At 31.4% G+C, this 67,924-nt stretch overlaps 1 protein-coding gene across 1 annotated transcript; it reads right to left on the bottom strand.

Moving 5' to 3' along the window:
• Positions 1-12,876: 12,876 nt before the first annotated feature.
• On the bottom strand, positions 12,877-60,235 carry MS3_00004323 (uncharacterized protein). Its single transcript, XM_051212229.1, has 2 exons — positions 60,028-60,235; positions 12,877-14,934 (listed from the first exon to the last, which is right to left on the bottom strand). The coding sequence occupies exon 2, from the start codon at positions 14,901-14,903 to the stop codon at positions 13,425-13,427; it is 1,479 nt and encodes a 492-aa protein (XP_051072386.1). The 5' UTR covers positions 14,904-14,934; positions 60,028-60,235; the 3' UTR covers positions 12,877-13,424.
• Positions 60,236-67,924: the final 7,689 nt, after the last annotated feature.

Genomic DNA, 67,924 nt, shown 5'->3' with positions numbered 1-67,924 from the left:
AGAGGATCGAACAGTAAAGAATGGAAACAAAATGCAAGAACAATGAAGTCTGAGTCATTTTGGGACAATTAATGGAGATTTTGCAAATGAAGCATTTACTATATGATTGTTAGATTTTATTAACAAATCCTGTAAGTCTGTGTCAAATACATTCGATTGTCCCCACCCGTGTTATGTTCACTACAATATAGTTGAACTAATTAAAATATATTTCGGAAAAGTGATGTTTCAATTTTCTTTTCTTTCTTCTTCTTCAGCTAAATCAAAACTAGTTTTTTTAATTTATAGATGTAGGTCACTAGGTGCTTTGAGTTGACTCAAGAAATATTGATAAATTTATTATTTCTTATTTGTATCACGAAAGTAAATGCAATAAATGGTAAGAAATATTCGAATAAAGTAGAGAAACTGGAAGCTAAATAAAGTTCTAGAATTTACTAAATCGGTTAAATTTATTAATTATGAAGAGAAGAAAGTTCAAGATATTTAATAGGAAAAAAAGAAATAGATACCATATCAGCTATTCTTAATACATTAATCATTAGATCATGTTAGTAAATAAATTCGGATTATCATTCGCTAGCAGTGGGATTCAGGATACGCATTTCATTCTGATCTTGACTCATCAACTGCATTCAAGTGGTAGTGTTAACATCAAGGTTCAGAATAAGTAGTCATTATTTTAAATTCATTGGGCTGCGGAGTTGCGACAGCTAATAAGTTGTTCAATGGATATGAAATTTGTCATAAATTCTAAAGGCTTTTCAGTTTACTGTTGCCAATATGAAGGAACTAATTTAATTAGATAATTAAGCAAGAAGATTTATCCAAGTACATGTAATATTAAGGCGAAACCATAGTGTTAATAAACTTATAAGATGAAGGAAAAAGTATCTATTTTACATAATAAGCAAGTGTGAAACTAAGTAATAGTACTGAGAAGGAACTTCTTTGATAGTGAGAAATATATTGACACATTTACAATAAGATTTGGTTATAATATTAGATTCATTCTCACCATGAGAAACGTTTATGAAAAGTTATAAAACAAGAAGACTAATGTTTCCGGGACTATCTTTTGTGGAATGTTTCATAAATGGACGATGGTAGATCGTACAGCTCCGTACAATTACATATTTCTGCAATCAGTTTTGTCTAAGACGTTTTTATATGAACACTATTGGTGCTACCCAGCACCACAGGTTAATGCATGAAAAACAGAGATCTCAAACTACGATCTAATTGTTGAACACCAAACACATTCAATAAGAGCGAATAAATTGTATCAATATGCAGTTAATATATATTTAACTTTCATAAGCCTAAATGCTTGAATCATTCCTACTGAAATCGACTTATTCCGAATAATGGGGATTTATGAGGATTTTAGTATCTTCACAATTGAAACCACAAGTCAGTCTAAACTAAAGAATCATTAAAAACCTGGAAGCAGTAGACGATTGTTTCGTTCTAGTATGGGGCTCCTCAGCAGTTCACATCCACGACCCCCCCCACACGATTCAAACCCAGGTCCTTTGGTCTCTCTCACGAACCCTTAACCTTTGGACCACTGAGAAGGTGTTAATGTCTAATTTCAACCAATACCAAGTAGTCCCATACTAGGACAAAACGGCCATCCAGTGCTTCCAGATTTTCAATAGTGATTGATTCATGATCTCAATCAAAAACTCAACAATCTTCACAACTCCATACTAATATGTTAGTTTTTCCATGTACCTTTATTTGGGAACACTAAAACACCTATGAACAAAGATGTGAATGAAAACCAGGAAATTTCCGAACTTTTAATAGAGTATAACACAGCCATTTTTAGTCTGTTATTTCCAGTCAAGACTTGGAAAAAAATGGACTTACCTTGTGTTTATATTATCAATATACATTATTTATTGTTAAGTATATATATATATATGACCTGGGCTGTCGAATGCAATCGGACAAGAAGAAATAAAATCTAAGATGGATAATGTACAATAGAAATATATATTACATTGATTCATATTTTACTATCTAGGTTGATCATAAGTATTCAAAACAATTATTAATTAATTAACTAGATTCATTTTAAGTGTGTTACTAATGTCTAATACAGATTTTACTCATTGACATTTTTACATCAAATACAGACAAATATGACGTTAAAATTCATTGTAACTTTGTTTGTTAGATAATTATGATAAATAAAATCTCTAACTGCGTCGCAAGACAAGCCCTCACATGAAATCCTCAAGACCAAAGGAGAAGAGGAAGGCCAAAGAACATATTACGCCGGGAAATGGAAATAGACATGAGAGAAATGAACAAGAATTGGATGGAACTAGAAAAAAGGCCCAGGACAGAGTGGGTTGGAGAATGCTGGTCGGCGGCCTATGCTCCATTGGGAGTAACAGGCGTAAGTAAGTAAGTAAAATCTCTAATATAAAGCTTAACTGAAAAAATAATTAAATAAATAGGTTGGTCATTAATTCAATTGAATCGATAGTTACGATTATTAATATAAGTTGAAACAATCAAAGTAAACTAAGAATTGTATGTTTATGTCTATCTGTATGTTTAGCGTTTAAGATATTTTCTATGATTCAAACGATGAATGAAAATCAAAGTTATTATTTGGTTCAACCAATAATTACATTATAAAAATATTTGATTAGTAATGGAGTCTAAGATGTATGTTTTGTTCTATTTGGGACTCGTCAGCCGGATATAGTTGCACTTTCATGTTGATGTTCAGATGCTGAGGAAGCACCAACAACGGAAAGATTTAAACACTTAGTTATTGACTTGTGAAATCAAGTTACTTTTATGGGGTCAAGTCTCTAATGAGTGTTTTATATAAATTTTTAATTTTATATGTTGTTTGTAAGTGATTTCAGTCAACGACTTGTCCATTAAACGTTAATTTCTTTGATAGACAAAACACTGGATGGAAGATAATCCAAATAAAATGAGCAAGACGATTGAATAATTTTATTTTTAAACCAATTATCATATTATTTTCCATTTGTTTGATTGTTTTATTACAGTGATTATGAATTCTATTTATAAAAAATCTAGGATTTCATAATAATCTTAATAGTTGAGATCATGAATCAATTGAAGCTAGACCATCACAGAAAACCTGGAAGCACTGGAAGGCTGTTTCATCCTATTGTGGAACTCCTCAGCTGTGCGCACACACGATCTCGCCTCGCGAGATTCGAACCCAGTACCTATCGGTTTCGCGCATGAACGCTTAACCTCTAGACCACTGAACTGGCATCCAATGGTGATTCGACATTAACACCACTGGATGCCCATACGTAATCGTATAATATATTAAAGTTATATTCAGTGAAATAAATACACTTCAGAGTACAATATTCATTGTTCTATATTTTATCAAATTTGATTCTATTAATTAATTTGAAGAATTGTAATTTTGACTAATGTTCAATTTGATTTGATAAAATTCTTGTTAGTGTAAATTCACATGGTGTTGTTTGTTTGAAAGGAAATGCGCGTCCTTGATTCCACTGCAAAACACTATCCATCTTTGCATATAGTTTTTGTTAGTGATTTCAATATATGTACATTCCAGGTAATTCCTATCTAATTATCAGTCGATTAAATTATTTGAGAACAATTAAAACTATGGGAAGATTCAAGCAAAGCAGTACCAAGTGAATTTAAATTCAACCCATTTCACAAGTAAGTAGCTGTCAGGACTCAGTAGCTGAGTAGATAACGCAGTGGCGTTTGAAGCGAATGGTACCGGGTTTGAGTCCTGGAGTGAACATCAACTCTAAGGTTCAGGTGCATCCAGCTGATCTGTCCCAAATAGAACGAAACGCGCATCCTGGATTCCACTGCTAACCACTATCCATCTTTGCTTATAAAGTTAAAACCAAACTTTCTAGTAATATAGTGTAATACATTTTCAAATATCTTGTTTCTATGCTTTGTTTAATATGTAAACGTTTCTTTTTATAGCGTTATTCATATTGTAATAAAGCTTAATATTTATATACATATTTTCTTTTGTTGATATTTATTTGAAGTAATTTCTTTTTGTCTTCCAAACGTCATTATTCATTTTGTAAAGAGAAGGAATAGTTTGTAGAAATACTAATGAAGAGGTAACAAACATAAAACAGAACTTTTTATTCAAGATTATCTAATATTAATGAAGTTTTAAATCAAGATTAAAATCATAAATTCACGATTCACATTGTTTAAAAATGTCTTTTTCCATTTAAGATTTATTCTTAAAATGAAAATACCTTTTTATTTGTGGATTGTTGTCAAGTTAAAAAAGAAAGAAAAAGAAGAGTACCGACAGCCGTCGATGTGAAAATCAAATATAAATGACAACTTTCTTAGTACTCTTGAAGGTAATTAATTGTAACTGTAAATAAAGTGTACTATTAGTTGGTAATTATAAATCTAATTTGAAATACTGATATTAGGAAAGATTATATGATACAATTAATTAAAATAGGTGAAAAATGTGATGTACATTGATAACATGTAATTAATGAATATAAACTGATATTACTGGGAAAAAAATCAAAGGAATAATTTTATATCTACATTGGTTATTTCAACTAATCAGTTATCTACTTTATTCTGAAATATATAATAGATGTAGGAATTTCAATATCAGATTTATCTGTTTGTGTTACTCAAAAGTTCGAATGTACCTATTGAGATGAATAGTATTTGTGAGAATGACAAATTCTGGAAACTATTTTTCCATACATCAATATATTAGTAATAAATACTTGATATGACTTTTATGTTCTCCTAATTGTGAGCGATCATTTGACCTATTGATCGTTGTAGTACACTATTATAACGTGAACAGTGTCCTATGAATGTATAACGTGATGGTACCACCAATTAGAGAAAAATAATTTATCAATTGAATCAATGATGTATAAAACCCGTGCGACCAGCTTAAAGTCTTGACTAGCCCTGCCTGTTAAATCCAGAATACCAATCTCAGCCTCTGCAATATGAATCATTTATTTCAAACATACTGGGTTTATATACCAACCAGAGAGATCACATCGTACCATAAAATATGAAACAGCATTTGTACAAGATTTAAACAAAAGTGGCTGTGAACGTAGGAGGTAGTAATTGATAGACTGGGTAGAACTCAAGAATGGTAGATCGTATAATAACAGTTCGTAGGTCAAAACAAAGCACATGATAAGAGAGACATGAATATGAATAGTTTGGTTATTCAACAATTATACGATAAAAATGTACGTATAGTATTGGTTCATAAATGGGTCCCAAAAGTTACCATTCATTATTCTCATTGGGATATAACATACTCTTTTTCCGTTTTAAAATTTGTCTAATATGTTTCTGAATCTTCTCTTCTGATCTTCTATCGCAAATATACCAGCTGGGAATGTAATATTTTCTTATCATGATTAAATATGGTCCCTTAATTCACGTGCATAACCATGTGAACTTTTATTTAAAAATACAGAGGTTGTATCAGCCATCTTATTCTCCTATTCTGACTGAGGCTTGGGAATAGTGGAATTCTACATAAGACCATAATTGTCAATATTTCAGATCACTAAATCGGGACGTCAATATTATTGGTTCAAACATACCATTTCAAAGTCGAATCATATACATGTCAAAACGTCTACGTTTACACCTATCTTATATTTCAGACATTTAAACTATACACAATTTGAAACTAGGATTCTGTGTAGAAAAAATAGCTTATTAGAACAATTTCTTAAACGTTACCACAAATGTTATTAATTATAATTATTACATCTTCATTTCATGTCCTCTCTATTCTTAATACATGCAACTGATTGTTACTTTCTGAATAAATATAACTTACAAGAACTATGTTTACTTTAATGTATAATTTCTTGCCGTTCTAATAATATTTTAATCCCCTCAAATGAAAACTATATAGTCATTTCTCAGTTCATATTATTTTAGCATATATATACAAGTTATAGCTTTATGCAATAACACTCTGTAATATAGATAAACTGATGCATATCCTTCCCTTTTAATTATGTCGAAGTGATAAATCCATGTTGATATAATTAAGAAACTTGTTATGAGTAAATTTGATCTGTATATATACATACTTGTAAAGCTTATGTAAATTCAATCGTAGATAATGAGGGACACTTCCTTTTTTAAAACTTTACATTTCATATCACAATAATTATCATCACGTCAAAGTAATATGATATTAGATTCTTTTTATTTCAACATACAAACGTCTTGTAAATAACATAGAGTATCTTAGTTAAAAACTTGTCGAAAATAAGCAGTTCCTTTTTTTATCTTTGATCATCAACTATGTTTGATTATCGGTGTAATAAAACATAAAGTTCCGATGAAACTCAGGGAAGTGATTATTTTAAACTTCTTCAATAATATTTGTTTTATTTTTTTTAAAAAGCGGCTGTATAATCTTATTAACACGTTAATAATGTGCATAAACCATAAAGTTAAATTGGCTCACTTCTGTTTCCAAGAATTCAGAATCTTTTCATAATGGAATGCTTTCTGTGGTGAAAAAAATTAACTATTTGAAATTATATCAGCCTAAATTAGTTTTTATCAGAATAGGGTTTTGTGGAGATAGTTCAGTTCATAAGTCAATTAAAGCTAGACCACCACGGAAAACATGGAAGCATTAACAGTGTTGCCGTTTCAGTGGTCTAGAGGTTAAGCATTCGCGTGCGAGACTGACAGATCCTGGGTTTGAATCTAACGGGGCGGGATCGTGGATGCGTACTACTGGGGAGTCCCATACTAGGACGAAACGCCCGTCTAGTGCTTCCAGGTTTTCCATGGTGGTCTAGTTTAAACTGACTCATGAACTCAACTAAACTGGTTTCTTCGAAACAACAGATAAACTTAATTCAGTCTTTTCATTCCCATGAAATTATTTATAGATACAAGTTTATAGTATTATTATAAAAAAGCTGATCTCGAACAAGCAAACTATTCTTTTTCTGCTTAAATTTTCAATCCTGTTCCTCTATTTTATTACAAAGAGATTTTATAAAAAATTCTGTTGACCTAATCAACGAAATTATTTATAATGTGTCCTTAGATTGATGTATAGTTTATCAAAAAATCTTGAATTTAATATCGGGTTCTTAGGACACTGACAGTTAAAAGATTTTGAACATGTATTGTTACACATACACTATTCATAATCATAGTAGCGAAAGTTAACGGATCAAGTTACTTGTATCACATTAGGTAGATTAACAAGTTCAACCTTTCAATTGCTAAACATTTACAAACTTAAATACTGCGTTCATTACTATGATAATGAAAAATTCTATTTCTATTTAAAAGATAAATTGTCGTTAGTAATAGAACTAAAAATCTGAGTTTCGTTTTATTTGAGACCTTTCAAATGAATGATCTTGGACCCTGGTGTATTTCATACTATCAATTCAACTTAGTACCTTTATATGCAAGCATCCAATGTCACTCACTGAGCCACTGATTTATTACTTTCTTTAAAATCTAGTGTTAACTATTAAATATTTTTGAATCTGGTTATATTCACTTCGATGGTTTCTATGAATAGTATTATTATTATTATTATTTTGTCACTATGTCACTCATCCTTATATTATTGTTGTATCCTTTAAATAAATTAAGTTATCTCAGCGAAATGAGAACGCTGTACGGTTTTTTTTCTTTTTAGACAGTTCATGTTAAGTTTTTTTTCTTAGACTTCTTTTTTATTCATAACCAAACTTCCGTTTATTGCATTTTCTCAACTTCATTTATAAAGTGTCCAAATTGTGAAGTATATATATACATGTATTTCAATAAACAACTTATTAGTCACGTAAATCCTAGTCACTTTTGTCTGTTATTTTTAATATAGACGGGGGTGAAAAACTAAATGAAAATTACTTCTGTCTATCATTAAGGTTATTCCCGTGTTTAACTGATTATTTATTATGGCCCTCACCATATCCTTCAAGTAATTTATCAACGTTATATGATCATGTAACGATCTTCATGTGTTATTTGAAGGACAGTATCAGCTATATGATAAGAATATATATATACGATCACTACAACTGTATTCAACAAAACAACTTGACATGGAAAATTTTGCTTGTATATTATACATATTTGTTTTCAAACCATCTTATGAAGTAGAATTATATTGAATAACATTTAATTTAGCTAACATGGTCATTAAGGCTTACTCAAGCAGATAATTCGTTATATTATATTTTGAATGAATTATCAATTGATTGACCTTTTAGTGAAAAAGTTTTTGGGTGAAATTAAACGTGTTTTGAATGAGTGATTTTCCAAACCATATGGTCTATATTGCATCTCGTACATAATTTAGAATAATTTTTTCCGGTTTGTGTTTCTTTTTTTGTGAGTTAGTTTTCTACAGGATGGGGTCGCTAACCACATGTACAACCCTCCTTCTTTATCCGGGCTCTGAACAGGCAGTAGCCTCCAGAGGGACTCAAGGGGCTCCAGACAAATTATACAATGTTATTGAACATTCAGTCGTTTAGTTGGTTATTTTTATTACATAATCTCTTTAGATTTTTCACATAACGTTAGAGGTGAACTGAATATTTAGTATTCAAATTCACTATGAAGTTGTTGAGTAACTCTGACTCTTACTATTCTTGTCGTTCAAAAATGTTTGGTTACCTAATTCATTTTATTATGTGCTAAAGATATTCTTCCGACGAATACTGAATATCAAATTTACGTGATTTATGGTTTAAACTGACTTTTTATTATTCACGAACTAGTCGCAAATAAATCATCATATAACGAAATGAAGAGAACTGGTTTCGGAAATGTTACGTGTTATGAGTACTTGATTAGAATGACTTTACTACCAAAAAAAATGAAATTCAGCTTCTTTATTTTTTATAAATGTAAAAATAGCTAGAGGTTGTCCACAAATTGTTTTGTCCATTGACGTAGAGACAAGCAAAAGATAGTCTAATATTATCTAGAATGTTTGAATCAGATAAATTATTATGAATTAAACACATCGATTATGTTTATTATCTTCATAATAATATAAACACTTGATTATTTCAATGGTTAAGATCATGAATCAATTGAAGCTAGAATACCATGCAAAACCTAGAAGCCCTGGACGACCGTCTCATCCTATTTTGGGATTCCTCAACAGTGGGCATCCAAGACCTCGCCCTCTGCGAGATTCGAACCGAGGAACCATTGGTTTTGCGAGTGAGCACTTAACCACTATACCACTGAGCCGGCACCCAATGGTGTTAATATCTAACTTCAACTAATCCACGAAATTGAGAGACAAATCCACTGTCTTCAGTGAGTTACTATCTCACAACAGACCTGGTTGAACTCCACTGGTAACTACTTCTTACTAGAACTCCATGATATACCTCTTGAAGCCAGTCACTAGTGAGCATATGTTGATTAATATCAGAAAGGGTTTTGTGGATATTATAGTAATTTCAATGGTTATGATCATGAGTCTTTTTCGGAAACCGTTTGTTGTAGTATTTAATATAAAACTTCCTCATTTTAAAAAGTTTACTTAACAACGAAAAATATTTGTTTTTATTAGGGTATTCAAATTAAATTATGAAAGAAACTAAATTACAGAACATTCCTTGAATAATCAATAAATTATATATATATAATATAATATTTTATATATATATATATATATATATATATTGATGTGTACTTCTACTTTCACCTTGTTCATTGGGCTAAACTCTATCTAAAAACTTAATTTATTCTGTCTTTTTAATCGAATCACATTTCCATTTATTCATATTCATAGGATCAATCAGTCATAAATTGAAATAATTTGATATTTATTTTATTTTAGGACAAAAGTGTAGTTTTATTTTAGTAGAAATGATCAACGTTTCAATTAGTTCTTCAATTAATTTTATGAATAATATAATTTGGATATACAATTTGATATCACCTTAGAAATAGGTCTATCAAGTAAATTTTTTTTTTAAGATTATGATTTCCTGTAGTATATAAGATGAAAAAAAGGAAAAAAAGAGAGGGGGATTAAATTAAAACTCGAATAGTTACTATTCTTGTTTCAAGTTAAATGACATGAACTTACTTCCCTACACTGACATACGATTCATTTAGACTAATTGAAAGTTTTATAAACTAATTTCATAAGATCTCATGAACATAAAGTTATTAAGGACAAATTTTTAAAAAAAAGAAAAAAAAGTTGAAACCATTTATAAACAGCGATTGTATTGAATGTTGATAAAGTTAATTGTAAAATAGGAACTTTGAAATTCACTAATTTCTTCTATGGGAATGTAAACATTCAAGAAGATTACTATGTACAGAAAGTGTTTGTAAACAAAATATTGACAGTTGTGATTTTAAAAAAAGTAATAATAACTAGTTGCTTTTATATTGTATTGGCTAAAGTTAAGCATTAACACTGTTGGATGCTGGCTTAGTGGTGTAGAGGTACAGCGTTCATGAGCGAGATTGAAGGACCTGCGTGCAAGATTGTGAATGTGCACTACTGAGGCGTCACACAATAGGATGAAATGGCTGTTCAGTGCTTCTAGGTTTTGAAGGGTAGTCTAACATCAATCGGTTCAGGATTTCAATCAAAAACATCTATAGAACCTTTTTTTACAAATATTGAATTATCAAATGGGTTTAGCTTGTGGAGTTATTTTAAAACAAGTAAGATAATTGGCTGAGAAGTCATCAAGAATAATACTGTAATATAACAATCGTTTGATTATGAATTCAGACTTTCTGAAAATGTATATCAAACAACTGACATGAGAATAAACTCAAGATTACTAGCTTCACTCGGAACATGATGTATTTGAACTATCAATGTAGAATCAGTGGTATTTATTTCCAACTCTATTTGCAATGTAGTGTGTTCCAGTATTTTTAGTGAGGTATTAACTTATTAACTAATCGTTTGACTCTTGTGGCTCATGTTTCAAACATGAGTTTCTGATTATCCATATCAAAGGAAAGTTCTAATAATCAAACCCCCACTTGCGCTAAATGATCAAATAAATGAAGTCGGAAAGTATAACCTACTTTTTTACTACTTTTACATCTGTTCAGGAATAGACACCGCTAAGAAGTATGTACTAGAACCAAACCTTTGCCTAGTTTACCTCGGAGTCCAGTGGTTTTTTATAAGTCAATTCATGGTTAAAAGTTGAACAGAAACTCCAGTTACACGAAATTTCATAACACTGTGTTGACCGAGCTGCTATAGTGAGTAACAAAATAATCAACGTACAGAAGGTTACGACCCACGTGTATTATTGTCAAGTTATTCTAGGTACCCGTAAATTCGTATAATTGTGAATATGTAACATTGATCCAGCGAAAACAATTTTCTACATTTCTTGATCTCTCCTGTCTATCCTCGTTAATCATGTCTCATTGACGGAACTAGACTAGAAAACTGTTATGGATGCTGAGGAATAATGTGCCAATCATTATCATGTTAAGTCTAATGATGTCCTAGGACGTTAAATGAACATTTCCTATTGGCCGTTATTTATTTCACTCGTTAAATATTGTACAGATGTTGTTTTCTATTTTTATGGTGCGATGTGGTCTGTTTGGTTAGTATATAAATAGAGTATGTCTGAAATATAATGATTCATAACTCAGAGGCTGTGACTTCCGTTCTAGACTCAACTGACTGGTCTAGACAGGGAAGCGGGACCAATCGGGACTCTAGGTCGTCCTTACGTGTTTTACGTGTCACTGTAATCGATCAATAAATACGCTGTGCATCTAACCTGCAATCCACACGTTACAACAAAAACCATATTCTGTCTAAATAAATCCCATAAACCAAATATTTCATGACATATCGGTAAAGATGAAGTATCAATCAAACCTTGTATTTTAATGAAGCCGTACTATTATTCACCATAATTTATTTGACAGATCACTAATCAAAATTTGTCTTATTTAATTCACGACGTGTGATTACATCACCACTTTGGTAACAGATTGCCAAGAATTAACTAACACGTCACTGCTTTATGAAATATACCCAAACCTCAAGACCTAACATCAAACATCAGTCCGAAAATAAAAATTTAATCATTATGAGTTTACTTCAGTTTCTTTACTGACACATTTTCTAATATGAATCCTTTTTCTTTTACTGTGCTGAGGCTCAAACTGACGATATAGGATGAATTGTTTATTTTAACTGTATATATATATATTACAACGAATGAGTGTTGATGTTGTATTGTAGCAATTTTCTAAGAGTACAACTTAACTTTATATCAAGAAATACTAACCTATGATTTCACTAGTTTGTTTCCGCCTAACAATAACGAAGTAGATTACAAGGCAAACTATCTCAATGTTCACTGAAATCTTATATCCAACGTATTATCGAAGACCTTTATGAATAAAACAATGGATTTAATTATAATTTTTAAGCATTGGCATTTGACTTACTAGGTTCTCAGTGGTATATCATTAGAAATGTAGTGAGTTCAATCACCTTGTAAAAAGGTCATTTTATGTTTCGTAATAAAGTACCTCAATAGTAACATAACCCGAGGAAGTTTCAAAAGCTTCGCAATATACATTGATTATGGTAATCAGACGTTACATTAGCATCCAAAAAAGCTATTTCATTCGTTTTAGTTTGCAATGACTATAATCGTTTAAGCGATAAATTATACCCTCAATAACTATCATTGAAAATAGTGGCTGAATTAACATTCAACCTTCATCAATGATAATCACTCCAGTTAGGTTAGATACCCCACTTAACTAGCAACAGTATTTCCTAACTATGAATGTAAAAGAAAAAATCAACAATCCAATGATAATCCATTATGTTTTGCAACAACCAAATTAACAGCAAAACATTATTTCAATAGAATGCATAATTATGTACAACATTCACAATTTTTTTTAGGAAAAAATAAGAAGAGTGGTTGTATATATGACAGAAAAACTTTACTTCATCTCTTACTTAATCATTTCCATCGTAAATATATTCATTTATTTATCATAGATTTATCTTTTATTTTCCACACTGATTCATGATAACGTTGTTATTCTCTGGTCTTCTGTTGTTATTGTCGTTGTCGTTACCGTGGTTGTTGTTGTTATGTCTTTATTGTTTATCCCATTTTATTCGTAGATATATCTAGTTAAATTAAATGATCGATTGATTGATTGAATATTTAATAATAACCGATGGATCATTCAATAAATCTTATCACTCCGGGTAGTTAAATTTTAATTCAATGAAAGATTCAAATGATTTGAGATAATAATAATCATATTTCGAGTTATTTTAAACAAAACTATAGATGGTAAAGTAGATTGTTTGTTGCTGAGATATTTGTATGTATTTGTTGTTAAATACAACCAGATTGAACAGAATTATATCTAAATATTTGATGATTTTCATCATTAATTTGTACAAAAGAAGATTGATGACTTTGTTGTGGATAATGATGATATGATGGACGTTGAATTGTATCATCATAAGATTGTCTAGGTGATGGACAATAATTTATACTTAAATTTTGTGGTGAAATTGGTTTTTTTATAGTGGAATCATGAAATTCATGAATTTTTGTTGTATCCTGTAATTTTATTGTTGATTTATCATTAATTAAACAAGGTAAATTCATAAAATGACAACATGATTGAAGCCAATGTTTTGCTTGTGCTCTAAACTGTGGACCACTTAGACAATATAATAAAAAGTGTACAGCAAAATTAGTATACCATAAAACATAAACAAATCGTTCAATACCAAAAACTAATACACCTCTAATTAATTCATCTTTTTCAATCCAAGTATTTAAATTAAACGCAAAATAGATTACATCATAAACAAGAAGTGGACATACACTTATCATAAAAAACATATTAATTGCTAATAACATTGCTGTCAATGCTGAAGATCTATTCATATTTGAACGACCTTTAATAGAATTCTTAACACAATGTTTCAATGCATTTGATTTACATCGTTTTCTAGGATATTGTATACCACTGATATTTGTTGACAAATCATCATTTAAACGAGAGTCATTTGTTAATTTGCCTGCTGTCAAATTGTATGCACACTTTAATGATCCTTGTGTTGGTTGTTGTTGTTGTTGAATTGAAGCATGATTCAAAAATAAACGATTCTTTTGTCGTTTTTTATTAAAATCACTCATTCGTTTTAATTGTATTCCAATTAATCCATTAGCTATCAGCATAAATAAACATGGAATTACACATACTAATAATAAATCAATATATGGAAATATAGTTTGGGTAAAATAACTTGGTGTACATTTATAATAAGTAGTATTAATTGTAGGATTAATTGAATCAATATTATAATTCATTGTCCAAAAGAAATGTGAATCAAATATAAATAAAATAATTGTTATACTAAATATAGTTAACCATGCATTACGTGTTGTACATACACGTTTTGCACTAAATGGTTGTACAACCCAAATTGCACGATCAATAGTTACTGATACTAATAACCATACACTTAAATAAGCTAATGTATAACTTAAATATGGTGTTAAAATACATGAAATTAATGAATAATGTCTAATATCACTTGGAAATAAAAATGTATAATTAATGATAGTAAATAATAAACCAGTAAGTAAATAAAATATATCAACAATAGCTAATACAGTTAAATAAATTAATGTACTAGATTGTTGTAAACGTTTTGATTGTAATATAACAACTGTTAATCCATTACCAAATAAACCAAATATTAATATTAATAAATAAAATGGAATACAAATATTTTTAATTAAAATAACTAAAGTTGGAAGATTCAAAGTTGAATTTGTTGTTTGATTAGCTTCCATGGAAATGATTGATAATATTCCATTAATAATTCTGGAAAAGAAGAGAAAAAGATACATATATATATACATACATAATGACATATTATGTAATCAATTTGATTGGTTTATTAAAATATTTTAAACCAGTATTATATTTGAATTATTATTAGATTAAGAAAAAGACATTGCTAGTATAGGGGTGGTGGAGATTATTAAGTTTTTCATTGAGATCATGAACCGATTGATGTTAGACCACCAATTTTGGAAACCTGGAAGCACTGGACGGCCGTTTCGTCCTATTGTGGGACTCCTCAGCAGTGCGCATCCACGATCCCGCGAGCGGGATTCGAACCTAGGGACTTCGGTTTCGCGCGCTAACGCTTAACCTACTGGACCACTGAGCAGGTATTTAGTGGTGATAGTGTCTAACCTCAAACAATCCACGAAATTGCGCGACCAACTTCTATTGTACCGAGGTAGATACCTGTCTCTACCCGACAAGGATTAGTTCCATTTTTTGCTATTTAAAAAAAGACAAAATCAGTAACAAATTTTCACTTGTCTCAGTTGCTTTGTGAAAAGATGGAACTATGGAAAGATATTTTAAGTAGTAAATATGATTGTTAGAGAATTAATGAGGATGATTGAGAGTTCATGATTGAATGAATTATTGAAATAAAAATATTCCTCTTTAATATGACGATCAGAATTTACATATGATTTATTAGGAAACTGGCAAAGAAGTTATTCAATGAACAAAGTGAATGAAAATATTGATGAATCACGTACTAATTGCAAAGATTGCAAAGAAAAAGAAATGTAATATGAAATATTTTATAAGTGTCTTAATGACTAGGGTCAATCTTTCTGGTTTCTAGAAACCATTATTGAGACCTAACAAAAGCTGAATAAAACACCTGAATAGTATAAATTAATCATTAGTGAATGATTGTATTCAGCGAAGTTGATTACACTTAAATCAAGTAATAGAAATTCTAAATTAAAAAACAAATTTACTAGAATACATATTTAAGTTAAGCAGTGAGTAAGGTAAAAATGAGATGATTAAGAGTTTCATACAAAAGCTCAAGTATGACCGACATTCAGATCCCTCCTTCTCTCTCTCTCTCTGTATATATATATATATATAAGCACTTACGGTATGTCAATTTATTTCTATGTAAGACTACATTTCTTAGTAACATGGTCTTGAGCATGACCTGTTAGCACTACTATATGACTAATACAATAAAATATGAGATTATAAGGCTTATTAGAAACGGATTTTCAAGTATTTAACTCAAAGAAAAATTCGTTTGGAGTTTTTATTTACTCAATTATTTCATAAACAACAGCTAAATTCTGTTTACTCAATGTAGTATAGTTATGTATTCATTTTGGTGAAATTATAATTTTTAACTTACAGGTCAAACCTAAATAAAGTAAACTGTTCTTATGTTTTTAATTTGAGAGGATTTATTAGGATGACTAAATTTCATGATTTATATCAAAGATTGATTTAAGTTACAGATCCGTTGAAGGCCAGGAAACACAACAGAGATGTTTCATCCTGGTATGAGACTCTTCTTCACTGTGCATCCACCACAATACCGGGGTTCTAACCTGAACCCTCCTGGTTTTCAGTTTATGCTTAATTAACGCTAGCCCGTGATGTAAACTATGAAACACAACAATTTCTGTAATTATCTCATGCTAATTATTATTATGTGCTTATAAGCGACCGATTTTGTGAAGTAATTCCTCGATTATAAATGGGAAACTTTAACCACTGTAGTCTAACCATGTCCACTGTAAGATGACTTTCCACTAATGATATTAAATGACGTTGCTGAATTTCACATACTGATTGATGTTAGATATACGAACCGTTGAATGCCGAAACAACAGTTGAAGTGATAAACACTCACTCTAAATTTTGATCCTCAGTATGTTCATGAAAAAATATCTCTGAGAAGTCCCATACTACAATGAATCAGCTGTTCAGCGCTCCATAGTCTTCATTGTTGAACGATTGTTAAAATGTTCTATAAAGCTAAGTTTATTATGATGAATATTGATTTGGAAACCAGTGCTCGCTATCTTTAAATAACTCGTTTATTTATGTTCGTCTATGTATAAAACCATTCTCAAATAATCTTTTGCATATTTATGTATCCCTATAAAATATTATCAAATGGATCAATTTATAAATTTATACAACATAATTTCGGTGGTATTACATATATTCTGAGTTAAATGTTTCCATTACAATGCATTCATTATCATTAGAAATATCATCAACTATGTTTAATTTTCTATACGACATAATAATCGAAAATGAATAGATCCCATGTGAATTGTCAAATTGAGTAATAAACCTAACTAAAGTGATTAAGTGGCTTTAATTATCACATGTGTTATGTTCAAGTTTAATTGAAATTTAATTTATTAGTTGAATTCATGAATCAATTGCAGCTAGACCATCATGGAAAACCTGGAAGCACTGGATGGCCGTTTCGTTCTAGTATAGAACTTCTCAGCTGTGCGCATCCACGATCTCGCCTCGCAAGATCGGAATCCAGGACCTATCAGTCTCGTGGGCGAGCGCTTAACCACTAGACTACTGCTAAGGGGTTCCATACTAGGATGAAACGGCTGTCCATTGCTTCTAGGTTTTCCATGATGGTCTAGCTTCAAGTGACTCATGAATGAAACTATTAAATAACTATAATATCCACAAAACCCCTCTCTGAATATGTAATTTAATTTAACAGAAATTTAATTCGTAATATTTTTCTACTAATTAGTAGTATTTCACAAAAATTGGACAGAATGAGAAAAGAAGACCTAGGACAGAGTAAAATTGGAGAATGCAGGTTGGCGGGAGTAACAGGCATAATTAAGTAATTATTGGTATAAAAAAATCTTAATTTAATACAATGATAATTATGTAAGTTGCATTGGATTTATTTAACGAACTACCAATATTCAATATGAGGTCATTCATCTTTTGGGATATATTCTATCCCATTAATTTTCGATTAAACTCTTTTCTTACTTTGCATTTACTAAAAAGAAATTATTAGAATTATTATAATGATAAAGAGCCTTATCCAATAAGAAGAATATAAATATTTATACAACTAATAATTAAGATTATAAAGTGTATTATGAATTTTACTCTTTGAATATCAACTCATTTATTGTGTTGTATCCAGGGTGTTTATTTTTTCTTTCTTTCTTTCTTTCTTTCTTTCTTTCATAATGACAGAGTAAGAAAGCAAATGAATGTTCTATTTTGAAGACTTTTATTATACGTTTTATCATTATGATGATGATGATGATCTAGGATAACGTAAAAATGACTTCGATTTTTTTTGTTTTGAAGAATCATTCATTATGAATTCATGATCAAGTTGTTAACATATTTTCTGGACATGTATTAATAGGTAACTTGGCTCTGATTAAAAGTTGAACTAACTCAAATTAAGGAAATGATCTATCATAGATCAACAGTAGTAATTAAATCATGAAAAAAATAAATAAACACATGACATTGTAAGAATTAAAGTTTATTCTTTATCTTTTCAATAGGAGATAATTTAAGATCATAGTTTATTCAACAATATATCATTCTTAATCTGATTAACTTCTGAATTGTGGTTTAGTATACATGTTTATCTGACATACAATTTGAGCTTCTTTTTTAATTTTTATTTATCAATTAAGTAAGCTAATCTACTATCTGTTGTATATTCGATAAATTTTTTGAAGTGGAATGTTATATATATATATATATCTTTAGAAGTAATTAAATAAGAGTGAAATCAACTCTATGTTGTGGATGAATTCCATGTCATAGATGTCTAAAGTTATTTATTAAAAAGAGTTTATTGAATTTGACATTTTGTTGAGATCTTCATGTTTCACAAGTTAGCAGTAGATTAACATACAACTTTAAAGTTGGACAGAAAGTGAAATAAGATGAACGATTAGTTATAGTAATCATAAATATGCAGTTTCACTTGTTGAAATCATGACTCAATTGAAGCTAGACCACCATGGAAAACCTGGAAGCACTGGAAGGCCAACTCGTCCTAGAATGGGACTTCTCAGCAGTGCACATCCACGAGTGGAGTTCAACCAGGTCTGTTGTGAGATAGTAACTCACTGAAGACAATGGTGTACGGTGGCGCAACCTCATGGATTAGTTGAAGTTAGATATTAACACCGTTAGATACCGGTTCAGTGGTCTAGTGGTTAAGTGCCAGCGTGTGAAACCAGTAGGTCCTGAGTTCGAATCTCGCAGGGGGCGAGGTTGTAGATGCACACTCCTAAGGAGTTTCACAATAGGACGAGACGGCCGTCCAGTGCTTCCAGGTTTTCCATGTTGGTCTAGCTTCAACTGACTCATGATTTCAACAACTGAAGTTTCTAAAATCTCCACAAAACCCATTCTGATAAATATGCATTGACTAAACCACTTATCCTAAAAATCACTGACCAGTTTATTATATCAACGTCTGTCGAACCCACTTAGGTTACTCTAGTTTTTGGACAGGCCAATTTATCCATACTTCTTGAGTCACTTTTCGACCTGGTTAATTATTCGCTTTGCTTCGCCTCACTTAGCATTTTTCTTTGTCGTGCTTCACCTTGGCTCAATTTGACTATTGAGTAACGCCTAATTAAAGTGAGTTAACTTACAAGCCTTCTTTACCGCGCGTCATTTCGCTTCGTTTCTCTGATCGTTTGTCCGGATCAATGATTCTATGAAATACACGTATTCGGAAAGCATTCAGGTATATGACTTATTCCGTTATTCAATAATGTGAGTTAAGTTGATGATTGTACACAAGGATTAATGGCATGTATATTTCGATAAAAATAATCACATGATCGAATTGGAATCCGATGTTACAGGACCATTAAACGTTTACTGAACCAGGTCATCATAGGATGTAATCTATTTTCAAACTAAATAACTATCAAAAAATCCTTATTCTTCACATCAGATAAATGTAATAAATTTATGATTAGAGAGGGGATTTTTGTGGATATTATAGTAATTTAATAGTTGAATTCGAGTCAACTGAATCTAGACCACCATGGAAAACCTGGAAGCACTGGACGGCCATTTCGTCATAATATGGGACTCCTCAGCAGTACGCATCCACGATCCCGCCACGCGAGATTACTAAATTTAATATTAATTTTGATTTACCATACATTTGTTCTGTTAGAAAGCATCAATAGAAATGTTTCTTCAACTTTTTTATATCTTCAGATGAGTGTCAGTATCTAAAAACGAACTCAAGTATTTAGAAACATATTTCGCATTACTTCTAACGATAACGTCCTGTCTATTAAAATAATTAATAGTTATATAGTATATTCTTGTTATTCATGTTTGAAGACTACTGTTTATTGTGTCCTTACGTGTTATGTACGTTTACTCGTTGTATTATTCACCTATTATGTCGTAGGTTTGTGTACTATGGGTTCTCCCAAGCTTTACTTTATAAGTATTTGTTCTGTACAAGTATTATCACTAATTTTGTTCATTTTGTTATCAGCGATCACTTGATCATTTTAACTAGCAAATACAGTTCTGTCTCATTAATTCGAAGTTATTAATTAATTTTTGATTTCAAAACACTCTAAGAGCAGCAAGATATCTGTTGTATGTGTGAAAGATATTACTCCTCATCTAATTATTTTTCAGTCTGTTCATGTATATATCTACTACAGTAGAGGAAAGTCTATTGGTCGTAAAAGATTTCGATTTCCCAAATGTGTACATGAATACATTGCAGCCTAAATTTACAAAAGTAAGTAGGAGGCTGCGAAGAACATATTATTAGACTTTAATTGACTTTGTTCCCATGACTAACACACAATATGGTTCCAATGTTGTACTTAGATCCTAGACGACTCTACCAAGTAGACTTTGTTCCGAACTCCCGAAAAGAACGGTACTACTGAGATAAAGTCTCAGTATTTAACATATGAGAAATATCTTTTATCCGTTTTTACATTACCTTCAACGTGTTCTTTTCATTTTATATGATTTTGGTTAGGATACATCCATTTTATTTAAAAAATACTCACATACCTTTCTCTTTCTTTTACTCGTTATTTTTCGACATCATTTCACTTGGTCCTTTAATAATTTTATGTTGTATGAATGATATTAAATGGTTGGTTTAACTTGATTTATTCCATTTACAATACAATAGATTGTTAGTTTAACTATTTACATTCTTATTTCAATAACATATTTTTCATAGAAGTTACACGACCGCTTTCATTGAACCTTATAACCTAATAAAATAATTCTCATTATTGAGTTATCGAGCATATTTACTGACGAAACTTCCTTATTCAAATAAATGATAGTTTCTATAGTATAACAAAAAGTAAAATCTCTAAAGTTTAGCTACTCAGTAGTTAAAGTTCAAGAATGATATACTTGTTATAAAATCATTCATGAACTACAAGCGAAAGAAACATTGGGTCAAGCGAACATAAATAAAGATTACTTCTAGAAAATTTCCCCTATCATCCCTTCAACTATAATTGAACATGTTCATCATATTTAGATTGAAAATTAATATCTAGATGGATACACAATTAAATAATATTTAACAAAAAATTATTGATTTTTCACTAATTTGTAAATGAATGATATTACATAATCAAAACATATCAATCAAGTCGTTTTTAAACAAATAAAATTGAGAATCTTGATATACAGCTACTTTAGGTACATCATATAATACTTTACAAGATATCTAAATGTTCTGTATGCTGTTAACGGTTCACATGAATGAAAAATCGTTAGCTAAGATGAAATACCCATTCAGTAATCTTTATTTGATGGTAGTTATCTGTATGAAGTCAGTCAATAGTAAGAACTGTCATTAAAGTGAACATATCGTTGTGAAAAATATTTTTATTTTTATGTCCCGATAAGAATAATGAATGGTAACTTTTGGGACCCATTTATGAACCAATACTATACGTACATTTTTATCGTATAATTGTTAAATGATTAAACTATTCAGATTCGTGTTCCTCTTATCATGTGCTTTATTTCGACCTATGAACTATTGTTATACGATTTACCACTCTTGAATTATGCCCAGTCTATTAATTACAGTCTCTCACATTCACAGTCACTTTTGTTAGATCTTGTACAAATGTTATTTTCTATTTTGTGGTACGATGTGGTCTGTCTGGTTGGTACATAGACCCAGTATGTTTGAAATACATGATTCATATAGGAGAGGCTGAGATTGGTATTTTGGACTTAACTGGTGTGGCTAGGCGGTAAGCAGGACAGATAAGTACTCTCGACTGCTCATACAAGTTTTATGCATCATTGGTCCTATCGATAAATTACTGTCCTCTGATTTGCGGTATCATTACATTGGCATTACTTTACATTAACAGGGCACACAGGCCACAAGTTATAATATTTATCAAGACTTTTTACTTAATTGAAATCACGAACTGATCCAAGTGAAATAATCATTAAACACGAAACATCATTCATTCAAACATTCTATTTGTATATCAATTTAAATATCTACGGAATTTTCTCTGCTCAATAATATCAGTTGAGAAGTTATATTTTCGAATAATCGGTCAATAAAATCATGATTTCTTCGTTGATTATATAGTAATTAACAAAAAAAGTAATATAAAGTTATACTGAAATGGAAAATAGCCTGCCTATGAAGGATACAGCTTTTAATAGTTTTCGAGAGATATAAAAGTACTTTCTTACCATGATGCTTAGAAAATCATGTGTGTATCAACTGAAATATAGTAATATATGTATATTAGAAAAGTGAAAGATATGTAAAAAGATATTCCTACTCTCTAAATGTCATTAAACAATATGATCTTATATTATATTGATCGTGAAGTTTGTGCTGATGATGTCATTCAGAAGAATGATGAAAGCTCCACGACTAAACCATCCAGCTCAGAGAACAAAACTCCATCAAAATCATCCACCTGAGCTATAAATCTCCTCCACCATCTCAAAAGATGAAATGATACATTTTCAGAATAGTTCCAAATTCGAATAAAGTCGTGAATTGTACAATAGAATAATAAAAGTAAATAACCCCTAAACCTCTAAATTATCTACTTGATTACTACATTTTCTGAACATAATTGTTCAAGATAATCACTATTTTCTTTTCAATATTAATAAATGAAAATCGAAGTTCAATTATATCTATCATAGAATTGTGAAAAAGAGGTAGCTGATAGTATAGTCACTAGATCGTATTCAGCCAAAAAAAACACTGGTAAGTTGTTTATAATCTTGAAATTTTCTATATCATAATCAAATAGGCCGATTTATAAACAGTCCTCATGACAGTCTTAGAATTCTTGTGTCAAGGGAGAAGTGATAACACGTTGAAAAATAGTTATATCCCGATTTTAAAAAATGGTATAATCAAATTAACGAATTGAAAAAAAAGCAGTAACTAAAAGAGATGATAATAATTTGATAAATTTATCCACTATTTAATCAGTAAGCCTAATGATGCATAGAAAGCTTACTTGAATAAAACTTTTAGATACTAGCTAATTAAAACATAAGATGTTTATATTACTAAGAGCTATTTTGCATTGTTTCTGGATATTTTAAGTTAGTAAAAACGAACGGGACCATTAATTAAAGATGATTCTATCACAGTTAATGTAGAAACTGAATATTTTGTAAAGATAAGGGACACAGTGAGTCCAATAAGAAGTCACTAAATGGGAAGGCCATTTTGTCAATCAAAAACCCTCAAATGATAAGTGGATGTAACTGACCAAGAAACGATTTTGTTTTCGAAGGAATATATATATAAACTTAAGAATGTAATATTTCGTAGCCCGATAAACTACCTTCTTCAGTGTTAGTATTCCCACTCAGTAGCACGTTGTAGTCATGTATATAAGACGATTGTAAGTCACTATCAGTCTCAGTCATCACGTTTCATAACAACAGCTGAAATTTTAGTTTTTTCAAAGCTATTTATTATGATAATACCCAATTTATTTCTACATTTGGTGAATACATTTTGTTTGCAACGGCTTTTGAATAAGTAACTCGCACAAATAACCAGTAGTAAGAGTTTAGGTTTTGGGAATCGCGCTGTAGTAATGCCATAGAAACTTCGGTTGATTTGACTGATGAATCAGACAGATTAATAAAATTTATTACAGTTTTTATAAATTTGTTATATTTTACATTTTTTGAGTCACTACCAATCCATCCTGTCATTATTCTGTTGATTTCCAGTGATTTCAAATCAGGTGGACCCATTTCTACACCAAGCTGACCAAATGACGATGTGAACTCTATTAAGTTTTCATGCTATATTTCTTTCAGATAATCAATTCACAACAAACGTCTCAAAATGGTTTGACTTTAGTCAGTTTACATATGTTTTTCTTTGGCTGTACATTATCACTTTCACCACTAAAGATATAAGATTTTTGTGAATACTGATTGAATGATAGGATCACTGTGATACTTATGATGATGTCACAAGAAACCGTGTCATAAATCTGCTTCCAGTCAACTTGACTCTATTCATTCGATCTGACTAATACTGACTAACATTCAAACAAAAAGCGTATTTGAAAACATCGTAGTTATTAACAATTCTTGGCTTTCTGCACCTATAATTAAACTTTACCAAGAAGTGCCTCGTGTATATACATATATGTGCATACACAATGTAAGTAGTACATTTTCAGTGTAGGAAAACATCGGAATTTTAAAGATAATTTCAAAAGTTAATTCAAATATAAATATTTTGAAAAGCAAAGACGATAAAATGAAATATCAGCAGAAGTATAGCCAAATGGCAGACTTAAAACAACTTCGACAAATTTTCATTCATTTTTAAATCAATCAAAAAGTAGTTCTTGTAAATGGGTAGTTTAGTGATAGAAAAACAAAAGTGTTATTCAGGATTACCCTGAAGAAGTCCAGACAAGTTTGCTGGACAAAACATTGGAATTATTTAAATTTCAATCGCTGGGATTATTTCTAATATAATTTTCACAAACAAAGTTCGTTTTGGACTTTGCAGATTTAATACTTCTGTTTAAATGTAGAGCTAACCGTGTCCGTAAAAGAAAGACAACGTCTTATGAATATAGAATATCTGCTTTCATAAACTCGTATTATTATTGAAATTAACTTTTCTGGTGAGGGTTAGATATTTAGGTCTAGAAATAAAGATCTAGGTTTACTGTTTTCATCATGAATGGACATCCGTTATAAGACTAAAGTGGTTTGTAGCAACAAGAATGAATGAATTTCGTGAGTACATGCAAGATGTATTATTTTATTAATTCATCTAAAAGTTGCATTCCCAATTCTAGCTAGCTTGTTTCTAGACTACACCTTATTTAAAAAAACTTATGATTTTGAAAATCTAGAAAAAACTATATTAGTTAGGTAATAAATATAATATCCAATAGTTTATTGTAAAGTTATACATTACTTAAGGTAATTAACAGATAGTTTTGAATTCTTTGGAAAATCAATTAAACATTATCAGTTAATAAATAATGAGTAAGTTTAGATTGATAACATGAATGGATCAATGTTAAAGCACTACTGAAAACCTGGAAGCACTAGACAGACGTTTCATCCTAGCGTAGAACTACTCAGCAGTGAGCATCCACGATCCCACTCGCAGGATTCGAACACAGGACCTTCGATCTCAGTGGTCTAACATTGATCCATTCATGAACTCAATCTAAACTCAACAATTTTCACAACCCTATACCGAAAAATAATGATTGAAATCAAAAATATCTGACACAAACACTTTAGATTACATAAAAGTCTACCAAGTATGAAAAGTATAATTCACACATATTTTAATAATTTATTTAATTCTCAAAATTATTTTCATAAACATATTCAGTATTTATTCCGTTAAAATATCCCAAATAAATGATTTGTGTAAAAACTTAGATTTGTGGAAATTATGTAATTTTAAAGTAGCTTAATAAGAAACGATCTACACTAATTGAACTTATGTATGACAATGTTTTGTACTCACTTGGTATTGTTTACTTGAATCTACCCATCGATGGGAAGATACAACTAAACAATAACAAGTGAATTTAAACTTCATCCCATTGTACAAGCGGGTGGCTATCAGAATACTGTAGTTAAGTGGATAATGTGATGTCGTTCGAAGCGAACGATACTGGGTTCAAGTCCCAGATGCAGGTACATCCAGCTGACGAGTCCCAAATAAGACAAAACGCGCATCATGGATTCCACTGCTAACCACACTCCATCTTTCCTTATAGTGTTTTGTACTATTTAAAGTTTCAGTTTAGGAAAATATAATTAACAAAAGACGATGGAAATGGATAGGACATACATTACGCAGATCGTCAAACTGCATCACGAGGCAATCCCTAACTCGGAATCCTGTAGGGAAGCGAAAAAGAGGAGGGTCAAAGAACACATTACGTCGGAAATAGAAGCAGATATGAAAAGGATCAATAGGAACTAAAAAGAGCTGGAAAGGATTGCCCAGGACAGGGTTGGATGGAGAATGCTGGTGAGCGGCCTACTCTCCTTCACGAGGAGTAACTGGCGTAAGTAAGTAAGTAATTGTTTGTTGAATTCACACTTTTACATTTCCATCCTATTTAATAATGTTAACCTAGAAACTAAAAAACAAAACACCATACAATCATCATTTTAATATCTATCGGATAATTTTCTATATATATATGTTTTTCGAAAAACTTTACAAATTATGTTTGGAAAATTTTTTTTTGGTTGGAAATAAATAGCATTATGAAATACTATTTATTCTATAAAAAGCCGTTGGCAATAATTTAACTGAAATATGATCAATTAATTTTTTGTCTGATTTCTTTCTTTCTGTAAATCGTCTATCGTTTCAAATAACAAGGTTGTTGTTTTTTTTCAAAATTGAATAAGTGAATACAGATGATTATAGAAAACATAGACCGAAACATACGTATATAGTAGTTGGATACAAACAACCAAAAAATAGAACAAGAAAGCAGTAACCACTTGATAATATATAAGTAGTATCTCGTTTTTCTAAATGAAATGAATAATCATTTTATTTTAATTATTAAATAACAAATTGAATGTAACAATTAGAAACTATTTTGGCAAAAAAATGTTAATTCAATGGTTAAGGGATACAATCTTTTTTTTTCAAAGTATCGCCTACATATTGAAATTTGTCCTTCAGGCCGTTGCTTTGTTTTAAGTTTTGAATTTTTTTTCATATTTTAAATGCCAATTTTTAATGTTCTCAATCTTTATGAATTAATAATGACTCTTGTGTATTGCATAATTGTAAATATGACGGAAATAGAGCATGACATGCTGGTAACACATGGATCGGATTGGTCGGTAGTATATTTGATGGCACGTCAAGTGAACATATAGGTTAATTTTAATTTTAGATTCACAGAAACACTGAAGATTTTGTGTGTATACATCAAATAAGTGGTACTGAATGTATATATATGTATATATATATTCTAAAGCAAAATTGTTGTTTGATAATTGTTTGAATTAAAAAGTCCAAATTACAATAGTAAACAAATAGTTTCATATATAATTATATTCTCGCTTGAAAATTAGAGTTTCTAGTAAAGATGTACACCGATGTCAAATTTGTGTACTGGCAAATGATGAACTATTTGCCAACACTCTTTTAAGTATATAGTAAAAACATGGTTTATTCAGATAAGATGGTGGTTGGAGGTAGTCAAAAGGAAACCCTAGACCTAGGTTTCGTACTACTTGGCACTCGTCAACAAGATGTACCTATAATCTTGAGAGAATTGATGCTTCCTGACGGATTCGATTCCGTATCACCAAGCTTCACAATTAGAGAGGTTATCACTGAGCTATATGGACCGCAACTGACTTCTCTAACTGTAAAGCTGGATGATGCAGGACCGATTGGGTCAGCGAGCATCAGTTCTATTCCCGACGAGTGTCAAGTAGTACGAAACTTAGGTTCAGGGTTCCCTGATGACTACTTCCAAACACCATCTTATCTCAACATAGTATACGCAATGTCGAGTCACCTAGACTAGCGGCTATATTACAACTTGGTTGATAGGATTTGATCTGCATTAAGAAGGTACTGACATACGTGACGATGATCACCACCCAATGATCAATCAATTGTAAACATGGCTTATTCATATCAATGAGGGGTTTATACTCATAAATTTTTATCATCTAGAACTTCGTACTTTAAAATGTCCGGTCTAAAGTTAATCTTATAATCAAAGTTATTTTGTATATTTATTTGGTAAACCAAATGGAAACATTTGTCATTATTTATTTGAAGACTAAGTAACCATTGATGGATAACATAGCTACTGTAGACTGTTCATAAATGTATGGAAATTTCATTTAGAAATCTACACTCTAATTATTGTTGAAAATAATCATAATGGTATAATCACGCTAGAAAACAATGCATTTATTGTTTATATAAATAGTAAATGGTAGTTGGTAAACTGAAGACTAAAGAAAAAAAACACCAAACATACTCATATATATATATAATCAATCTAAATAATGAATAGTAACTCACCATTTTAATCAATCATAAGGGAAATTGAATTAATATAAATTGTTCATTGGTTAGCTTGAACAAATAAACTTTTTATAATTGTACTACTACTACAACAACAACTACTACTACTACTTCTACTATTACCACTACTACTAATACTACTGCAGTTGAATAGCTTTCTATTTCTTTCTACATATTTATATAATGTACATAACTTGGGTAATGTGAATGTAATTTATTGTAAATCTAATCAAATGAGATTATCTGTAATTTTCCTTACATCTTCATTAAATTTAGTTAATATATACATATATATAGAAATTTATGTAGATAAATTTGTTTCCCTGGAGAAATTTAAAGATGATTAACCAACAGTCACAACAACAAAAATGGCAAAAGAATGATATTTATGCTTAGTGTTTTGATTGATAAAACAGTAACTAATGGGAAACAATAAAAAAAAACTAAACAACTAATCGATTTTTGAAAAATAAAATGATTACACAATTTATTATAATGAATTAATCATTGATTGATATAAGAAAATATTCTAATGAGTTTTTGTTTTGTTTTATCACTCCTAATGAAAGATTAAATAAAGTAGTTAGAAATTCAATTTTTTTATTTAAGTAATTCTCAAGAAGCTTTATAATATCAATGATCCTTAAATTTTAATCTGTTCACAAAGGTTACAATATAGAAGTGTTATCTTAATAGTTGTGATAATGAGTTGATTGAAGCTAGACCACTATGGAAAATCTGGAAGCACTGGATGGCCGTTTCGTCCTATTGTGGGACTTCTCAGCAGTGCGCATTGACGATCCCGCTCCACGAGATTCGAATTCAGGACCTATCGGTCCCGCGCGCGAACTCTTAACCTCTAAACCACGGTGTTAATGTCTAACTTCAACTAATCCACAAAATTGAGCAACACATACACCAATGTCTTAAGTGAGTTACTACCTCACAAAAGACTCGGTTGAACTCCACTGGTTCTCACTAAAACTCCAAGAAATACTTCTTGAAGTCAGTCACTAGTGAGCATATGTTGATTTATATCAGAAGGGGTTTTGTGGATATTATAGTAATTTTAATAGTTGAGATCATGAGTTAATTGAAACTAGATCACCATGGAGGATCTGGAAGCACTAAACGACCGTTTCGTCCCATTGTGGGGCTCCTCAGCAGTGCGCATTCACGACCCCACCTCGCGAGATTCGAATACGTAAAATCTAATTAGCTTAGAATTACATTAATAAATAACTTAAGATAGAAGTAATTTGATTTTTGGATATAATTTGTTTAACTTATATTAACTATATACTAAACTTATTTTTATTAGTTTCTTGAAGTGAATGATACTGGATTTCAATTCAAGAATAAACATCATCTATAGAACGCATTTAGCTATTGAGTTCCAAATGTGACGAAACAATTATTCTGAATTCCAATACTAACTATTATTCATTTCTATTTATTATATACTGAATTTTTTGATTGAGATCATGAACCGATTGATGTTAGACCATCACAATTGAAAACCTGGAAGCACTGGACGGCCGTTTCGTCCCATTGCGGGACTCCTCAGCAGTGCTCATCCACGATCCCGCGAGCGGGATTCGAACCCAGGGCCTTCGGTTTCGCGCGCGAACGCTTAACCAACTAGACCACTGAGCCGGGATCCCATGGTGATAGTTTTTAACATCAACCAATCCACGAAATTGCGCGACCAACTTCCATTGTACTGAGGTAGATACCTGTCTCTACCCGACAAGGATTAGCTCCACTGGTCACGGCTTCTCACTAGAACTCCGAGAATTCCCTCACGAAGCTAGTCACTAGTGAGCACATGTTAATTACTAGTATAGGGGTTGTGGAGATTATTAAGTTTTTGATTGAGATCATGAACCGATTGCTGAGGAGTCCCACAATAGGACGAAACGGCCGTCCAGTACTTTCAGGTTTTCAATTGTGATAGTCTAACATCACACAACCCCTATACTAGTAATATACTGAATTGTTTAAAGTACCATTTTCCCCATATTCTGTCATTTCACATACAACCATGTTATAAGTTTATTACAAGAATACATTCTTTATATTTATATATTTTTAAAAGTAATTTTCTTTTCGAGGATATTTTTATTTTATCCTTGGAAAATGCTTGAACCCTATTGATAACCGAAATGTCGGATATTAACAATATAACCATTTATTATTCCATTTTATCATCATTTTTTTATTTTTTAAAAAAACTAATCGATAGATATGTTTTATTGAAACATTTTTATGCGTGGTACATTTTTATGTTACAGTTTTTTTGTCAACATAATGTACAATCAGCTGAAATATTTGAACTGGCAATCAACTTCATCTTGTATATATATATAAACATTAACACCATTGGATGCCGGCTCAGTGATCTAGTTGGCTAAGTGCCTGGCGCGAGAATGACAGGTCCTGGGTTCGAATCTCGCGGGTTGCGGGATCGTGGATGCGCACTGCTGAGAAGTCCCACAATAGGACAAAACGGCCGTCCAGTGCTTCCAGATCTTACATGGTGATCTAGCTTCAATTAATTCATGATTTCAATCAATGAAATTTCTAAAATCTCCACAAAACTCCCTCTGATTATATATATATATATAGTATAGTATAGATTATGAATTCATATTTCACTGGGTGTGTATTTATAAATGCGTTTTTTTAAATACAATTATCAGACATAAACCACTGAATTCATCATTGATAAATTGATAGATTATATATTTTTACTACTAAACTAATAATGGTGATGATCACTTATTTACTCATTTGAACGATTTCATATTTTTGCAATATAAATAAATTTTTTATAACTAACTGTTAAGTGTTACTTATTGTTTTGATGTTTGTTAAAATACTTGTTAAATAAATGAAAGTATTAAGGTAAATAACTAATTGGTTACGTAATTGAAGTGATGATTATATTGTCGACAACCTTCAACCACTATCTAATCTCAATATATAGTGCGCGGTGTCGAGTCACCTAGACTGGTGGCCACATTGCAACATGATCAGTAGCATTCGATCTGCACTAAATAAGGAATTGCCACACACACGACATTGATCACCACCCGGTGATAAAATCAATTGTGATTACATCTTAGTCCTACAGGAGGTCAGTCGGTACCCGGATAGCTCAGTGGTAACATCTCTGACTGTGAAGCTGGGTGACACGGGATCGGATCCGCCAGGGGGCACCAGTTCCCTCAAGATTACAGGTACATTTTGCTGACGAGTGCCAAGTAGCACGAAACCTGGGTCCAGGGTTTCCTGTCGACTACCTCCAACTACCATCTGATGATTACATTGTATTAATAAAAAAACTTAGAACAGATTGCCAATTAAAATGTTTGATTTATTTCAAATTCATTCGCTAAGATTTTACAAATACATTCTTCTTCTTCTTTGATGTCTTATATTAACTCGATGCCCAAATAATGTGAAGTTATTCAATCAAATTTGAACGAAAGTTCTTATATATTTAAATTTTAATATAGATGAAATTAAATTTTGGCTTCATTTCGAGCTATGATACATGCAAATTTTTTTTATATATAATCAGAAAATGACTGGTCAATTGTAAAACAAACTACTTCCATGAATCTGTGTTAGTTAGCTACAATGTAGGACCAGGAATATATATGCATTGGTTCAAGTTGCCACACCTTATCAGCACAACAAGGTCAACACCAAATTCATGATAGGTACTTCATTGGTAGTAATATATAAAAGAAAGGTTGTGTATGAGGATATAATACAAGAAGAAAGAATTAGTTCGTACAAAGAAAGGTATAAAGTAATTTTAATCTAACGGTTTAAGAGCAGATAATAAGTGTATACACCTACGCCATTGTGATCGATTCTGAGCTATATTACGCAGAGTTGTCCAACCATTGGTTACGATAGTCGCGCGAACCTCAATCAAATAGTCTGCATCTACTAATGTGGCTAAGACCAGAAGTCAGTGACTTCAAGCACTGATGCCACGTCTTGGTTTGGCCGCCCCTAACTTTCTTCCGGCCATCTGAAAAAGTAGTCAACATTGCTCATCGTGGTAGTCGGTGTTCAGGCATACGTAACACGTGGCCCATTCATCTCAGTTGACGAAGACACACAACTTCATCAACTGATTTACCATCATTCCCTAATACCCTGCGTCTAACCTCACTATTACTTATCCGGTGATCCCAGCAGATGCGAGCAATATTTCTAAGACATTTGTGATTAATTGTTAGTAGCTTACGAGTATCTCATACTCTTAATGGCCACGTTTTGCAGCCGTAAATTAGAACAGAACTGTAGCGCAGCATACTAACCTCTTAATTGATAGACGGATGTTTTGCCTTCGCCATAGGCGACGTAAGTTGACAAAAGCCAAACGAGCTTTTCGAATCCGTGGTGAGATTTCGTGCAACACCAACCCATTAGGGCTGATCAGACTTCCAAAATAAGTGAAGTTGTCGACGCGTTCAACTACTTCAGATGTTGGCACAGGCCAGTTCTTAAGCAACAATATTTGCATTTAGATGGAGAGAAGCACATTCCAAACATACTGGGATTGTTGTTTAGTGCCTTTAGCGTCTTCATCAAACGGGACTATATCATCTGCGTATTCTAAGTAGATAAGTGGACCTCCTGATAGGATATTAATGCTCAAAAAATTAAGGAGACGAGGGCATTATTTCCACCAGTATGTCTATGATGAAGTTGAACGAAAATGGAGATAATGGACTGTCTTGAGGGACACCACTTGATGTAATCAATTCTGATGACAGTTCGCCACAAGCTATGGATTGACTAGGAGTATACGAGTAAAGAGCCTTCACAAGGTTTATAAACTTCTGAAGTACACGTTTCAATGACAGACACTGCCACTGTACTAGTTAACATTAAAGTTAAAAGTCTATGTTATAGATAATAAACTATTTTTATAAAGAAATAATATAAATGATTTATATCCAGTACGTATATTTCAGTAATAAGTTAAATAAATTAAAAAAAGTTCAGAAATAACAAGTAATGTTCTATAATTCCATGCAACTTTGACTTGGCATATTTTCAACTAACTATCACCTTATTTGCTTTTATTTTTAAGTGAACTTACATTTTATTATATTTTCAAAGATCAATGATATACGTTTGATAAAAAAGAAACACACGGCCTGTCTAAACATTTTCTTTCCTTTTTTTATTGTTGTTCAGAAAATATCTTAAAGATGAACTATCTTCAGTCTAACCCTAGAAAATTCATAATAAAACAATTCCATTTTGAGTATACTAATTCTTGTAATTGATGTTGAATTATTATACATCAATCAATATGGATACATTTATGGAAGAAAATTATTACGACATAATTATATGAACGATGAATATTGTTTCGCAATAATTTCTTATCAGGTTCTACAATTATGATATATGCAAATTAATAAACTATAAAATTGGTCAGGTTTAAGACATAGTATTGAGAATTCTGTAGATGGCTGAAATAAATGCTATTCAGATCTAAAACACAGAGATTTGTATTTTAAAAATGTTCAGCCGCTCCGTTTAGCCTGGCCAACTTTGGGTCCAACTAGTTAATAAGTAATTTTATGATATACTTATTGATATATCTATGCCTATCAGCCCTCGTGAAGGAGCATAGGCCGCTCACCAGTACTCTCCATCCATCCCTGTCCTGGGCAATGATTTACAGTTGTCAATCATCCTTTTCATGTCTGCTTACAATTCTCGATGAATGTTATATGTTAACATGATTTGATTATTGTTTAGTTTTATATCTTAAACTTATCCACACATCTGACTATTATTATTATTATTACACTTGCTAATCTTTTTGGGAAATTTATGCAGCATCCACCGTTGTCTACTAATTTTTGCCTAGTTCGTATTATTCTACATATTAAGTAACTGTCGGTTTGCAGTTCAATTATTCCCTCTCTCGTTCCATGTTGACCATATTTATTCTGATCATTTATTTCACAATTTCATTTCACTTATAAACTGACTCAAGTTAAATTCACTTAGGATTGTTTAACTTGAATCTTCCCATTGATGTTTAGAACTACACTTGATCAGTCTGTTATTGGTTAATGTGCATACTGTGCAGATTGACTCGATATTCCTTAATTCACAAGCATTATAAGCAAAGATAGACAGTGTCTAGCAGCGGAATCCAGGATGCGCGTTTCGTCCTATTTGGGACTCGTCAGCCGGATGTACCTGCATCTCAGAGTTGATGTTTACTCTGGGAAGATTCAAAAAACAATACCAAGTGAATTTAAACTTCACACGATTGCAAAAGCAAGTGGCTATTATAACTTGTGGAATTGTGTCCTATTAATATAACGTAATGATACCGCCAACTAGAGAACAGGGACTTATCGACTGGACGCTTCCTACCTAACCCTGCCTGTTGAGTCCAGAACGCCAATAACAGCTCCCACTGTACGAATCATTTATTTCAAATATCCTCGGTTTATATACAAACCAAACAGACAACATTGCACCACAAAATAGAAAACAACATTTGTACAAGATTTAGCCAAAAAAGACTGTGAATGTGGAAAATGGTAATTGATAGACCAGGCATAACTCAAGATTAGTAAATCGTATAATAATAGTTTATAGGTCAAAGTAAAGCTTGAAACAAGAGGAGTATAGATATATACAACCTAGCTACTGAAAAAGTATACATTTAGAATGTATGTATAATATTCTATTAATAGTTCGCAAAAGTTACCATTCACAATTATTACCGGGATATAACAGCGGCTATCAGGACTCTGTATCTAAGTGGATAACTCAGTGATGTTTGAATCGAACGATAATGAGGTCGAGTTCCAGAGTGAACATCAACTCTAAGATGCAAATACATCCAGGTAACGAGTTCGAAATTGGACGAAACGCGAGTCTTGAATTCCACTGCTAGCCACTATCCATCTTTGCTTTTATCCAAGTTAACACTTTATATTAGTCATCACAACATTAGCCATTTAATTCGATTTGATTTGATCTAACAAACAATCATTGATTTACATGTTACAATTATCAATAATGTACTCTGCCTTAAACCTGGTCAATTTTTTTGGATTATTAATTTGGATATCATAATTGTAGAACCTGATAAGAATTGATTGAAGAGATTATTCTTCATTCATATTAATTGTGTTTTATTATAATTGGGAAGAATAATTCAGCAATTAAAAAAAAATATTACATTCAAATATCACTTACTAATCTCTATGAGCTATTTAGACAAATATTCCTTCAAGGGGTAGATAATAATAGTTCTACTGTTTCACAATCATTACGTTTATTTATTTAAATTACAGATTACTTTAAATTGTGCAAACTGTTTTACTCATTAATTAAATTGTAATGAATTAAATTTATCATTTAAATGGAATTTCACACAGAAACTATTATTTCACTAGTTGAACTCACGAGTCAATTGAAGCTGGATCATCGTGGAAAACCTGGAACCACTGGACGGCCGTTTCGTCCTTGTATGGGACTTCTCATCTTATCCCGCCCCCACGAGATTCGAACCCAGGACATATCAGTCTCGCCCGCAAGTGCTTAACCATTAGACCATTAAGTTGGCTAGCATCCAATTTCTAACTTCAACCAATCCACAAAGTATTATTGACTGTTATTAAGTTAAAATAATGTAGAGCTTTTTAAATGCTTATTGTCAAACAGCAACACTAACCACTTCTAGTTCGGAATGAATGTTTTGTTAAAATCTAATTAGAACCTGACTTTTTTTGTAGTTATACAATTTTATAACGTTGAGAGTTGATAAGAGTTTTATTTGATGATGATGGTGATTGTTTAATTAATAAACAAAAGGTTTTAAAAATACTTCAGCAGCATTTTACTAAGGGAGAGAACAAATCAGATCTCAGCGGAGGAAGAAATCAGGAAGAAACTCTGGAAGTGGATAGGACACACATTGAGGAAAGCACCCAACTGCGTCACAAGACAAGCCCTCACGTGGAATCCTCCAGGCCAAAAGAGAAGAGAAACACCAAAGAACACATTACGCCGGGAAATGGAGATAGACATGAGAAAAATGAACAAAAATTGGGTAGAACTGGAAAGGAAGGCCCAGGACATAATGGGTTGGAGAGTGCTGGTCAGCGGCCTATGCTCCATTTTGAGTGACAGGCTTTAATATGTAAGTTTAAAAATACTTATTTCAGTATGAATGAATGTATGACCACTTACTTTCCTATGTCAGAATACTTAAGTACCTGGTAACAAGATTATTTAATGATGTTTTATGCTAATGTTAATTAAAATTAATAAGTGGAACACTTCAGTTATGCTCAGATGTCAATCAAGATCAGGAATGTGAGAAATTTTGTCTATGAGAATCTACTTAAACTTTTTTCAATAAAGAAGGTGAAAATATTGACCATTAAGTGATAACTTATTTGTCTGAAAGTAAAACATTCAACCAGAGACTTGCCAGTACTAATTCCAAATTTCTGTGGAGTCCTCGATGGGTATTGTTGAGGTGTCAATTGTCAAAATAAAGTAAATAGCTGAACGGTTTTTTAATCAATGGTCAGAAGCTATCACAGTCCAAGTACAGTTTGCTCTTTTTATCCTTTCTACAAATACGTCTTTGTTATAATTTGTTTCAATCAAATTGAGTATCGATACCTAAAAGACAAAACGTACTATCAAAGCTATACTCATGGTGAGAAAGTGTGGTTTATTTGGAAGTTTCAATGAGTCATAAGCACTTTATTGACTATTAAATTATTAAGGATGCTAGATCTCCAGCAATCACTTAGTGAACGTCTTATTTTCGTCATTTTATTTTGAAAATTTTAATCTCCTTTTCGTGGTAAAAGCTTGTGGAGGAGCTTAGGCCGCTCAACAGCACTCTGCATCTAACCCTGTCCTGGCCAATCCTTTCCAGTTCTTTCAAGTTTTTATTCCTCCTTTTCATACCTACTTCCAATTCTTGACGTAGTGTGTCCTTCAACCTTCCTCTTTTCCGTTTCCATCCAGGATCACAGGTAATCACTTGCCTCCTGATGCAGTTTGGTGATTTCCGTAATGTATGTCCTATCCACTTCTAACGTCTTTTCCTAATTTCTCCTCAGATAGAAGCTGGTTTGTTCCCACAGTAGGCTGTTGCTGATGGTTTTCGATCAACGGACATCTAATACTTCGCGTAGATAACTGTTTATAAATACGTGTATCTTTTTTATGATGGTTGCAGTAGTTCTCCAAGTTTCAGCTCCGTACAATAGAACTGTCTTGATGTCTGTAATAATGACTCTGACTTTGATATTGGTTGAAACTTGTTTTGATTTTATTGTATTCTTCAATTGTAGGAATGCGGGCCTCGCTCTGCCAATACTCGCCTTTAAGTTTTCATCTGATTCTCATTGTTCATCGATGATGCTGTCAAGGTAAATGAAAAATTCCACATCTTCCAGAGTGTCACCATCAAATGTGGTTGAGTTGGTGTTCTTCGTGTTGTTTTGAGGATCTTGCTTATTCCTTTTTTTTATACTCAGGCTTATTTCTTCAGTAGCCGCTGCCACTTTGGTTGTCTTTATTTGCATTTGTTTGTGCTGTATGGGATGAAAGGGCTAGGTCATCTGCGAAGTTCATATTTCCTAATTGATTCCGTGTTTTCCCTCAGATGTCTAAATCTTCATAATCCAGTCGATTACCTGAAGAAAAAGGAAGAGCGAGAGTAGACAGCCTTGTCTGACTCCGCTCCATACTTGAAATACATTTATCAGCTGTCCTTCATGCAACACTTTGCACTGTAGTCCGTCGTATGAATTCCGTATGATGTTGACGAACTTCTCAGGTACGCCATAGTGTCGAAAATGTCTCCATAAGGTTCTTCTGTTCACATTGTCAAACGCCTCATAAACAATGAAGTCGGTGTATGGTGACGAGTTCCACTCAACTGATCGTTCAACGATGATCCGTAGTGTTGCGATTTAGTCCATGGAGAACTGATCTTACGAAATCCAGCGTGTTAATCTCAGCCTTGGGCTTCCACTGAGTCTACTGAGCATTTTCTTCTCTATGACCAAAGTACAATAACATCTCTCCCGAATCTAATCTTTGCAGTCTCAAGTGTATTCAATTGGTTTCACTTGCTTTGAAAACCGTCAAGTTATATTTCCTCATTTCACAGTTACTTGACTGGTCCTCCTTATCTCCTACATTGTCCGGATATTCTATGTACCTATAAAAGTTGTTGTTCTGGTTGTTAGAATGGAAATCGACCTCATGAATCCCAAAGAATCTCACCTTGTAGCGTTATAAGTAATCTGAATGAATATTCTTCAACTCAGAGGACAGAATTTAAATTCTTTAATTTGTTTAATCTGGTTAGCGCTTTCTTAGCAAGACTTTTCTACAGGATGGGGTTACCAATCCCATACATAACCCTCCTCTTTTGCCCGAACTTGGGACTGGTAGTAACTCTAGAAGTGCTACAGGTGGAGTTTGTAGTCTGATGCTTTCTCATTAATCAATAGTTTATTATCATTATTATTTGTTTTAAGTTCACAACAATAAATGCTATTGTGTATCGTTTACGTTAATTGATTTTAATATCATGAAATTTACAAACAGTAATTTCCATCCAGTATTTCAATCATTTATATAATCTTACTAATAATTGTAATACATTTTAAAACTTTTTTTTCATAAAACTACATTCAAATGAGATAGTGTGGTGTGTTCTACTTATATTGACATAATTAGTAGATGATGTTGGTCGTGAACAGAAGGTTTGGAAGCAGAGAGACAATGAGGATCGAACAGTAAAGAATGGAAACAGAATGCAATTTATATGAAAATGCAAGAACAATGAAGTCTGAGTCATTTTGAGACAATTGGTGGACAGTTTACAAATGAAGCATTTACTTTATGATTGTTAGATTTTATTAACAAGTCCTGTAATTTTGTGTTAAATACATTCGATTGTCCCCACTGGTGTTCTTGTTCACTACAACAGGAATAAGATTTTAATGGTGCTTAATACATTTGTATTTTTTACTAAGTAAGTGTACAACCCTTCTTTAATTCTAACTAATTTGGTTTTTTATTCTATATATTCAATTAGGATGTGTTTGTTTTTTCTTTCGCAATTAAAAAATCTCAAATATCAGTTTCCAAATAGATTTAGATGAGAGAAATAATCGTGATTATTTGAATTCTGTACTTTTATTTAATGTAGAAAATCAATATTAAACCAAATATCTTGTTATTTCTTGAATTCAACATTGTTTATTCTTGAATGGACAATGAAATCTGAGACAATGGACTGATATTTGCAAAATCAATGATCAAGTTTAAGACGACCAATTGATATTTTGCCAATTAATTATTTACTATATGGTTCTCAGATTATATTGAGATGCTCTGTAATTGTGTGCTCAAATGCATTCGATTATCTCTACTTGTGTTTTTGTTCACTACAACAAGAGGTTATTGTTGAATACTTTTTGAAATATACTGAAAATGTTCCAAAAAGTAATTACATTTCTTATCATATATAACTCGTTGAAAAGATGACTGAACTATGACTTTTGAGAACTACTCACATTCTTTGACCTGTTAAACTAGGTTATTAACATTGTTCTAGGTTCAAACCCATGCATTGAGTCATTCTAACCAGTTATCCTGATAGTGACTATCATGACAATCTAAAACTTTTGTTTTTCCCTTTTTCATAAAAAAAACAAAACAACAACATAGATTTCATTTATATATTTTATTTACAATACTTAACATTTTCATTAGTTTTAAATATTTTGATTCTATGTTATTCTTCAACTTAATAAACATGATATCGAATTCACATCTACACCAGGAAATAAAACCATCTATATCATTTAAAGAAATTAAGTGTATTTTGTTTTTCACAGCTGTTTATAACTTGATCAGTTGTTAAGAAATAGTATTCTATGTATTGTATCATAAACTTTATCTTCAATATAAAAACAAGACATGTCCTTCATTTCAAATTAATGTAGTATTTTCTATGACCTTATTTTAATGAATAGAAATAATTGTAAAAATAAAAGATACTTTATCTACTATTCAAATAGGCTAATTTACTTTTTACATAATACTATTGAATCAAATTTCCAGTATCATTTATTTGTTCAAGTGATTAAAGTTAACAAATTCAATGAACAACTGTTATTTGAAATATATCAATCTTAATAGTTGAAATCATGAGTCAATTGAAGCTAGATTATCATGAAAAACCTGGAAACACTGGACGACCGTTTCGTCCTATTGTGGGACTTCGCATCAGTGAGCATCTACGATCCAGCACCCCGCGAGATTCGAACCAAGGATATACTAGTTTCGCGCGCGATCGCTTAACCATTAGACCACCGAGCCGGCATTCAAGGATGTTAATGTCTAACTTGTGAACAGGAAAACAAAAAGCCCTGACAATCTACGAGAGCTATTTTCCGGGACGTTATTCCATTTTATTCAAAGCTTGTAAAACACTGACATTTATTTTTGTCCTTAGTTTATTCTACAGAACATAAGCTTTCGTTCGATGTATGATTTATTGCCATACCCTTTTTGTTCCGAAACTATTGAAATTTAAACAATATTTTGCACCCTATTTTCTACTTCAATTCCCAGCTTTGGAAATAATTGTATTTTTCCGAATTATCGTACGTTGTGGTCGGGTTATTCACTTATCCATTCATGTACCTTTTTACACTAATCCGAACTGAACTGAAATCAGGATATCGGGAATAGATCGAGTAGTGTTTCAGTTGTCTTCTTTCATTCGCGTGCTTTTCAGCCAATCAGGTGATAGAATAGTTTTCTTCTCTCTACCCCATTTCGAACTCACGCGTACTAGCCTCAAGGTTAGGTCGGTCAGCCTATCGCGCCAAGGTTTTAATCTCGATTAGATAAGTATCCTCAGCACCAAAAGTGGGTAGACAGACCAAAGGATATATTACAATTAATCAACGAAATTGCGCTACCGTCCATCACTGTCTTCTGTGAGCTGATGTCTCACAACAGACCTGGTTGAATTCCATTGGTCATGGCTTCTCACTAGAACTCCAAAAAATGCCTCTTGAAGTCGGTCACTAGTGAGCATATGATGATTACTATCAGAAGGGGTTTTGTAGAGATTTTAGTAATTTCACTAGTTGAAATCGTGAGTCAATTGCTACCAGGTTTTCCATGACTCATGCTTTCAACTATTGAAATGACTAAAATCTCCACAAACCCCTTCCGATATTCATCTTATTTTGATCTTTCTACTATTAACTAATGTTTGTAAAGTTTTCATTTAGTAGTACATGAAGTAGGTTCGTTTTGAAAAGAATATTAAAAATAAGTTTTAAGTCTTAAGAAATAACTTTCAATAAACTATTTAAGGTGATATATACTTTAGATATGATCCGGAAATTATATGGTTATAACTTAGATAATGTTTAGTTAATAAATAAATAGTAAAAAACAAAATGATCATTGACTCAAATTTACGTTTATTGCTTAAATAGGAAACCAATCGATACGTTAAGTTTAATCAAGAATCCGTTTCAGATCTGAAATTTGTTGTAAAAATAACTTAAAGAAACAGAAAAAAATTGACTCGTATACGTTTACTTTTAAAATTATTGATAATCTCATTAGTAGTATTGTAATGAACGAGGACATAAGTGGGGATAATTGAATGTATTGAATACAACACTACCGAATCTCTTAGTAAAACCTGACAACCATACAGTAAATACTTAATTTGCAAAATATCAATCAATTGTTTCGGACTTGATTGTTCCTTCGTTTCCACACTAATCATTCTCTACTCTCACTCTCTTTTCTTCAATCTTCTTAACCTTCTGCCGTCAGGTATGTCACTTCTCATTGATGATATATACTACTTATATCTGTCGACATCGGTAGTACACATCGTAGTATTAGTTATTATAAAAGAGTTTCATGCTATAAAATATGAAAGGCTGATAATTTGAAAGTATAGAAATAACGTATATATGATTTCAGAATGAAGTTCTGCAGTACACAACAGAAGATATAAAGCAACATAAAATCTTATAACAAAATCTCATTAAAATCTACAATTCTTCCATTTTTCTTTTAGTCTTAAGGAACTTGATACCGTAGCGAGATACGAATCTGGGTGACCCAATTTCATGGTATGAGACACTGTGGTGCGTGCTACTTATATTGATATAATTAGTATATGACGCGAGTCAGGAATGTAATGTCTGGCAGCAGATGGGGAAGATCAAGAAAGGAAGAGCGGGAATAGAAGGCAATTAGTATGGAAATGCAAAAACAACGACGTTCGAGACAATTATTGAACATTTTGCAAATTAAGTATTACAGTATGGTTTTTCTATTTTACCAAGTAACTCTGTAACTTTGTGCTAAATATGAATCAGGTTGTCCTCACCTGTGTTCTCCTTCACTACAACATTAACACTAGTCTATTCGGATAGTGAATGATCTCCTGTTGGACTTACGTATTCGCACTGATTGAGCCTGGTGCACACAATGTTGAGATAAATAGACTAATAACCCCATTGAGACTTGATCAAGAGGGCTAGGCAAACATGAGATTGGTAACTGCTCAGTGATTAGTCAATATAAAGTTGTATGTTAAACGTTATATTGATAAATTATAAGAAGAAAGTACTGCAATCGAGTCTCACTATCCATTTTGTGAATATTTACTAATGGGGGTCAGAGAAGGAAGATAAACTTATCAATCTGAAAAGAATAGTTTTAATGAAACGACGAAGTTCCTCAAAAAACTAACGTTATGTTCGTATGCCTAGTTCCTTCGACCAAACTAACGATGAGTTAGTATTTTAGAACTAAAGTGGCTGTTGCTCGTGTGATTTAAAATATCTATTTGTTTACACTGGTTGTGATAAGTATGGATAATGTATCGTGAAAATGAAGACTATCAGAAATATGTGCTGCATTAGAACAATAAACTTTAAAAAATCTTATTCTATGTGTGTATGTTAAGACGTTCACTTATGAAAATTACAGGTCAGTTAGGCAAACTGGAGGGTAAGAAGAGGTAAATACAATAAAGAGAATAATGCGAAGCTCTACGCTGTAAAGTAAATCGATATTACTGGGTTAAGTTCAGCAAATAATTTTTGAACATATTAAGGAGGTTTGAAATTCTGTATAGTTAACGCTTCAATAAATCTTAGTATACACCTTTGAACACGCTTTTGAAACAATTCAAAAACTGATTAAACGTCAGTCCTATGGTCCGTCTCAAACAAACGTTTAACAATGAAGAAAGATGTTTATCTATCCTGTTCTCTTAATTGAACTATGGAATTCATTTTTTTCTTTGGCTATTTTATTATGTGTTAAGCCACCCTTACCTGCAGATCATGACTGCCGTCCCTTATACAGTTGTCTGAACACACATGTTAATTCAAAGACAATGGGATGTGGCACGCTTATTTATGTGCTGTTTGCGTTTTTGGTGACACATCGACCTTGGCTTTTCGATAGTGATGAGTCGGGATGCGTAAAATTCCATACTAATGGACTAATTTAGGTTTCGTTTCAAGATAAAATTATTCTAGTCACCTCTATATAGTATGGTGGTAAAGTCAAAGTTTTCGGGTGCTAAAGGGATCTTTGGTCATTTCATATTGCTCCATTTTTTATCACTATTTCAGTTAAGAGCTCTACTCATCCCTCAATAGTATCGCTAGTGCAAATACGATTGGTCCTATTGTATAAACCCTTCGTTAACTTACGCTTGTAGTGTGTTGGCCTATGAAAACTAAGATATATTCCGCTTCATTCAGTCTTTTATATACCATACGTTTGATGGAATCATCATCTATTATACGAATTAAAACGCCTAAGAAGAGAAGCTGGTTATTTATCTCTTTATCACATGAAAGACAAACATTTTTTTGAAATACATTGAATTTCTCTAAAAAGTAGTTCCTATCTACACGTTTATCACGTTTATGAAAATGATGTCCTCCGCTTATCAAGACATATTTTGTGAATTGAGTCTAAAGCTTAATTTTCGAAGTATACCATATACGTGCATGAACTGAATGCATTCTTTTTATTTATTCTCATCAAAACGCCTGACTTATAGATTGTGACTGTTGATTGATTATGTAATATGAAATGTCAATTGTTGATCTATACATAAATAAACAAGATTTAATAATGTTTACATCTTGTTAAATTAACTAAAAATGATATTTAGATTATGCATTATGATTTTTATATCACGCACTGTTTTCTATTTATGAGATAACACATGTTATATTAAAAGAAAAATTATGTTTTAAATGAAAGGGTATGAATTAGTCTGAATAATTCTAATAAATCATACCTAACAACCTGTCCTATAATAAACTCGATCTGATAATGACCATTTGTTAAAAAAATATATATATTCAACATAGGCAATCTACCGATTATCTAACAAACAAAATATGTAATATATTGCGAAACAATGTTTTTGGTATTATTGTTTTTCGTTTCTGTAAAAATTGATCCAACTAGGAAATCAGTGTAAACATTAACATCGCAATTAAAAGGCTATTAGAGAGGCAATGACCAGTAAAGTTCAACCGAGTCTGTTGTGAGATAGTAACTCACTGAAGACAATGGTGGATGTGTCGCTCAATTTCGTGGATTAGTTGAAGTTAGACATTAACACTGTTGGATAGTGGTTTAGAAGGTAAGCGTTCGCGAGCGAGAACGAAGGTCCTGGGTTCGAATCTCGCGGGACGGGATCGTGGATTCGCACTGCTGAGGAGTCCCACAATAGGACGAAATGGCCGTCCAAGTTTTCCATGGTGGTCTAGCTTCAATTGACTCATGATCTCAGCTAGTAAAATTATTAGAGATTTACTGACTATTTAGTGAAATGAATAAATTGTGTTCATTTTTTAATGGTGTTTAAACAACATTGAATAATAAATGAGATCTTAGTTTTAGACTCCTCCTCCTACACACCAGTGACTGGTGTCTAGATGCAAATCTATGCTCTGTCCAACATCTGAAACAGTTTGTGTAATTAGTTTGTAAGTAATTACTTGGTCGATAGGACTCGATCTGCACTAAGAAGGACCTGATATACATGACATTGTTCACCACCCAGTGATCAATGAGCTGTAAATACATATCAGTCTTACGGAAGGTTAGGCGCAGCCTGGATGGCTCAGTGGTAACGTCAGGGTGATACGGGATTAGATCCGTCAGAGAGCATCAGTTCCCTCAAAATTACAGTTACACCTTGCTGACGAGTGCAAAGTAGCACGAAAACTAGGTCCAGGGTCTCCTGTGGACTACCTCCAACGACCATCTTAAGTAATTACTATGTCTGTGAATAATGTTAAAACAGCTCTTCGTAACTGATTATTATCAGTGAATGAGAAAAAGCTGTACATTTAGATTTCTTTTAAAGGAATGTACATAATGAATTCCCAACTATTGAACTGGGAATGAATAAAAGTGAATATTCTTTACATTTACACTACAGATCGTTTTCTAAAACCAACTGTATAAGACTGATAAAAGGAGAATGTAGGCTTCTGAGTTATATCATTTTAAGTGTACTTATAAATGTTTATACTCCTATAGGAACTGTTACTTAAATAATAAAATAATACAGAACCATCTTTAAAAATTTTTATCAGGTAGCTTATTGTTAATCATTCTATTTTAACTTTATCACATATATTTTAAAACATTCGGAATATTTTAAAGTTATTTATTTACCGAAACTAATCACTAAGCTAGATGGTGCTTTAAGATTTGTACGAAAAATGTTCATTTGATAATATTGTCAGTCTAACTTTTTTACGGTAATCACCATTTCACAAGCTCTTTCAAGCTATATTTAAGACTAGGATTAGCTATTAATTATCTTTTAAAATATAAATTTTCGTAATTAATGGTTGGATTGTAGAGAGCGCCTAATGAATTTGACCATCATGTGGATACTACTAACGTTGTGATTGGATTGGATAAGCGTTCTAAGTATGTCAACAGTATATCATGTAACACATGTAAGTTTATGAGCAAAATGATAACTGCTGATAGCAAACTAGTATTTCCTAAGTGTTTGGTTGAAAGAAAATGATTGATTGTACAGTAGTTGGTATATTATGAGATATCTCATTTTGACAAGTATCTGTATTACAGATCAAGAGATGCTCTACTAGTAGAGAAGAAATGTTGGTAAGATTATGATAATTTGAATTCGTCACTTCAGCACAGAAACAAGAGGCAGAGAAATTAAGTTTAATTAATCCACTTTTATTCCGTGAATGGGTTATTACTGTAAAATGTTTTTAAAAAGTTTAGCGATAATGGAAGACAAGGAAAAATGGAAGGTCCACTACAAAAAGGATTAGCATTTTGGTTATTTCGTATTGAATTAGAACCTAAAAAACCAAGAGAAACCTAACCGGATATGTCACGAAGATAAATTTTTGGACAATAGATATTCTTAGTTCTTCACAAAATAAGATATTCCGGTACCAAGAGAGGAACAGAAAAATTACGCCTACGATGTCAAATATACCGGTTACATAATTATGTTTGCAGCCGAAACATATCAGACAACCGAATTCGGGGATGAAGAAACATAAACTATGATTCAGTGCTTCCAGTTTTTCCATGGTGGTCTAGCTTTAATTGACTCATGAATTGAACTATTAAATTGTTTGAATTATCAATACAGCATACTACTTATCACCAATTTGTATCTAATCATAATGACACTAAAATTTTTCCAATAAATAATCGTTCTAGGTTTGCATGTAATATGTAATGATGATGAGGAGTCCCACAATAGGACGAAACGGCCGTTCAGTGTTTCCAGGTTTTCCATGGTGGTATAATTTCAAGTGACTCATGATTTCAACATGATTTCAATATTTTTCAGTTAATCTAGTCGCATATTAACTTGTTAAGGCGTTTACTTGATAAGTTATATTAAATATATAGAAGAATAAGATTATTAGTGATAATAAGAAGTATTAATCACATTATATCCAAAATTAAATCAAAATCAATATTCGGTGGCTGGATTTAATGTATATGCAAACACTTTTTGATCACATCATCCTGCTGATGAGTCCCAAACAGGACGAAACGCGTATACAATATTCCACTTCTATTCACTATCCATCTTTGCTTATAAGCCTTGTGAATTAAGGCAATATCGAGTCAATCCGCACAGCATGTACATATGTCATCAATAAAACGATTTAACCAAACAATACAAAACGAACTTTCACATCATATTAGTTAAAAACTTTCATATGACTAAAGCTTTAACAAGTTAAATATATTCTTCTTAAACTTATTTTACACAAAGCTAGAAATAATCGGTTGAGATTAGTTTTATTAACCTTCTCAATTATTTGTTGAACACTAAAGAAAGACATAGGTTGATTACATGTGGTTGTTATATAATTCAATCCCTTGTTATCTCTATTAATTTTATACTACCATGTCTATTTTGAATTAATTTTTTCTGGCTTTTAAAGAAATGCCGAAACAACTTTTTTTTTTAAATATGATTTACAAAACGATTAGTTTCTTAGTTTCACCACGGGAATTACGTAAATCATGAGACAATATTGACTATTATTATTATTATCAGACGGGGGTTTGTGGAGATCGTAGTAATTTCATTAGTTGAGATCATGAGTCAATTAGTTGAAATTAAACATTAACACCGTTGGATGCCGGCCGACTCAGTGGTCTAGTGACTAAGTACTCGCGCGCAAAATTGATAGGCCTTGGGTTCGAATCCCGCAAGGTGAGGTCATGAATGCGCACTGATGAGAAGTCCCACAATTGGATGAAACGAGCGACCAGTGCTTCCAGGTTTTCTATGGTAGTCCAGTTTCAATTGATTCATGATTTCAACTATTGAAATTATTATTCTTATCACTATTCATCTAAAAATAAATGATAAAATATAATCGAAAGAAATCTGTCAATTTCTTGAATAGAACTTTCGTGTATATAATAATATTTATTTATCAATGAAACTTGTCTATCTTGTAGAATCATTATAGATTTATGATTTGTAAAACTTTACAAAATTATTTGTATTACTCCATTAAGAATAAAATCGAAGACAAAAAATGTCTATATAATACAGCTCAATTTAATCTATTGCATTTAGTTGATAGTTCCAAAGTGAATATCAACTATGAGATGAGGTCATATCCAACTTGTAGTGGCTTTGTTTTATGAATCGATCACCTCGATAAACGTTATAATATAAATCTCAATGGTGATAGCGCAACTCACAAAGTTATAAGCACATAAAGCGAATTTGAAGCAGAGAGACGAATAAGTATATACGAGCACTCACATAGGCAAATTTATAGTCAAGTCGCACAAGGGAGTAGCAAGGCAATACAAAAGCTAATAATAGGATTTGAGTACATATATACATGGGGAGGAAGATGAATCATCGAGTGATATTTAAGCAATCAACATTTTACCTAGAGTCTGTCATATGATATGAAATATGCGAGTTGTTACTATTCAAATAGCATTGTTTGTTAAATAATTTCATGAAAGGGCTTAATCAAAATTAGCCATAATGGAAATTGGCTGTAGGATTGTTGTTATAAGCTGAAGAGTCCCGAATACGACGAAATGCTCGTCCAAGAATCCGTTACTAACCACCATCCATCTTTGCTTACAACTAATAGACATTTTAATTTTTCAATAAAAACAAATTCATTCAAATAAAATTAATGATAGTCATTATTAGTCAGTTCGTTAGAAACATGAGTGTAAACTTTGTTCAAATAATGACTCGAATAAAAATCATCAAAATAAAACAAGTTACCTAATGGATACTTTCTACTATGAAACTGTAAATAATAACTCATTTAAATTCTTGTACAAATGTTGTTTCATATTTTCTGGTACGGTGTGGTCTGTCTGGTTGGTATAAAAACCCAGTATTGTCGAAATAAATTATTCATATTGCAGAGGCTGAGATTGGTGTTCTGGACTTAACAGGAAGGGCTAGGCGGAAAACAGGACCGATAAAGACTCTAGACTGCTCGTACTTGTTTTATGCATCATTGGTCCGATCGATAAATTATTGTTCTCTAGTTAGTGGTATCATCAAGTTATACATTAATAGGATACAGGTCACAAGTTATAACAGAGTTGGATGTTGATTAGTAATGGTATTTAGTACTCTTCTATCGTCTTATTCGGAACTTGTTAGCCAAATATGCCTGCATCCCGGTGTTAGCATTCACTGCCGGACTCGAACTTAATACCATTCACTTCAAACACTATCGTATTGTCCACTTAGTTACTGAGTCCAGATAGCCACTAGCTTGTGCAACGTAGTAAGGTTTACTTCATTTATATTGTCTAATTGGATGTGTCCGATTAATGCGACAGTAATATTTCATTTATATTGAATGAGACATACAGCTTGACATTTAAAGTAGTATACAACATTTACTGTTATGTCCTAACGAAAATTGAGAGCTATTAATGAACTAATATTACACTCAGTTTAATATCACATGGGGTTCTTTTATGGATATTATTGTAATTTCAATGGTTGAGATCATGAGTGAACTGAGAATAGACCATCATGGAAAACCTGGAAGCATTCAGTTTATTTATTACAATCTCCCACGTTCACAGTCACTTTTTGACTAGATCTTGTGCACATGTTATTTCCTATTTTACGGTGTGATGTAGTCTGTTTGACTGGTATATAAACCAAGTATGTTTCAAATAAATGATTCGTATATTGGGAACTATTATTGATGTTCTGAACTCAACAGGCAGGGCTAAGCAGAGGAAGGACCAATAAGGACGCTAGGTTGCTCATACCAGTCGATATGTCATTATTGTAGCACAATGTTAATATTATTTAACTCGTATTTCGATTAGTGAATAAATCACGTGATAAATTTACCGAGCAAAAGTCACAACAGTTACTATTCATAAAAATCTCTTGGAAGTTTCTCATAAAATTAGGAAAAATACACCGCACGCTTGTTCCTTCTCATCCCTCTCCATACATATTGTGATTAATTTATTCCAAGGGATATAGATATGCATAAAACTAGACAATCAAATATAGAGAAGTTATCGTCATTTTATTTTTAGCTGGATGAATCAAAATGTGAAGCAAAAGTTATTATAAATTCTATGCAGTCTACTAATAATCCTGAATTCTCTCAAAATAAAGTCAACTTAAGTGATTATTCTCAAATTACCTAAACAATATCACAATCGATCTACTGTGGAATTCATTGTTTATTCAAATGTGGAGTCAGATACTCATTAACCAAGCATAAAATCCTATCTTTATATTGGTAAATAATTATGAATGCTTAATGAGAATGAGTTAATTTTGAGTTGCTTTTTATTGCCATAATCGTCAATATGTTATTCTTTTTTCTTGCTTTCAGGTTTAGTATGTTACCATTTATTTATAATATAAATACTCATTTGTACCAATGACTTATCGACAATTATTTTATTATTTGATCAAGTTATTCTTTTACATTATTTTTTGATTGCTCATATATACAAATTACAGGATGCACATATTGCCAACATGAGACTGATCAATCGCAATCCTAAATAACAATGGGGGAGATACAAGCAAACAACACCAAGTGAATTTACAGCTTCATCCCCTTGCTCAAGCCAATAGCTATCAGGAATCAGTAGCTAAGTGAAAAACGGGATGGCGTTCGAAGCGAACAGTACTGGGTACGAGTCCAAGAGTGAAGATCAACTCTAAGATGCAGTTACATCCAACTGAAGAGTCCCAAATAGGACGAAACGCGCATTCTGGATTCCACTGCTAGTCACTATCCATCTTTGCTTATAAGCCTTGTGAATTAAGGCAATATCGAGGCAATCCGCACAGTATGCACAGACTGAATAATTGCAGTCCCAAATAACAGTGGGAAGATACAAATAAAACAACATCAAGTGTATTTAAACATTACAGAACTGTTACAAACATTGATGAGTTTAATTTAGAATTTATATGTAAAGAAGATGTCTATTTTGAAGCAAATATGTTGCCAAAATTTATATCATTATGAAAAATATATATTTATAATATGTGATGAACTATTGATAACTCTCTATGATAACAGTAACTAAGTAAATTGGGGCATGTTTAAAAAAATTAATGTTGATTTGTCAATGAAGTTAAGTTAAATTTTAGTTCAGAATAGATTGTAGTATTGACATAGTTGATAAACAAAAAGTTTGTAATGATGTTTAAACATAAGAAAATTTCATTAAAATTACAGGGATTGCCAATTTTATTTTTATTTATGTTGATCATAGTTCAATTTAATCTTTCCATTTGAGATTAGACATTGACAGTTCAAAAGTACCGGTTAATTTTAAATACTCAAAACGATATCCATTTAAATTTTATTATGATTTAAATATGATTTAAGAATTATTGAACTATGTTTATAAGTTATGGACTCATAACACTGTAATAAAATGTCTTTTATTACAGTGTGGTGTGCGTTACTTATATCCATATAAGTAGTATATAACGGTGGTCGGGCATAGAATGTATTTCAGCAGAAGATTGATAAGGAAAGAACGGAAACGGAACGAAATTGATATGAAAAGGCATGGACAATGAAAGCTGAGACAATGAACTGATATTTGCAAAAGAAAAGTTAAATTTGAGACGATGGATTTATATTACGCAAATCAACTATTTACTATATAGTTCTCAGATTATATTGAGATGCTCTGTAATTGTGTGCTCGAATACAATTGATTGTCTCTACTCGTGTTCTTGTTCACTACAATAGGAACTACTTGTCTAACATTTATTCTGTTAAGGATTGATTAAATCACTTCAAATAATATGCTAATAAGCAGATAGCAATAACTCCGATTAATTTTTTCACTCTCTATGTTATGTCTTATGGTTTGTCATATATCACGTGACAAAATCGCTAATCAAAATACCGAATTCTGTAACCTAGTCCACGTGCTAAATCAACGACACGTTAAACAGCACTAGTATCCTTGAATCAGTCCTAATTGGTACTCTATATAGTAGCTCTTAACCTAACATAGCCTGTTAAGTGCAGAACACAAATATCAGCCTTCGCTGTTATTAATCGTATATTTCGGACTTATGGTTTATATACAACTAGACCAGATCCCATCACACCATAAATGAAAAATAATTATTATACAAAACCAAGCTAAAAGCGGCTGTGTGTGTAAGAGACTGAAACTAATAGATTGGAAATAAATTAAGAATGGTGAATCATATAACAGCAACTAATAGGTCAAATGAAAGCTTGTGATAAAAGAAATATATATAGTCTAATTAACCTAATAATTGCCCAATAAGAATACAGGTGATAATAGTCAACAAATGATTTCTCGAAGTTACCATTCGATCATTCTTTATTCAGATATATTATATTATGATATTGAGCATACTTGTTCAAGACGCATTCAAAACACTAACTTTCGTATCGGTATTAGTTATGGAAAAAGATTTTACAAATCTCATCAAGTTGAAACAGTAATACAAGTTTATTTCTCATAAATTTTGTGGTGAAATCTCATTCTAAAATACCGAATCATTGACAATGATGAGAATGAAATAAAATAGAAAAATTACATCTTGTCATTTCTAGTATATCAGTATACATCTAACTATGAGGTAGAACATAATGTATCTAGTGGGACCAATAATGTTCCTGTTTAAAATCTGTATGTATATCAAATATCAGATTATAAATATAAGCCAATAAACTGATGTACGTACGTACGAAGTTCTACGTTGTTACTGACTGACTGAATAAACATATTTAATGGATTATCATATACATTGTTTTTGTTGTTGCCAGATTCATGAATATATAAATTGACGACATGACAATGAACATGATATAGTCACTTAGTTGTTTGTTTATATTTTAAAGATTAAAAAGGAATGATAATATTACCTTTGTATCATATCATTGATTATTTTAGAAATAAAAAGTATATAAAAGATCAGATCAGATCAGAGTCAATTAAATGAGAATTTCAATAAATCATTTGACAGAAATAAATGTGTTAAACATTGAATTCTATGAAATTATTAGAACTTCTTCATAAAATGAATTCCTATTAAATAAATATAATAATTATAGAAAACTTATAGAAGTTTTATTCAATAATGATTGATAGAGATTTATATGAAAATACAAAGATTTTTCACTCATCCTGTTCTTTCACCTTTTACATGATAATCTACTTGGTAAAGAAGACGTTAGAGAATATCTCTATTATACTTCACATAAGTGATATTTATATTTCTTTACTCCCAAAACATAATACACAATAAAAGAAAGAGGGCTTGTGCTCATTTAGAGTTTCTATATTAGTTTGATAGTATTTTAAATTTAATTAGGTTATAGGTGCTTTTGAAGAAACTGTAGAAATTTATTATAATGCTTATTTACTGACACCAATAAATAAGTAACCAGATCATTCAACTGACGCTTAATAATGCGTTTTTATATGTAACGACAAGTACTCACTTCAGAAAAGAAACAACAGAATGGAATTATTATATGTTATATTATAACCATAGACTAATTAAAACAATGTAGTGTAGTGAAGTTTCTATTCCTTTATACCATTAACCAAAACTACACCAAAATTAATTATCCTTTTATTTGTAAGGTAGTTATTCTTCTTATTGTCAATTCACCTCCACAATCTAATCCCTTTCTATTGTTTCTTATTATATTTTAGACTATTATTTGACATTCATTAATTCACATATTTCAGCCAAATTATTATCGATACAATACTATCAGTACACCTGTATTCCTACTATCAATTTGTATTTTTACTTATTATGTATGGTGACCTGTTCTATTTCATTGTGATTATTGACCCATATTGCCTTGATTGGTTTAACATTTTCGTATAAAGATTCATGTATATTAGAGTAAAGCCTGATGACGATCTAATTGAAAACAATTGTTCGCTTATATGTGTTGTTCTAATCCTAATTTATTAAAGACAAATACCTTTAAACAATTATGAACATGATTTCATAACTTCAGTAAATAATAATGACAGATAATCGTTTTCCCTGTTATATTTCTCAAACTATTTAAATATTTTCATCATATAGAAAATTCTTCTGTTAGATTCTGTTAGTTTCTTATTCTGAATAAACAGATTATATCATAACTATAACATTATGTAATCATTTCATTTAACTTACTATTAAATATATAGGAAATTGTTGAAATGAAAGTTTATTGTTCATTACAAAATATAATTTTAAATCAAAACCAGGAATTAGTTTGATTTATTTATCAGTGGTCTAGTTGATTAAGCGCTTGGCGCGAGACTGATAGGTCCCGAGTTCGAATCTCACGGGGTGCGGGATAGTGGATGCGCACTGATAAGAAGTCCCATACTAGGACGAAACGGCCGTCCATTGCTTCCAGGTTTTCCATGGTGATCTAGCTTCAATTGACTCATGATTTCAATGTGTTATTTCATTATGTTCTGTTATGATTAGCTTACAATCTACCATTTCATCTTCATAATTATTTTATTATATTAGACAGAATATCAATATATACGAACGTCATTACGAAATCTATCAGAGATGTAAGTTGGAATTAGTTGAGTTTATGTTTCATTTAGTCTGTAATACTGAAGGAATATTCATGAAATGGGTTAGCGATGAAGAGAAAATGTTTTATAGGAAGAAGTGAAAAGATTTGATCAATAGAGAAAAGTTATAGATGAAAAAGTCAATACAAATTTGGGAATGTCGTGTCTTGTTTATTATGGTATTAGTATCAGTTGTAATAACAATAAGTATTAATTAGAATATCATGTAAAATTAGGAATATCACCAAATCATTTAAGTTTCAAAAGAAATCATGAACGGGAGTTAGAGTTAAAACAAATTGGAAAGGAATTAGTGTCTGCGTCTGTGTACGTGTATTTCCGTATAAAAAATTGAAACTTTCGAAATTACATACATCATTGGATCACATCTCAATGAAGATTAAACGTTCTTTGCGAGACTAAAGATCCTATGTTTGATTACTGTAGCTGGTTCATGGATCCGCTTTGCTTAAGAGTTCCATGCTATCCAATGCTTCCCGATTCTCAATAGTTGTTCAACTAGAATCACTTCATCAAGTAAACTTCTTACTCTGTGGAAATGACTTACATTAAGTTGCGAAATGTCAAAAATACAATTTTCTACTGATTGGTATATCTCAAAAATATATATATATTTATTAGTAGTAACAAAATGTTTTTATTGATTTTAACGAGAGTCTGTGTTAACTAGAGAAAGACATATTTGTAAACAGGCAATGAAATGAGGATTCATGAAACTATAATTTACTTCTACTTCCCAATGGTTTAATGAATAATACATTTCATAGTCAAAGGATGGGTATAATGTAATATATTTTAACAGATAGAAACAACATTCTTATTTAATAAGTTAAGGCTAATAAATAAAAAGACAGATTACATCGACATGTCTAAATATAGATAAAAAATATATTTTTTTCAAATTGTGTTAAGCCCTCAGGCAATAGAAATTGGATGATAGTTACGATGTTATAAAATCACTGAATAAATTACATTTAAATATGATTACAAATCTCTTTGTGAATGACGCAACAGTAATGGCATAATTGTTATTCACACTTGTTTTGCTAACTTTACTGTTGAATGATAATAATAATAATAATAACCAATCTTTAAATATATATCAGTCATTTTAAACCCTTTTGAGAATATTCTCTATCAAAAGGGGTTTAGTGGAGATTGTAGTAATTTCAATAATTGAGATCATGAGTCAATTGAAGCTAGACCACCATGGAAAAGTTCGAAGCACTGGACGGCCGTTTCGTCCTATTGTGGGACTCTTCATCAGTGCGCATCTAATCACTAATTGAAGAAATTAGAATTTGTGTTTCCAATGTAAAATGCAATTCACATTGTTTTTTTTATTAGATGCCATTTCTATGTGACATGTAAATGACTATTGTATATAGTAAATATATGCGTCTATTGAAACAATACATTAATTTACTCGGATACTTTTGAAATCAAACGTAATTTATTATACAAACTGTTTCAATACTTAAAGTTAGTTTATCATTTATGTTTAAGTTGTGAAAAACGAATGTATTATTTTTAATGAAGCATAAATGATTCATAAACGTCTATTGATAATCAATAAATGTAGAAGGAAATATATTTACTACTCTATTGTTTCTAAGTAGTGAGATACAAAAGATCGTACCTCTTAATATAATAATAGGAAGAATAATAATATAAAATTCTATACTGACAAACCATTAATGTAACATCAGAATCGAATCATAATTATTTATTTGTAAAAATAGTAGTGAATAGACTGATGTTTTATTTAAAACAATTAGTCCCTTTGATAAATTTCGATAGTATAATAAGGTGAAGATTATCAGAACTATGTGATGATATATTAGCGTAATACATTTCGAGCAATTTGATCACACGTATACTTGTTAAGAACATTTATATGCGAAAAAGTAAAAGGTCAATTAGACTAGGAATGGAGGGTAAAAGGAGACAAGGATGATAGAGAAAATAATGTGAAAACAATTTGAAACCTCATCACTCTAGATAATATTCATACGATAAGCGATTACAAAGTTTAATAAAGAATAAAGTAATACCAATCTAATATCCCAATGAGTAGAAAAATTAAATTTCCCAACGTTTCGTGACTTACTGTAAGCCGCTTCTTCAGAGAATCTATTATTTGAAATTATCAAGTCAAACCATGGTAATGATACCTACAAAGAATAGAATTGCTTATTTTCAAAAATCATTTTAAAAAAATAAAAAGTAATCCTCACTAAACCTATAGCATAAAATACAATCATTTGAAGCAACAAGACAATGAATTCTTGTTATATCCACCAACAAACCTCAAATAGGTATTTGTAATAATCATAAGTAAAACTAAATATCTTATATATTTTTTAATGAAAATTATAATTTGTATCTTCCATCATTAAGGAAGGATAAACTAATTAGACACAATAATAATTCTGGAGTAGAGAAAAAGAGAAAATGAAGAAGAGTTTATTAGTTCAGTGATAGATTATCCGATGAAATAAGCTAAATACAAAGTATATATATATACATATATAATAAACGTTTTCCTCATTAATAATATATTTCATTTAATAAACTAAATGTTATAATCCATCAAAAGATAATGTGGTGACCTCGATATTTTAAAATATCTTTCAATCACTTAATCCATTTAAGTATATTCAACATTCAAGACTATTGTAAATAAATTCCTTCTGTTCATTTCAATATTTGTAATAATCATAAAGAAACATTTTTATACGAGGTCATATTTGATTGTAATAAGTTTTTTTTGTTTTTTTTTTAGATCATTGAATGCCCATTAAATCAGATGTGGAAGATATACTGTAGAACTTCAAAGATAAAAAGAAAATTTACCACCTGCTGAATAATATCTTGTAAACAATAGTTATGGGTCAGAAATGTTCATAGGAGAATTTATAGTAAATATATACAGTTATTGATAAATATTACCGATATTATCAATCAACTGCTCAATGAAATATATTTCATGAATTAGTCGTTTAGTGAGATGGGAAGCTTAATTGTAATTTAAAATTGTAGTGCTATAATTGAACGTTGCAGATAAATTGATTTTAGTTGGTTATTTGATGATAATAAAGAAATTTTAACTGACTAGTGTTTTGTATTGAATTTAGTCAAGATTCATGAATAAATCATTGGTGAACAGTCATTATCAATTGTTAACCATATTTCTTAATACTTCATCAAAGTTATCAAAGAAATCTGGTGATATTAAACAATTTACTGAAATATATTACAAGATACTCATAAGAATATCAAGAGATGTCACATTAAATAATCCACTTAAGTTCTAGTATAATCAGTTATCATAGAAAACAAGATAATATAACTCAGTAGTAAACTATAACTGCTTCTTTTCAGCATATTTGAGCAAAGAATTTAGTAAGTATTAATCTTTATACAAATGAGGTCACTTATAAAAGTCTCAATCAACAATCATATTCTTAATAAAAAAATATATATATATTCATTTACTTCTATTTGGTGTTGGTTAACTAGGAAATATGTCAGTAATCAATAAATAACCTGTTGTCTTCAGGCAAGGTCCTTTAGATACTATACAAGAAAATCTGATATACCTTTAATGGAAAACTCACAGTAAATAAAGTAACTCAATCATTTAATGAGATATTTATTACTAATTAAACTCCCTATTCATCTCATGTATAGGAATTGGTTTCTATTAAATAAAAGACACATTTACTTCAGTATTGTATTGAACGATACTTTATTTATACCTCCATTTTATTATGATTTAATGTTATTGCTTCCTAATTTTCTTTGTTTTCTAAAATATTTCCATGTACTTAAATGTTGGTTCAAATAGTTTTGACATTAAACCAGGGAAGTAATAATTCCTGTCTGTTCAATTCAGATTACATAAATACTTTATGGTTAAATATGATAGATCTCTGCTAACAAGTATGAAAAATTATAAAATAAATTAGTTATCATTGAATAACAAAGTAGTTATCTTGTATATATTAGATATTTAGAACAACATATATAAGCGAACAATATTGTTTTCAATTAGATCCTCATCAGGTTTTACTCTAATATACATTAAGTAATATTTATATGCATATAAGAAATCATCAAACTTATCAAGGCAGTTTATGAGTCATTGATAACAGTGGAATGGATTACATAACTAAACAGAATAAGTGGAAAGTACAAATTGGTTATATGATGACAGGTATACTAGTTGTGATGAAAATAATGGGACAATGTACTCGCTTAAATGTGTGTTGTTCTAAATCACAATATAAAAATTTTTCAAATATTACATATTAACATTTCAGAGTTATTTAACATATTACATATACATAAACAAGGTAATTAAATGATCAGTAGTGTTTCGAGAAATGAGAACTAACATTCCCCATTTTGAAAATTAAATCTAATTGTAAGAATTTACCACACTGATTTTTGTTTTTGTTTACAAAATCATTAAAATCTATTTGACTAAATCATATTTATATTTGAGCAAGTCAATATTACATTCATTTCATTTATACAAGTAGGTTTATACTTTAGAAAGTAACGTTCAAGAATTTGTATCCATTTCATTATGATAAGAAGTACAATATTATCTGATGAAATAATGTTTATTTTATCGATAAACTCTTAGGATTATTGTACAAGTTATCAACAAATATGAAAACTATAATCAACATTTCTCTTTTATAATAAAAATTACATTCACTTACCATTTACTGCTAGTTCTTTTGTTTGAATAGAATATTTAAACCTAAAATATATAGGCCATATATCTTTTTATTATTGTTAAACTTAGAACATTATCCGATCTTCGTTTGTTCGTTTATTTGTTTTTTTTTCCCATGAATTTATATAATTGATTGTATTTTATCTTAGAAAACTGTAATTCACTTACTATTTTGTTAATTTAACTACATTGGAAAAACCTTTTTAATCATATTTCGATATAATTTGAATCAACCAATCATATGTCGAGAATTTTTAACCAATCATGTTTAAGAAATTATAATATATGTAGGCCTTCAAAAAAAAAAAGAAACTAGAGAAGAAACAAACAAGCAAGTTTTATAAACCTAGATATTTCAGAAGAAGTATAAGAAGATTGTATATACCTATCAACTTTTGTGAAGTTTGTTTTTCTTTTTTCTCTTTTTACACTTCGTTCATTTAATTTACAAGGGATTTTAGTCGATATTTTTGTATGATAAATTTTTTTTATTTCCTTTTCACAATTATTAAATAAACCATGGAAACATTGATTAATGAAAGATTGAAATGTTGCTTTTTAAGAAAAATGTGAATAAAAATAATGAATTTGTGAAATTTTATTGATTGTCACAAATATGTTTTGTTTTCTTTTTCTTTTTGTTGTCTTTTTTTTTTTAGAAAATTTTATCTTAAGTGATGAATCAAAGTATTTTGCCGAAAATAATTATCTTTTTTTTTTTCGTTTGTCCTCGTTTACAGAAAAATATATTTCAATGAAGTTTTGAATGTTTATACTTGACTGAAAATGTAGACGGTATGTTTATTGGTTCTAATGTAAAAAGGGGTAATCATAGATATTTCATCATAATTTGTTATAATGTATTGCTAATAATTCTCAGATAACACTTTATTAGGAATGAATATTTGTTGTATATTATGATACATAAGAAAGATTAGTTTAACAATGAATTCTCTTTTTGGTGAATTCATTTCCAAAGCTATACAATTGCAAATGTTTTTTCATTCTTTTATGCATTTCTAATTTTCACAATGGGAATCTTTAATATTCTAAAATCGTGTGAGGACCCTGTTGCATTTAAGACACTTAATGAGTTTCTGAAGTTTAATGCACGTCTCACAGAAGCGAAAACGAGCTTAGAATTTGCTAATAATTGTATACAATTTAGTAGATAACCTAAAATATATTGGAAGTCTTTACGTCGTAACCGAATCTATCCTAATGCAAAAACACTTGAAAGACATGCGTCAAGTCAAATTGATACTTTAAAAATGAATATCCGCGACTTAGAAAGGAATCTTCTTCAGGGACAATATTCCGTTAAAAACCTGCCTTCAGAGCTTCAGTCAATGTCTATGGATTATGTGGGGAAAATTTCCAAGAACAGATCTGAGAAAACGTTGACAAAACTAATGAAAACTTTGGAAAACCAAAAGCCAGAAAAGGAGTTTCCTTTCGACCCGAAACGGTACGTACATAATTTTTCCAATATTGAACTAGATGTAATACAGCTAGAAGCTTTATCTCTGGGGCCTAAATTCTGTGATAGTAGACATAGATTCAACCAATTAGATACTGATGTACAATTTGAGAATTTATTTTCACAAACAACTGACTTGATTCCTACCTCATTGGAGGACCTTGCTCGGTTTAAAACCACACTAGTTGATAGCTGCCAACAATACAAGAATAGTAAGGGTACCACAAATCACCTACTAACCAAGCAGCACCGAGACTCTTTAATGAAACTAAGAAAAAATGAAACCCTGACCATAACCAAACCGGATAAAGGAGGAGGTATAGTTCTCATGAACAAAAATGATTACATGGAAAAATGGAAACAATGCTTAGCGATCCTAGCAAATTTCAGAAAATTATTAGTAATTGTGACATCAATAATAAAGTAGAAAGACAGTTGGCCAATTTCCTTAAGAATCTAAAGAAAAAAGGAATAATTACGACCGAGATTCACGATTCAATTAAGCCGACTGGATCATTTACACCACGACTGTATGGTTTGCCTAAAGTACACAAATCGGGTCTTCCTCTATGCCCAGTTCTAGATATGTACAATTCTCCTTACCACAAAATTGCAAAGTGGCTAGTACCAATCCTAGAACCTTTACATAAATCAGTTGTTAGAAATAGCGTAAAAGATGTCTTCAACTTCACCTCCAAAGTGGAAAATATTAATGTTAGTATGAAGAATATGATCTCATTGGATGTAGGATCTTTGTTCACCAACGTACCACTTATAGAGACTATTGAGCTTATATGCAAGCAAATATCAGAAAAACAAATCAGCATTGGCTTGCTTAACGATAGTCTAAAGGAACTGCTGCTAAGATGCACGCTGAATGTACATTTTGTCTTCAACGATACTTATTATAGACAGACAGACGGGATAGCCATGGGCTCGCCTCTAGGCCCGATTTTAGCTGATCTCTTCCTAGCAAAGCTAGAAAATGGACGTCTCAATGAGACTATTAAGATACTTGATTTATATTGCCGCTACATTGACGACACCTTCATTGTCGTAGATCAAAACACCAGTAAGGAGGAACTCCTAGACCAATTCAACAGTGTTTACCCAGCGATCACTTTCACTGGTGAAAGCGAGCATGATAAGAAGCTGAACTTCCTTGACGTCACACTAAGCAGACGAAGTGACGGCACATTAAGTAGAAGCGTGTATAGAAGAAACCCCTCTTCATGCCAATATAATCACTTCTGCAGTTTCACATCTATAAGTTATAAGAGAAATTTGGTCGGATGTCTCACTAGCAGAGCAAAAAAGATCTGTACAGTAGATACTCTAAGTCAGGAGCTTGAATTTATCAACAACACACTGACCGAGATCGGCTACCCCAGTGCTTTCATTAAGAAGTACATGTATGACATAAAGAAGTCGGAGATTTCTACTGTTCGTAAGAAACCTTCATACATGAAAGTTCAGTTCAACGGGGATGTGGCAAGTGACACTCTGAAATATAGGTTAACTAAAGTAATCAACAGGACATTCTGCGCAGCCAATCTTGCGTTGACCTTCTCTTGTCGACCAGCGATGTCTACTCAAACGAAGGATAAGTTACCTGAGTTGGCCTCTTCTAAGTGCATTTACAAATTCAGCTGCTCCTGTGGAGATAACTATATTGGGCGTACTACCAGGCAACTTAACCAACGAATGAGTGAACATCTATCAACTTGGTTTATAAAGGACCAGATAAAATCTATTCACAGTTCTATCTTGGCACATCTCATTGATAGCGGTCATACTGTAGATAAATCGAAATCATTTCGAGTTATCTATCGTATAGCTCCATTATTTCCCGACGGAGTTCGTTCCCGCCTCCTACATATAGCCGAATCCATAGGAATTCGTACATATGACTCCAAGTTTTGTGTACAGAAGAAATTCGTGGCTCCCCTATCCCTTCCATGGCCAGTTATAACTTAGCAAACGACCTTTTTCACTATTATTTATTTATTTTTGTTATCATCAACCTTATTTTCACATCCATTATTTGTTTGTAATTTTCCACATCTTTCCGTTTGTATTCTTCACTATCTAATCATGTACACACTTCTAATTACGCAATTATTTTAATGTTTTGTGATTACTATTCCTAGTCTATTTACCCACGTTTGACCTTCTATTTCCAACGTTTAACTATTGATAAGACTTTCGTATTTTATCAATTCACCTGTCTCCCTACTATCAACTTGTACTTTTACCTATTATGTGTGATGACCTATTCTATTTCATTGTGATTATTGACGCAAATCTCCTTGATTGGTTCACATTTTCGTATGAATATTCATGTATATTAGAGTAAAGCCTGATGACGATCTAATTGAAAACAATTGTTCGCTTATATGTGTTGTTCGAATTCCAATCTGTTGCTTTTCTATAATTTTGGTTTTGTTTTTTTCATTGACTGAAGTTGAGATGTCATCTACAATAACTTTGTCATTTTTTTTGAAACTAGGTATATAGGTCATTTGATGCGTACTCTATCCAAAAGAATTCAAGAACATTATCTGGCATGGCTAAGAAGAGGAGCAACCACTCATTAAGAAGTTCAATAATCGAACAACTTGTGAACACAGGTCATTCAATCAAGAAAGACTTTGCGTTCAATGTCCTCTACAAGGTAAGTAGAAGTCGTCGAAGACAATTATATTACATCTTCTTTGCATTGACGAAGCTATAGTCATATATCTGCGAAAACCGGAATTATGTGTCCAAAACAGATTAGTATAATCTCTTCTTCTACCATGGTCTTGATGCTCTATAAATTTTCTTCTTCAGACTCCTCTTCCATATTCTCCTTAAATGTCCTACCCACAATTGGTTCACTTCTGTTTCTACGATCCTCCTGATTACATTTATTCTTAATTGCAACATTCTATCTTATCTTGTTAAGCCGTCCTTTCCCAATCATAATTTCCTCATTAATCTTTTGATGAATATTTAAGTCATTAATGATCTGACTATTATTACATTTTCCTTGTTTAAAATTTTTGTTTCTAAATACCTTTCTTTATTCGACCATAATGTCATCATGTCTAACAGAAGTTTCTTATCAGTATTATTATCATCCTGAAAAATAAGTATATATATTAGCAATTGTACAGCTTTGATAATGAATTCGTTGAAAAGAGAACTCTTCACTGAACTAATCGTTCTTATTTAATATCATAATGGGTGTATTCCGTTTATTATGATAAATATTTGGTTTCAATTTATACTTTATGGCTAGATATATAATTATACAATTAGTGAATTTACCAAATATGGTTTTTATTGATAAACATTGTTACGTTTGACTGAGTGCATTATACTGATTTTCACCCATTTCATTTCGGTATATACAAGTAAGCAATGCAAACATTTGTGTACAGTATATTGTTCATCATCAGAGAGGATATAATTGAATTCATTTATGTTTCGATGTCATTTGGTTCAAAGTTTTTGAACTCTGGTTAACAAATTTCTGGCCACTGTCACTTTGGTCGAGTTTGGATGTGTTTACTTAAAATCTACAAATTTCCCTCAATATATTGGATTTTGGAAAATACTAATTTTTAAACAATCATTATATTTCTTCTCAACTAAACAGTCTAGAAAAGGTTATTTGCGTTCAGGAGATTCCGACTTTTAAATGAACTTGATTTTGTCATAAATGTTGTCGACATGTCTAAATAGTTTGTCTAAACCGTCTCGATTTATAATCATAAAAGTGTCATCTACGTATCTTAACCAAAATTCTGGCGTAAGGAAACACATTGAGATTGCACTTGTTTCCAATGAATCCATGAATAAGTTAGCAGCAATTGGAGAAATCAGTGATCCCATGGCTACACCTTCTGTCTGTCCATACAAATCTCCTAGAAAACTGAAAACAATTGAATGTAAACCTAGATCCAACGCCTTAATAATGTCTGAGGAACTTAATGGACACCGTTAAATCCAGTGTCAGAATCTAAGAGGTTATATGCAATATCTAATGCTCTATTAACAGGGAAATTGGTGAACAATGAACATACATCAAAACTTGCCATTAATTCATCTTCTATGTGGACATTATTGATAATGTCTTCGAGCTAATCAGAAATTATTATTCCTTATTTGATTATACATTCAAATGGTTTAAAAATCTTGGCCAAGTATCTAGAAAGATTGTAGATTGGTGGATTTGTATAAACAACCACAGGCCTCAGTGAGACACCTGTTTCATGTACTTTTGGTAACCCATAAAATGTACAAGGGTTGCTGCTTTTTGGATATAGAGAAAACCATAGAGATGATCCTAATTTGGATGTAAAGTCCGTAGCATTTTGGTCGACTTTATAAAAAGAATAATTAAGAATGAAGACCAAAATGACATTAATAAAAAAGAGTTAGACAGAAAGAATGGATTAACACAGTGATCATCCCATATCGTAAAGATATTTCACAAGAGATCAAAAGGATTCTAACCCATCAAGATATAAGAGTATTCGTTCGAACAAACAATACTCCATAATCAAAACTAGTAAGAATCAATGATCCAAAATACAACGAAAAACAACAGAATCGTGTTTATTAAATCAAATGAAATGACTGTAATGTCACATATGTAGGTGAAACATAAAGGCAACTGAATGTGGGAATGAAACAACACAAACTATGCCTAAAGCACATTCATAAATCTTCAGTTCACCTAAGAAAACTCGACAACAAATCAGCGATAACATTACACTCGATAGAATCGGGTCATACAATTGATTCCAGTGTCACAAGAATCCTTCAAACAGGCTTTAATTCTTACAAAGAAAGACTAAAAGCCGAAACCCTACACACATAGGTAAATTCAAACAGTATTAATAGAAGAGATGGAATACAAATAGCTGTCCCATGACGAGCAATAATTAATAATTAAACCTCAACTCCTTATTCCGTTCTATCTATATCGTATTAACTAAATAACAGATACTACATTCAACGACTCAAATTAGTTATCTTATATGAATATGTTAAACAATTGACTTTAACATTAAAATAACACAAACTTCCATTTACAAATACATTCTGCCTCTTTGAATTCATTACTTTATCGTTTTTATTTATCTTGTTTATATGCCTTCATTTAATGTATGCTGTGACATTTTTGATTCATATCATTTATAAAAATTATATGTCTTCTTAAAATTCGCCGACCAGAGACTATATGGTTAATGAATTTTCTTCTCACACCACAATCTGTTATCTTGATACTTTTCGTTTTACATCACATGTCTCTTACACATTAAATCAAATACTTAATTTAAACATTGTTAACGTTGATTGAATGACCTATTCAGTATACAGTGAATTGGAGAACCATGCACCTATTTATATTCGATAATTTTGATCTTTGTATATATTGGACCAAATTGCCAGGCGAAACGTTGAATTTACATCAAATTCTTTCGCTGATATTTTACAAATACATTCTTCGTCTTTAAATAATGATTTCTACTACTGACGTTAATCAATTCAACTCAGTCTTCCATATGCACTGGGTCTAGGCATCGTTATGCCCTTGTACGGCCGAGAGTGGGTAGAGTCCGCTCTCCCTCTAGAAATGCTCTCACATGGCCACACGTATACAGCCTCTGCCAGGGAAATCCTACTCACTGCCTTCTCGTGGCGGGGGTGTTGTTTACGAAATTGAGAGAAAGAAAAGCGAATGCTCGGTGCTTTAACCTGGTTAGTGGACATGGAGATTCCACCTTGGGGAGTTGAAAAACCCTGATTCCAAACCAATGGTGCACATGGGTTCCAGTATCATGAAGGAACAAATGGCGTATGAACCCATTGTTGGTCACCAGCTACCATGAGACTGCATCTCTTTACCATGATCCTTTGCCTTGTGGATCAGACCCCCAGGTCGAAGGCTGGGGGTGTGGCCCCCTAAGAAAACCACCTGCTTCGGTTTGGGCAGCCGAGCAGTATCACAGCCCTAACACATATCAAATGACATTTGTGTGGCGCATATGTATTTGGTGCGTCCTTGTACCAATATCTGTGTGTTAAAATAAATAATAATAAATAAATAAGGCATCATTATACTTATCACTTGGGAGTAAGATATACCCATAATCTCGTTAACTGACATGTCTAAAAAATAATATATTTCAACATGAAATGAAATTTTTTATCAGTTACTTCTTGAGTTGCCTAATTCATAACGATAACCATAACTGTAAAAGTTGAAATGATATGTATTCGAATGTGCTGATGTTACAAGACTAAATCAAGATTGCTTAACATTTCAAAGTAATATTAGAAAACAAATGAAATCATTTCCAATTTTATTATATTTTGACTAGAGAAGAGGTTGCGTAATTAAAAG

The sequence above is a fragment of the Schistosoma haematobium genome, chromosome ZW, assembly GCF_000699445.3.
Source record: "Schistosoma haematobium chromosome ZW, whole genome shotgun sequence".
Lineage (NCBI taxonomy): Eukaryota > Metazoa > Platyhelminthes > Trematoda > Strigeidida > Schistosomatidae > Schistosoma > Schistosoma haematobium.
Note: the sequence above shows the minus strand (reverse complement) of the source record. Positions and strands in the feature narration are given on the sequence as shown.

What these genes read in the sequence shown, in the direction of transcription:
- MS3_00004323 (XM_051212229.1), bottom strand. Translation starts at nt 14,903, where the DNA reads ATGGAAGCTAATCAAACAACAAATTCAACTTTGAATCTTCCAACTTTA.